We start from the raw sequence: 72,089 nt of genomic DNA on the forward strand, positions 1-72,089 counted from the left end.
CAAATTTTTTTTTAAAGCAAGTTTTCCAGGTGGGCGGAAGAAAAAAAACCCCCACTGTCTTCTCACATACTGTATTTAGCTGTGTTGTCTGGAAAAAAAAATGAGACGGCGCTTTAAAAAAATGTCCTCATGATGTCTTAAAATGGTCGTGTGGAAAGGACCAATGTATTTCACAGGACTAGCTATGGTATCACGAAACAGTGAATTCATCTCTCTTCCCTCCTTCTTTGACTTTTGTCACCAATGTTCCTGTGGGACCCCGAGTGGCGTGGGAGGTTAAGAGCTCGTGTATCTAATCTGGAGGAACCGGGTTTGATTCTCCGCTCTGCCGCCTGAGCTGTGGGGGCTTATCTGGGGAATTCAGATTAGCCTGTGCACTCCCACGCACGCCAGCTGGGTGACCTTGGGCTAGTCACAGCTTTTCCGAGCTCTCTCAGCCCCACCCACCTCACAGGGTGTTTGTTGTGAGGGGGGAAGGGCAAGGAGATTGTCAGCCCCTTTGAGTCTCCTACAGGAGAGAAAGGGGGGATATAAATCCAAACTCTTCTTCTTCTTTTGAGAAAGATGGAATATTGGTAACCAAGGCGGATTCCGGAGGGGCCAAAAACAGCGGTGTGAAAATGGTGTGAAATTGGTGTGAAAGGGTTTTAAACAGTGTAAAAGGGTTTACACCGTTTTCACACTGTTTTCACACCGCTGTTTTTGGCCCCTCCGGAATCCGCCCAAGAGTAGGAAATGGCAGATGGCAGGCTAAACGCAGCTGGCCTGCTTTGGAGGAGCCCTTGCTGCTGAGCGCCAATGCTGGGCCACGTTATACGTAAGGAGTCTGCTGGCATTGTGGGTGCCAGCTGCAATTTAGGTTTTGGGCTGGGAACAGGACTGGTGTTGGCCATTTTTGTACCTGAGGAAATGCTGCCTCTGAACACAAGCAGAGTGATTTGGTCTGCCAGTCAAATCATTTGTGGGTTTCATTGCACAACTAGGACCCCTTGCGTACATGCAGAATAAAGCATGTTCAATGCACTCTCAATGCACTTTGCAGCTGGATTTTAGTGTGCGAAATAGCAACATCCACTTGCCAACAATTGTGAAAATGGATTGAAAGGGCCTTGTTCTGCATCTGCCGAAAGGGCCTTAGGGGTACAGAAGGAATTCAAATAAAAATGACAACAGGATGATGTTGTTCACTTAAGACTGTTTAATTCATTAAACAAACAAAATAATTACCTTAAACAAAATCAATGTCTATATCCAGGATACCAGACACAGTGATAAAATACCTTTACAGGCAGACAACATCAAACATATTTGTGTGGATAAGCATAGTTTCCATGGACACCAATATGTAAAACCAACAGTTTCTGTTTATTCTGTCTTCTAATGTCTAACATATGTGATGTAATTTTTGAAATGCCTTTTCCAATAGAAGGTCAAAGAAGTCAACTCTACATTACCTATGTCATTAACATTTCCGGCAGCCTTTCCTCGTAGTAAAGATGTTGATGACTGCTGGGAATTCTGTAGGACAGTGGTGGCGAACCTATGGCACGGGTGCCAGAGGTGGCACTCAGAGCCTGCTCTGTGGGCACATGCACACAGAGTGCGTGGTGGTGGTGGGGGGAAGCACTGTTAAACCCCACTGATTTTCATGGGAAGAACTAAAGCGCTATCCTTTACCTGAGAGTAAGCTCAGTTGCTTGCAATGGGGCTTGCTTCTGAGTAAACCCTCCTAGGGTCGTGATTCACCCGTTTGAAGAGTTGCATGGTTGCTTCAAAGCAAAGCCACTGACTACCACCAAGCTTACTCCTGAGTAACGCGCACCTCAGAGCCAACTGTTTTTTCTAAACTAAAACCTCAGTATCCAGGTTAAATTGCCGTGTTGGCACTTTGCGATAAATAAGTGGGTTTTGGGTTGCAATTTGGGCACTCGGTCTCTAAAAGGTTCACCATCACTGCTGTAGGAATTGCCTTCCTCTTCAACCTAATAAGTGTCGTGATTATGGCATGGTTTATAAAAGACCACTGGAACGTTTTTGTTTGCTTTCTTCAGGACAAGATGCCCAGCGTTTGGGAAGTACCACAGTACCTCAAAATCCGTGCCAAGATATTTATAGACAAGGGCTGAAAAGGCTGTCCCCAAATCAGTTTTTAGCTCACAGTCACCAAAACCCGCTAGCGTGATGTGTACTTCCATCTCATATGTTGAACTTTTCACTTTCACAAAATCTGAACGTTCTTCCAGTAAATCAGTTAGCTCTTACAATATTGAAAATCAAGGCAGTTGTTGCTGTTTTACACAATTTGTAACTGCAAGGAGTTTCCCCATCTTGTTATGAAGAAGTTCCAAAGCCATTGGTGACTATAGTATGGGGCCCACATTCTGATGTTTATCGGTTCCGCCAGCTAGTTACAACATGAGGGTGAGCAGCTTGAAAAGATCAGGTCATGCAAAATATTTGTGAATGACTAGTAAATGATTTTGCTCCCAAGTGTGATGTATTTGAACATATAGGATATGAAACCAAGTCCTGGGTTTTAAGGGAAGGGAATTTCCTCAGCTTCTGGAAGCTGCTTTGCATTGTTCATGAGCAGAGGCGTACGGCCTGTAAGGACATAGGGGCACCCATGTCCCCAGACGCACGCATTTTGGTCATGTGGGGGGTGCCAAATGCTCCCCCACATGACCAAATGGTGTGTGCCCCAGCCGCACACTCCCTGAGCCTCCCCCACCCCCCGGCCTCCATGCACAGAGGCCGGGGTGGTGGTGGTGCAGATACCCAGAGAAGGAGTTGTCTCCTGGCACCATTCCCCCCCCCCCCCGGATACGCCTCTGCTTATGAGGCTCCAAGCTTGGACATCAGCAACTTCACTTATGAGCTCAGACAGCACATGGTTGGGAAACTGCAAAACTCAAGTTCTTGGAGAATTTTCTAGGAGACCCTTTACCTTCTGGGATCAACAGTTTCCAACTATGTAAACCATAATCTGATCCCATGTAAAGGCTAGCATTTCGTGTAATTTAATACTCATTTGGTAGAGTTTACCAACTGAACTTCAGTGGAAATGAAACCTTGCCTGGACACAGCATACTCAAGAACTCCTTCAAATCCACTGGAACAGTAACTGGGTATAAGCCCAGCATGCAATTATCTTTGGGGTAATTCCCTTATCGCTGTGTTTTAACATGGAGTCGATATCCAGGCATTATCTCATAATTAGTGGGCTAGATAGAGTATAAAATCATTATCACAATGAGGTAAGTAAGCCAATGAATGTAGTATGGTGGAAAGTGCCGTCAAATCACAGCTGACTTACGGTGAGCCAATAGGATTTTCAAGGCAAGTGAAGAACAGAGGTGATTTGCCATTGCTGGCCTCTGCACAGCAACCATGGACTTCCTTGGTCTCCCATCCAACTGCTAACAGGGCTAGTCATGGGCCATGCAGGTCAGATACCATAAACATGTCATCCCTTTGAAAGACCAACTGTTATGGGTAGATCCTCTACCCCTTACATTCTGTGTCCACAATCTTCCAATCCCCTTTCCAAAATACCTTCAGATACTTTTTCATCTTATACCTCTTTGTCTTAGATGTCCCTTCCATATTTTTCTACCAAGTCTCTTATATCCTGCCCTGCCTCAGTGGGTGGCAGTGAGAAGGAGGCAAGAAAATTGTGCTTCATCAGCTCCAACACGGAGTCTTTCAGAGAGAGTTTCAGGTTATGCTCAGAGCTGGATGCCATATTTATTTCTTTATTTATAAAAATTAATGCTCCACCTCATATCCGTGTCTCTAGGCAGCTGACATGGGTTAAAAACAATAAAAACTGCAATAAAATATAAATAAAACATAAATTAAAACAACAATAAAAATAACATTACAATAACTCCAACCCCACTCCACTACCCAGCAGCTGTAGAGGGGGGGGGGGGCTCACCAAATGCTTGGGTCAAGGGGGGGCTCACCAAATGCCTGTGTCAAGTAGAAGGTCTTCGCCATGCACATAATCCCATACAGAGGAGGCTGTTTCAAAGCCTGGGGGAATAGTAAAATACTAGGAAATAGTAAAATTTAGATTCTCATTTAAGTCCTTGTACTTGCTCCACAAAGTTGTTTGGGAGCTGTGATGGAATGGATGAAAGAGGACTGCCTCCCCCTATGACGTCGGGGCCTGGTCAGGTACAGATGGGCCCAGGAGTTCCTTCAGGTATGTGAGGAATGACTAAGTTGTACCTACCCAGTAATAAGTGAAATTCTGAAACCTGCACAGGTACACTTTGTTTCAAATGTTCCAGAGATGAATCTGAGAGCAGGTCAGAGGGCGACTCAAAGCTCTTATTTGAGTTCCATGGCTTGGAATTTCTACAAGTGGGGGGTAATTTTCACAGATTCCCCATCCTGCTGCAGACCTCTGACACCCCCTTTACATGTTTGCTGTGGGGCTGCCCCTAGGAGTAGCTGTTCAGGGGGCAGTTTGGGCTACAGCAGGCAGGACAGACAAAGGAGTTGCACCCCACAGACCAAAATCCTTTCCATCAGAAGAAATTGAAATCTGGGTACTGATGCCCATCTTGAGACTTCAGTGAGTGCTTAATAGTCTGGCCATCTAGCTCTGGCCATGCTGGCAGGGGCTGATGGGAACTGTAGTCCATGAACATCTGGAGAGCCACAGGTTGCAGACCTCTGATCTAGCTCTTGTGGTTACACTCTGAATGCTCATAAATTAAGGTCTTTGGGTAAGGTCGAGGGCTGGTAGTAAGGATTCTTCCAGCTTGTTCGGAGATGTGCCGATGAACAACGGTCTTCTTCCACTAACGGGATAAATTTAAGCGGGTGCCGCACAACAAATCTTTCAGTCAACGCATTAAAGAGCATATTGTGTTGCATCACAAGGTCATATCGCACTGAAACAAATGAATGTGACTAGCACTCCAGAAAAAAAAGATTAACAGTTCTCTTGTTAAAAAGAAAAGCTGACAGGAGGAACAGTTGTTTTTTTTTTTTTTAAAAAAATAAAGTCTCTCTCCATTTGACAACCAGCAAATTTCACTTACTGGGTGACGTTCCTCTCTTACGCACGTGAACACCGCTGAGGAAAAAGCTCTCTGATGGATCTGGGCTGCTTTCACCGGAGTCTGCTTGCAATCTCTTTCAGAAGGCATTTCAGATCACTGAGCTTTAAAGGCAAAAAAAAAAAAGTCCTGTCAGCCCACAAGTATCTCTCTCTTTTATCAGCCATTGACGTTGCCTCCACTAAGACGAGGGGGAAACACTCGTGTGTATGCAAAGTGCCGTCAAGTCGCAGCTGACTTACGGCAACGGGTTTGCCAGGCAAGGGACATTCAGAGGTGGTTTGCCGTCGCCTGCCCCCGTGTCATGCCCTTTGCCCACGTTCTTTGGCAGCCTCCCGTCCAAATACTAGCCAGGACCAACCCTGCTTAGCTCATGAGATCTGATGTGATCAGACCAGCCTTGGCCTTCCAAGTCAGGGCAGAAAATAAATAGAACAGTATAAAACAGTGGTGGTGAATCTTTGGCACTCCAGATGTTATGGACTACAATTCCCATCAGGCCCTGCCAATTAGCCATGCTGGCAGGGGCTGCTGGGAATTGTAGTCCATAACATCTGGAGTGCCAAAGGTTCGCCACCACTAGTATAAAATGTCAGCCTTAAAGTTAACCACTAGGAAAGAGCAAAGTTTAGATTTTCACTTAACAGACCTTTGTGGAGCAAGTACAAGGTCTTGCTTTTAAGGACCAAGAGGAGTGGTGGGATTCTAATAATTTAACAACCAGTTCGCCTGCCCCCCGCCATGCCCCCCCTTGCAGCCCACTTATCTGCTGCGGAGGAACTTCTTGTGGGGTGGAGAGGGGGCAACGGGGCCTTCCCGCTGCTGCTCTGAAAGTCCCCTCGCTCCCCTGGGAGAGTGGGCTCTGAAAGCCCCCTTCCTCCCCCTCCCCTGGGAGAGGAGACGACGGGGCTTTTGGTGCCCAGCTGCTCCGGGGCTCTGAAAGCCACATTTAACAACCGGTTCGCCAAACTCAACAAAAAATTAGGTATCGGCTCTACCGAACCGGTGTGAACCGGCTGAATCCCACCACTGACCGAGAGTTCCTGAACGTAGCTTCTTGTGTCTATTCTCCAGTGACCAGCTGCTTCTAGAGCCATTGCGTCTTTCCCCGCTGTCCTCTCCATAGCCCCCTCCCCATCTTTTTTAATGGTGGCATCACCATGGCTTCTCAAATCAGCCGTGCATATTGGATTATTAGATGCTTTGCTTTACTGCTTCATGCTATCGTTCGGTTTATTGTCATTTTTGCATTACTTTGTTTTTCTTTCTCTCTTTTCCCCACTGGGAGTGCAGCCTCCTCCTCATCTCTCCCTTCCTTCCAGCGCTACAGCCTGCTTCCGCTTCTGTGGTTGCCCCAGAGGCAGATGGAAGGATCTGTTGCTGCTCGGTTGGCCCTCAAATGCTGAGAAATGTTGCCCTCAGGTTGCCTGCCTGGCATTCATCCTGAAGACTACGTTCCCCAAGGTGGGCTTCCGAAAAGGCATCAAAGGCAGCAGAGGAGGCGGGAGGGAGAGATTTCCTTCCGTTCCTCTGTTGAGTTGCTGCCCCTCTGCCTGCCAGGCCCACAGGATTGCAAACAGAAGCCTTCAGCTTGGATAATTGGTACAGGCCGTTGGAGGGTACAGGCCGTTGGAGGGTAGAGCTGAGAAAAGGCACAGAGGGAGGGAGGGAGGGAGGGAGGGGAAGATGGAAGATGATTTCAGGACAAGGCAAGAAATAGCTAAGTGACATCTATTCACTGCTTTGTTCCTGAACAAATGAAATAAAACAGGTTTTCATTTGTTTGAGAAAAAAATGTATCACAGAAGGAGGAGGAGGAGCTTGGATTTATATTCCCCCCTTTCTCTCCTGTAAGGAGACTCAAAGGGGCTTACAATTCCCCCTCGCAATAAACACCCTGTGAGGTAAGTGGGGCTAAGAGAGCTCAGAAGAACTGTGACTAGCCCAAGGTCACCCAGCTCTGTTGGAGTGCACAAGCTAATCTAGTTTACTGGATAAGCCTCCACAGCTAAAGTGGCAGAGCAGGGAATAAAACCCAGTTCCCCAGATTAGAGTGCACCTGATATTAACCACTACACCATGCTTGCTCTCAATGTTGGGCATATTGCTTGGGGAAATATGCACAGCTTTCATTATTTAATAACAATAGTAGTAATCATAATACTGGCTTGTACATGACCAAGTGCCAATGTGATGCTGATCTTTCTGCATTCTTTTCCCTCCCTGCAATCCCTTTTCACCTTCTGTAATATTATTCCCAAGGTTCAGCTAACGAACAGTGACTTACTGCATGGAAGAGGGTCAAGACGCAGTGGTTCTCAACCTGGGGGTCGGGACCCCTTTGGGGGTCGAACGACCTTTTCACAGGGGTTGCCTAAGACTCTCTGCATCAGTGTTCTCCATCTGTAAAATGGATAAATGTTAGGGTTTGGGGGTCACCACAACATGAGGGTCTGTATGAAAGGGTCGCGGCATTAGGAAGGTTGAGAACCACTGGTCAAGAGGGTGACGCCGCCCTTCCATCAGCACTGCTCCACTGGGGCATGAAAAAGGAGGAAAGGTTTCCCCCACTGCACTGAGCCATGTGGTTATGTATCCGCACAGGTATTCCAGTTGCAGGAATAATCTTTCTGGGAGTTAAAAGGACTGCAGGCAGCAAGAGAAACTCCCATTATGTATGGCAGCTAAGTTTATCTCTCTCTTTCCTAGCCAGTTTGTTAGTTCCATAAATAAAGTCTTCCAATCAGTGCAGTGTTCTGCTTCTTAACAGGCCCTCTGCCAACAATTGGTGCAATCAGTAAACTCATTTTTCAAGACAACATAAAAAAAACTAAGTCAGCGATACCCAACACACGGGCACCACGGCATCTACCGACAGGTTTCCCTGAAGCAAATACGTGGGCATTGCAATAGGATGTAGTTTAGAAGACCCTTGGAGGATCTGCAGGAAGCACCGTTACATCACAGGTGGATGTTTGGTGTGTAACTTCCCAATATTCTATGATTGGCCCCCGTACTGTATGGCTGCACGGCAGCCATTTTGTGATGGTACCTAAAATACTCACAGGCTGCGTGCACTAAGAAATCTACATGGTAGTGCTATTGCAGATATACAGCATTTTGTGGTTTTATTGAAAGTGATGTCAACAAAAACTCCTCCCCAGAAAGAAGTACCTTCATATCCAGTTGTTTAAATCGATGAACCATTCTGTGGAAAGAAGGACAACCATTAGCAAGGAGACTATAACTCTGCAATGTTTTCATTTAATCTGAGGGCATAAATCTGGCGATATTATAGGAAGTTCTCTGGAATAAGAGAAGCAAAGGAGACATGTTAGAAAGTCTAGCTGATGGATTCATTAACAGCATTAGAAAGTCTAGCTCAGGGGTAGGGAACCTTTAACACTCAAAGAGCCATTTGGACCCGTTTTCCAAGGGAAAAGAAAACACTTGGAGCCGCAAATAATTTTTGACATTTAAAATAAAGATAACACTGTATATATTGGGGTTTTTTTTACCTTTTACTCCGCTCATTCTGAGAAGCACATGGATGCGTCCACCCTGCTGCCTGCAGGGCAGGCAAGGATGAGGCCAGCGGCTCGGCCTCGCCGGCTGCCAGGAAAGCACACCGCCCCGGCTCCAACGGGGCAGGCGAGAAGGGAAGCCCGCAGCCAGCCCAGCCGGCTGCGTGGCAGTTGGTGCTTTGCCCACCCTGCTGCCTGCCAGGGCTGGCAAGGATGTGGGACTCAGCAGCTCGGCTTCATTGCGTGGAGCCGAGTGCAAGGAAGCAGAAGAGAACAGCATGTCTGACTCTCTCGAGCCGCAGGTTCCCTACCCCTGGTCTAGCTGATGGATTCATTAATACAAACTATCTAATCTTTCTCCAAAAATGGGATCCAGGGTTTGGAATAAATTCAGAGTACTAGCCCTTATATAAAAATCATTCAGACAATAAGCTATGTGCACTACTTGGGAGTAAATCCCAGGGATGTTTCTCACGACCAAGGCTAAGTTCATCCCCTGTAGTATGTTCATTATTCTGCAAACTTGTCTATTTTTAACACATCGATTAAAATTTGTGTAATCAGTGATGTTGCTAGTTCATAATTCTTTGATATGACTGGAATACAAATTTCCGCAAGTCAAAATGCTCATCTCTGATACAAGGAGAACATTACAGCCCTGTATTCCATTCTGGCTCTGACGGGCCCATTCACACCTCTCAAGAGGGGTGTTTCAACAGCTAACAAAACTGCTGACTAGGAAGCAAGGATATTTTCCATTCACCAAACTTGGAATGGCAGTGAAAGGAAGCAGTATAAAATAAGGCAAAGCCATTTCAGAAGTTCAAGTTTCCTGTGACCACGAATGTGTTCTGCTCACATTTAAAACAAGAGGTAGGATTCTACTGTTTCTACCATCAAGGAAAGGTAGGTGAGAGGAGGGAGAAGAGAATTCCCACCCTGTGCTTTCCTGCTCAGACATTTTTCTCTCCAGCCCTATTATTCTTGTTTGTTTGGTTAAGAGCCCGCCTTTCCCACCATCAATGGGGGGGGGGGGGGGCTCAAGGTGACTTACAGTGTTAAGATGGGAAAACGCAGTGGCGAAGCCACAAGGGGACCGGGGGTGCGCCGTGCACCAGGCGCACGCCTAGGGGGCGCAGAAAATCACCCCCAGGCCTCTAACCCTAACCCCCCCACCCCCTTCCCACACTTCCCTTAGTCCCTTTCCTTTATCTTGAACTTTTTCAGGCTGCAAAAGGCCTGTTTGCAGTAAAAACGGCCTGAGGAACTACAGTTCCCAGGAGACCTTGGGGCTCACAAGGTCTTCTGGGAAGTATAGTTCTCATCAGGCCATTTTTACTGTGAACAGGCCTTTTGCAGCCTGAAAAAGTTCAAGAAAAAGGAAAGGAACTAAGGGAAGTGGGGGAAGGGAGGGAAGGGGTGTGTGCTGCGAGGGGGCCATGGGGGGCGGAAAATATAGAATGCGCACCGGGTGCAATTTGGCCCAGCTACGCCTCTGGGAAAACCTAATCTGAAGTAGAGAGTAACAGATGACAAGCAGGGGAAGAGCTCTGTTCTCCTTTCCTACTTGCCCTTTCAAAGTGCAGTAGGCCTTGATTCATGAGTAGGGTGGACATAGGATTCAAAAAGAAAGGCTTGGCTGGCTCCTTGCCCCTTGTCTGTCCCCTATCTTTATTCCTGGAATACAAAATGAGCTTTCTTGTTTTCATCAGTGCCTTTGTATTGGCCAGCCACCACACATCATCCATTGATTCTCTGCTCTCCTTGAACAGTAGCAGTGATGTAGATAACGTACAAAACCTGCGAAACTTGATTAGTCAGGAATAATGAATCAAGACAACCTACTCTTCTGTTGAGTCATTAGCCTTGGTATTGATTCTGACTAGGTAATTTTCTTTCATGACCGCCTCCCAGGCCAGAGTTTCATTGTCTTCGTTCCTTGAACCTTCAAGATATAAAATACACACCGGGTTGCCGCACGAACAGATGGACAGGAGATATACACAAAAAAAATTCTGACAGGCAGCCTAATCCAGACAGTGGGGAGTTCTGTGGTGGCCGGGGACAGTGTGGGAAAGGCTGATTCCAAAGGGACTTCCGCCAGTGCAGAAAGGAGGGGAAGTGAAAAACTCTCCTGCTGCCTGAATAGCTCCACAGGCTCCACAGGCTTACACCACACTTTCCAATGGCATAAGTCTGTGGCTGCAGAAGTGGGGCTGGAAGCCAACTAAAGTCAGCTCCACTTCTGGGAATGCCCCCAGCCCCCAGCCTACTCCCTGCTGTGCCAGTGTGCATGCTCTTCCTAACTCCCATTAATTGCTGAGCCATGGCATTCTGGGCCATTTGGAGTTTCTGAGTTGATTTTGAGGATCTCTTAAGGTGCTTCTGGATTCAGATCTACATCCCGTGTATGCTTGAATAGGACTGCAACCTTCCTGCTCCAGTTGCGACTATTGTTTAATATCTTAACTACAGCTCCTTCAGGTTGCTCAGCTTGATCATAGCATGACCCTATACTGTCTCCAGAATCATTTAAGGTATACCTCATTGCCAGATAACTACTGTGAATATTAATGATACTGTGGTGCCATACATCTTTCCCAGGGTCGCCAGCTGGCAGGTGGAGGCTGGAGATTTCCTGGAATTAAAGTCAGAGGCAGAGCACTCATAGGGGCACGTGGGGTCACATGTTACCAGGTGCACGCCAGCTGGTCTCATGGGGAGCGGAGAATCGCCCACACACCCCTCCCCTTGGGCCCGCCCCGCCAGGTTGCCTCTTCAGCCAGAGGGGCCTCTGCCAGGTGAAGGAGCAGTCTGGCTGGGCCACCACCAGATCCCCCTTGGCCTCGCCCTGCCAGGCTGCACCTTTGGCCTGTGGAGCCTCCGCTGGCTGAAGGAGGAGCCTGGCAGGGTGGGGTCGAGGGGCGCCTGGTGGTGGCCCAGCCAGGCTAAGGTAAGTGGAGCGGAGGGGCGGCCAGAGCAGGTGTTGCCCTGAGCGTCATCCCCCCCCCCCCGCCCACGCTTCTGATTAAAGCTCATTTCCAAGGGTCAGAGATCAGTTCTCCAGAATAAAATGGCTGCATGGAGTGTGGACTCAATGGCATCACATCCATACTCAGCTCCTTCCGCTCACCAAACCCCACTTTCTCAAGGCCCCATCCATTTAAGGTGTATCACAACCCTTTTTCTTACTCATGCTTTTCCACTTGAATCTGCTTTTTTTAAAAAGCAAATTTTCTCCAAGTGCTAGAAACGGAGGCCCAAACTAGATGTTCCAGTGTCCATGGCTTTGACCCATAGATGTTAATGCCATTTTAAAGCTGAACTCAGTCGTTTAAAAAGGCTGCGGGAGCCCAGTCGTGGTTAATGAGACCGAGCAATCTTGCCCTGGACGGCCCTGGCCAGCCCAATCTTGTCGAATCTCGGAAGCTGAGCAGGGTCAGCCCTAGTTAGTATTTGGGTGGGAGTCCACCACAGAAGTCCAAGGTTGCTATTTAGAGGGAAGCAATGGCAAGCCACCTCTGTCAGCCTCTTGCCTTGAAAATCCCACAAGGGGTCAACATAAATCGTGTGCAATTTTACACAAATACACACAGTCTTGTTCCCACCCACCACACCTTTTCAAGTGCTGAAACAGCTCCCTTGGGTCATTTTTAAATGTTGATGTTCAACTTTAAAATGGTGCTGGCGTACATGGGTTGGACTCACGGATACTGGAACATCTAGTTTGGCCCTTGCAGTCTCAAAACAACTTTCAAAACCACGGTTCTCGCTCAAAGGAACGTTCACCACCTTTCCCACAAAAAGCTACCGTACAATACTATGAAACTTACAGCAGGTGGTTGGCTGCTTGCATTCATTTTTACACCAGCATTTCAACAGTTTCCTTAATGCCATGTAGATGTATGCAAAGATGACAAAAGGAAATGGAATACTTAGCCGTCTGCAGTACTCCTGAATTAAGAAATAGCGCTGGAATTTCCATACTTGGTCATTGTTTTCTTGGACTGATCCAACAGTATAACTAATGGAAAGATTAACACACAAGGATATGTTTCAGTCACTGTTGTTTTTTACAAATCACCAATTTAAAATAGGATTGCTGACCTCCAAATTGGACCTAAAGACAGTGGCGCACCTAGGCAAACTGGTGCCCTGGGCAAAAATCTGAATTTGATGCCCCTCCCATGGATGAAGCAGCCTGGCCGCGGCACTCACCCTTCCTGGATGGCCCCAGCAGCTCAGCAGGAGTTTCCCGTCCTCCTGCTCTGCCCCTGGTGGCTTGTGGGCCACAGTACAGAGTGGGCAGGGCTTAGCCAGAGTGGGTGGGGCTTAGAAATCAGGCGCCCCCACTTGACGAAAAATTTCTGTGCCTTCTGCGCCCTGCCCACTTTGCCCAATGGGTGGTACACCACTGCCTAAAGATCTCCGAGAATCACCATTGATCTCCTGGAGGAAATTGCTGCTTTGGAGAGTGGGCTCTGCGACATTATATGCTACTATACCAGTGATGGCGAACCTTTGGCACTCCAGATGTTATAGACTACAATTCCCATCAGCCCCTGCCAGCATGGCCAATTGGCCATATTGGCAGGGGCTGATGGGAATTGTAGTCCATAACATCTGGAGTGCCAGAGGTTCACCACCATGGTACTATACTCTGTTCCACAAAAGATGATAGTAGATTGTGAATTCCTCTGCCACAGAACAAAGCATGCCGGATCTTCCTTGTTGTAGAATATTCCGCGTGGGTCTTAGTGCCTACCTAGCTCTGCTCCCCCACCCCATCCTTTTGAAATTAAAAATAAATTTTGATATAAATGCTCTTGTATCAAAGTACCATGTGCAGTAATGTGCAAAATAATGGTTTTGGCAAAGGCAGGGCATGAAAATGAATGATTGTTCTCATATTCATATTCATTCTCATTTACAAATTTTCTCTTGGTGGGGTGGTTCTGAGTCTCATGCCGATAAGAAACAGAAAACAAAGATTAATATCACACGGTGTGCTAGTTTGCAGATCATGTGTGTGATTACCTTAACCATGGAAAGTAAAATAAACATGTATCATTAGTCTGTTATCTTGTTTGAGCTAACACTCACGTTAGTTAAATTCTGAAAGCCAAACCCTTTAAAATTACAGTGCCGGTGAAGTTTTGATCTAATACATACCCAAACATGGCTATCAGCAAGTTAACCAGGAGGATGTTCGTGGACAGCATGTAGATACACCCTAGTGGAATGGTGATCCACTCTGGGAATCGGGGTTGGTTGTTGGAATCCAGCTCTACACACAGAGGTTTGGACTCATTCCCCGTGAAGGTGCACTGTTCAAAATTGTATGTAGTACCTATCACAGAAGAGAGCGAGAAAAACACTCCTGGACATTCAAAAGACTGCAAAGATTCCTTCACTCCTGTTTACAACTCTATCAACAGGAAAATTCTGTTTTACCACTACTGGCATCTGTGGTACTTCTGCTCAGGTGAATTCGCACAGCACAACTATAACATCTTTAGGACATTATAAAAAACATTTTGGGGAAGATCTTCGTACAACTCTCTTTCCCAAAGTGAGTTTAGCCTGTCATATTTCTCTCAACCTCAGTTTTCCAAAGATGGTTAAACTAGTGCTCTTTCCCCTGCAACCTGGGTTGAGGATGATTCTTGCCTGCTGAGCGAACCCCTGCAGTCGGGAAATCAGTGGCGTAGCGCCAAGGTGGAAGAGTGGGCTGTGATGCGCTGGGTGCACACCAGTGTGGGGGTGTTCTGGAGTGGGTGGGGGCATGGTAGGGGCGCAGGACGCAGGCATGCCCTAGGCACAGTTCCCCGTCGCTCTGCCCCTGCAGGAAATGCTTTATTTCTCCCACCCAAACCTCTTACTTTCTTTCCCCCAATTGTGCCTGCCATTCTGTGTGCTGCAGGAGATTCTCTGTGGAGATTCCCCACGGAGGTTTCCTTTGCTTGTAGCTCATCTGTTTGCTATTTCACTGAAAAGTAGTTGAATAAAGTTTTTTGGCCTAGTGATTCTGTGCATGTGTTGTTTTTCCTTTTTAAAATTTGTTTTGAGGGGGATGTCTGCGAAGCTGTACGAGTAGAGAAGCTGCAATATGGGCATACTTGTGTTGCTGTAGCTTTGCAGACATCCCCCTCAAAACAAAAGGAAAGGAAAAACAACACAGGGCAGGGATCAGTAGGCTAAACAAACTTTATTCATCTATTTTTACAGAAAAAGAGCAAACAGATGAGCCGCAAGCAGAGGAAACCTCTATGGGGAATCTCTGCAGATAATCTCCTGCAGCACACAAAATTGCGGGCGCCACTGTGAAATTGACAAGAGTTCTGTGCAGCAGGTGGGAAAAAAGATCCGTTTTGGCTGACAATGCTTGTGTTCTCCTGTGCTGTGGGAACTCAAAATCCCAAAACGGATGTTTTTATAATGTCCTAAAGTTGTCATGTTTATGCTGTGCTTTGCCCTTCACGGCTTCAGCCTTTGTTTTTTCAGACAGGTCTTGCAGTCATTCTCAGGTGATCAGAGAAGGACAAATAAACAACACACAGAGGAATCCTAGTTCAGAATCCCTATTTTGCACAAAAGGGTTTGCTTCCAGGAAATGTCCATAGGCTTGCAGCCCTAGTTGCTTTTGTATGATCAGGATAGAAACTCTACATCTTTTCCCATAGCTCAGCAGAGTAAGGTTTTGGAGGCTCCTCTGGAGACTGCTGAGAGACAGCGTGTTGTAGTGGTTAAAAGTGACGGACTCTAATCTGGAGAACCGAGTTTGATTCCTCACTCCTCTACATGAATCCTGCTGGGTGACCTTGGGCAGTCACAGGTCTCTCAGAACTCTCTCAGCCCACACAGAGGAGGCAGGCAATGGCAAACCACCTCTGAATGTCTCATGCTTTGGAAACCCTGTGGGGTCACCAGAAGTCAGCTGTGACTTGACAGCACTTTCCACTACCTGGGACGGCGTACTTATCTCCTTCCTACTCCAACCCCTGGCTCATTGGCATTACAGCTCAAGATGGATACCATCAATGTCATCAGGATAGTGGCCAAACATGGCAAGGTAAGGCACATAAATGACGGATCGGAAAATCCATTCCCAACGGTGCTCATTTCTCCGCAGGATCCCTTGTCTTGCTACACCAAAGGCCACCATCCACACAGCAAAGAGGAACAGGAAGAAGAAAACATCTATCATCTGTGAAAGAGAGCATCAAAATAAATATCACTTTGGTTTTGCTCAGTCACACTGAGAAAGTTCTAAGGCTAAGAAAAGTAAATAATCGTCTTCAATTTTCACCCATCTCCAATTCATAGCCGAGTAGGACTTCTGAGTCCACGACCCTACCTGGAGCGTCCCATTTAATAATTAATATTTTATAAAAGCATTAACAATTGTGGCATGATAGCTTCTATTTACACCACATTATTTTTTTTTGGTAACAGGAATTCTGTTTTAAAAGATCATAGGTCGTTTCCCCACTTACCTCGACCACCCTTTGCTGCGCGCTACTCTCAGCGCGCGTCATTTCTGGCGTGCTCCCGGGCTTCCCCCCCGCAGAGCACGGGGTCATCAAAAGGCAGCATTTTGAGGAGCGCCAGGAATGATGCGCGCTGAGGGGCGCCAGAGCAGCAGTGTCGGGGCGGCTGTGTTGTCGCCACCCCTGTAATGGGGAGTGCCGCGGGACCCCGCGCTACTTGGGGAGAGTAGCGCGCGGCAGACGGTAAGTGGGGAAACGACCATAGACATCCCAGGACCCTGTAGCACCCTTTTTTTTCTAGTTGCAAACCGTGAATAATTACACCAACCTTCCAAGCCCACTCCAACATACTGTTTTTCAGACACTCAAAAGTGAGTAGTAAATGTTTTTGCACATTTACATATGGCTTTCCCAGTCTTTCATCTGTCATCTTTGTGTTAATCATCATGCAATGTATAAAGGGGAATGGATACACAAGTACTACATAAACAATGCAAAATTGCAATTAGTATCCAAAAGGTTATTACCACAACCATGTGGTATATTTTGACAAATAGATCAGTTTATAAATGAAAGTTCACAATAAATCATGTGTTTTCATACACTTCATATATACATAAGAACATAAGAACTAGCCTGCTGGATCAGACCAGAGTCCATCTAGTCCAGCACTCTGCTACTCTAGAAAGTGGGCTCCACCAGGGTGCCTTTGGGAGCAATAATGCGTGCAGGATGTAGAAAGCAATGGTACGTTGCTGCTGCTGCTCCTGAGCACCTGGTCTGCTAAGGCATTTGCAATCTCAGACTCAAGGAGGATCAAGATTGGTAGCCATAGATTGACTTCTCCTCTCCATAAATCTGTCCAAGCCCTTTTTTAAAGCTATCCAGGTTAGTGGCCATCACCACCTCCTGTGGCAGCATATTCCAAACACCAATCACACGTTGCGTGAAGAAGTGTTTCCTTTTATTAGTCCTAATTCTTCCCCCCAGCATTTTCAATGAATGCCCCTGGTTCTGGTATTGTGAGAAAGAGAGAAAAATTTCACCATCCAACATTACATCATGTCAGGAATGAATTTTACTTAAACAATTTTCAGTTACAAGCACTTCAAAGTTTTGAAAATGTGAGGTGGAGCTGGTTAACCTTCCGGATTTTAGTTAACCTCGTATAGCCTTCCAAGGCCCCTCCTGAAATAAGCAACTCTGGGTTGTGCAAGAACCAAAACGGGTAAGTCGGCCACTGACTTATTTCTCAAATGCCACCTGCTGGCAAGGCTATTGGCTACCTGGCAGAGGCAGTTGATGAGGAAGTTTTTGTCCAGGCCACCCCCCTCAACCCAGGGCCTGGGGTGGCTCCCTGTGGATAAGAACCACCCCCCACCCCGAATATGTTAAGCCTCTATCAATACAGGCTTCTGGCAAGCTCCAGTGAGAATCACGTTCACAATGACACAGGCATGCATGTCTTACCATCCTCTGAAGCATTATTATCTTGGGTCCAAGATTCCTGCTCACTGTGAAAATATGAATGAGCCGCAGAGTGAAAATAATGTAATCCAAGCAAAAGATGACTCTGCCAGCATACCAGGATGTTTCATTGGAAGAGTGGAGCCTACAGGAAGAAACAGATGGTGTATTAGAGAAAATTAATACTCAAATTACATTCTTGGAAGGAAACTTCAATCAGTTTCCAGTACTAAATTTACAAATCTAAACTAACTCACTGTTTGCAAGTAAGGTAATATTTATCAGTCACCAGAACAGTTAATTGCACAATCATTCAGCGATGTTCATTTAGTGTGTTTACATAAATATCTTGAACACCCCAAACATTTTAAACTCCAGGTGAGGCTATATTGGTCACAGTGGGGGGCCCTGCAGCCTTTTGTCATCCCTGGAGAATTATTTTTATTTATTTATTTATTTATGCTTTAGACTTTTATACCGCCATATCCCCGAAGGGCTCCAGGCGGTGCACAACATTCAAGCAAAGTACAATCACAGCATAATCTTAAAACAGCTAAAACCTATAAAAACAGTGATAGAACCAATAGAACTAAATGTAGTTGGTATAATAGATAGAGCTGGCATCCAGACACCCCATTTTTAAATTCTCCCCCAAGAGGGAGGGACAACAAGTCCCATTAGGTGATGGGAGGCCCAGATGTTAAAAGCCATAGCAGAGGGGGAGGGGGGCACCATCAACAGCCGAACTCTCCAAAGGCCCGGCGGAACAACTCTGTCTTACAGGCCCTGCGGAATTCACCGAGATCCCTTGGGGCCAGGATAGCTGGAGAAATTATTATTTGTACTGGGGAGGAGATTTTGAAAGAAAATAAAAGAAATGAAGGTATGGGGTGGCATCCAGTTCATTGTTGTATAAAGATATATTTGGGGACAGGGGTGACTAACATAAATATTTTCAAGGTAGCCCTCCCCAATTACTGGCCTCAATGGGGTCATTTCCCCTGCCCCATAGTATCTTTGTTGGCCTGCTTGCCTCCAGGGCCAGGCACAGGGGCTCAAGTGTGCTGTATTTCCAGTATCATCTTTTTTTTAAATTCACAAACTTTTAAGCAAGACATTCATTCTAAATAGGAACAAAACTGACATGTACAGAGTTATCTAGCTACAGAAGACTTCAAATAGGTATTTTTTGATCATTAACTCTAAACTTTCCCCCGGCATATTCTCAGACATATGTCTCTGTTTCTTTGCACTGATTATAGCAATTCTGAAAGAGGTCCTCCTTATATTCCACCTAAGCATATAGGGCAATTTCTCTATATGGCTCAATTTCAGGACTTGACAGAGTGCCATTCTCACACCTGAACAAAAGTTATCTCTTTATCTAAAATGGATTCCACATGGGCCAAAAACAGCGGTGCAAAAGCAGTGTGAAAACGATGTAAATCCCTTTACACCATTTTAAACCCTTTTACACCGTTTTCATACCAATGTTTTTCGCCCATGTGGAATCCGCTTTAGTCCCAAAGATTGAATACTACTCTGAAAGGCTAGGGCTATGGGGTAGGAATTGCCTATTATGGAACAATTTACTTGGAAGTAAGACCTGTGTACATCAAGGGGTCTTACTCTCAGTAAAGTATCCTTAGGATTTCAGACTTTCTCAAATTTGCTCATGAATTGTCCCCAGATGCAACTCTTATAGGTCAGTCAGTCAGTCAGTCAGTCAGTCAGTCAGTCAGTCAGTCTTTCTTTCTTTCTTTCTTTCTTTCTTTCTTTCTTTCTTTCATCTCTTATTAAAAGAAAACAGCCCTCGTCACACTTAAAAGTCAGATTAAAAGACCACATTAAATTTTGCTTGCAGAGCTGTAGTGTCTATCTCTAGGCTATCTTGAACCAGAAATCCAATTTCTCTTTCTAATAAGGTGGGCATCTCCATCCAAATGGCAGGGTTTGTGGATGAGGTGCCACAGCCGTTCCAGCCCAACACTCCCGAAGGGGCTCTCCAACTGCGTGGGGAGGCTAAAAACGCAGCAAACCTCCATGCTACTAGGAAGCCCCCACTAGGCTTAATGGACTTATGCCACCAAGAAGGTGGTGTGAGTCTGAAGCCCCAGCTGCTGGCGCAGTGAGGGCAATGGCCAAGAAGAAGCCAACTAGCATCGGCTCCTTCCCAGTCATGCCTATGGACTGCCCCGCTATGCCAGGGGCGCAGAGACACTGGTGTGCGATCCTGTGCCATGTTCCACCACTAGAGAGGGTGGTGGTGGCCACACACGGGCAAATTTGCCCCTCTTCCAGTCCAAGTGTCCCAGGGAGGGCAAATCTGCCAACGTGGCCCCGCGCTGCTCCCAACAGTGAATTCGGGGACCCCTTGGGATGGGGCTGTTTGTTTCTTAAACTCACAAACCTGAGAAACTGCCTTGTCTAAAACACAACATTGTGTGCATCTGGTTAGTATTAGAATTGTATGAAGTCATTGTAAAAGGTTAATTGTATTGCAACAATATGCTTACTTTTAAAGTTCTCACCCCCTAAAATTGAATTATAGGGGTGGGGTGGGGGGCATAAAAGATGGGATCTTAGCTTATTGTTTTGAGGGGGAATTGTTTTGAGAAGACACTGAAGCATTAGCTCTTTTAATATCCTTAGGATCTGATTTGGTAGCAGAAGGACCCCACCTTTAATGCTTCCCATTATAATTCAATTTTAGGAAGTGAGAACTTTTAAAATAAAGAGCTAATGTTTGAGTGCCTTCTGAAAATATTTTTCCCTCATCAATATCAAACTTTCTGTCATATTCAAATAGTAGAACTTAGTCGCCCCTAAAACATACCAAGGAAGTGCTATTTTACAACATGCAATATTATTTTTACATCAATTATGTGAAATTGTTGGGAGCTCCAGCAGTCACTGTGGATGTGATGAAACTTACCTGAACACAATGCCTGATGTGAAGTAAAAGATAGCAAGTGAGTCTACAACATTCCACATGTCTGAAAAGTACTTATTGCGATACATGTACCACTAATGAAAGAAAAGAGAAAGTCACCATATAATAGTAGAAATTCATAAACACATCACCTATTGAACAAACAAATAGACCCAGTTTTATTTACAATTTATAATTACAACTACTGGTTGGGAAATCAAGAATTTGGAGCCAAAAAAGAAGAATCTATACTATGCTGCCCTGTCCTATACATGTTTTCTCAGAGGAAAATCCTACTGTGTTGAATGGGACTTATTCCCAAATAAATGTACATAGGATTGAAAACCGTAATCATATTTGTATTTATGCTCCCCTTATTAGTGTCAAAACCCTACTTTTCAGATGGGTTTTTGATACTTTAAAACACCTAAGCAATTTATACTAGTTTGTTCTCATATCTAAAATTTCCTAGCTTCAAGATTTATGCATAAAGTGAAATAAATGGATGAATATGTTTACCACGTCAAAACATCTTTCCATTTGCATTTATTCTTTATTTTAGGACACTGCAGGTATACTTGATCAACTGTGTTCCTTAAGTTTGGCAACACTGGAATATCTACCGTAGCCCATGACTATTGTTAAATTTCCATCCATTAAAATGTGTGGTAGTATCCCCCCCCTCCCCAGTAAATATAACTAACATTTATGTTCCTCCCAGGGCAGGTGGGCCATGACCACATGATGACCCCCTTTCCCTTCCCCTCTCCCCTTTCCTGCAGGGTGGGTGGTCCATGACCAGATGACAGCTCCCTTCCTCTCCCGCTCCTTAGCCAGGGTGGGCCATGATGAGATAACAGATTTTAAAATAAAGTAGTAGCATTTATTGGCAGATGGAGAAATGACTGTCATCTCAATACCCCATTTCCTAATTTATAGCATTTGACATTTCTGTTCAAAAAATTATACAAGGTATGCCTGTGGTCCATGCACAACAGCAACAATTGGTAATAATCAGGGACACCATAATAAGCTAATTTAACACCTGTAATGATCAAGAAATGTACTGGCAAACTACTGAAAAATTATGAGTAAATTTAGTACTGCTCTCATGGATAAACAGGAAGTTACAAACAGGAGTAAAGAAATATGTCTTGCAGAGGAGAGAAATAAGCAGTGAAGTTTCACAGGGATTGCTACGATTCTTTAGCCTGAAACTTTTTCAAAACGTTTTCAAGGCTGCACAATCCACTTATTAAGTTTTCCACCTCTCTCTGAAATCCCCGAACGTTCTCCTCGGTACCATTTTCTGAGCGTCACTGAGCTCACTCCTTTCTTTCTCACCTGATTATGTTCACCATTTCTGTTTATTAATTTTTTTATTGTTGGGGGGGGGGTTAAACCTTTGAAGCTTCAATTATATGAACTATGGGGAATGGCAGCACATGGCACTGAATCATCGATTCCACGAAAATGTTTAAAAACACAAAATAGCAGCCAGGAATGGTTTCGAGGGGATGAATGTGGACAAATGGGGGAGGGGGAGAAGGGGAGGAACAAAAACGTTTTGCAAACGTTGTACAAATGCATTTGGGGACTTGTGCGGAATAGGCCAATGTGAATTTAATTATGTACTGTAGAATGAAAAATCTGAGCTCCATGAGAAGTGGGCTCTCCACAGCAGCTGTGGAGAAATTTTTTAAACAACAGCAACAACTGGACTTGGAATAGTTCCTCAAGGGGAGAAAGGGGCTCCCTCTCACCCTCAAGGAGTTTTCTTCAGAATCTGGGTCCCTCAGCCTGGTGGACTCTGAACTTTTAACTTAACATTTCCACATTGCATTAATGGAGCAAGATCTGTAATTGGTAAAAGCCAGAGGCATACCTGGGGAAAATGGCACACAAGGCAACACCAGCTCCAGGTGCCCGCCCACCCCTCCCACCGCCCCTGTGCCCACCTACCTTGAAGGAGCGGCCTGGCAGGGCCAGGCCAAGGGGCACCCGATGAGCCCTCGGCAGGCTCCCAGCCTGGCTGCTCCTTCAGGAGCAGCTGGGCCGGGAGCCTGCCGTGGGCCCACTGGGCACCCCCCACGTGATCTAGTGGGGATGCCCAGGGTCAGTTGACCCCCCATGTTCCTCTGGCAGATACGCCACTGGTAAAATATTAAGCAGCAACATTAACCTCTAACCTGAGAATGGTCGTTTCCCCACTTACCTGGATGAGTGGTTGCTGCGCGCTACTCCCAGTGCGCGTCATTTCTGATGTGCGCCCGGGCTTCCCCACAACCCCGCACTCTGCGGGGTCATCAAAAGGCCCCGTTTCAAAAGGCGCCAGGAATGTTGCGTGCTGAGGGGGCATGACAGCGGCAGCATCAGGGTGGCTGCTTGTCACCGCCCCTGTAATGGGGAGTGCCGGAGGACCCCGTGCTACTTGGGGAGAGTAGCGCGCAGCAGCAGGTAAGTGGGGAAACGCTCAATGTAAGAGATACTGTCCTGAATCTAGTCTGACACCCTGATGCACAGAATGCACAAGGTGCACAGCAAAGCCCATCCAATGTGTGTGCCGGGAACAAAGTTGCTCAGAACCTTTTACCTATTTAAATTATTATACTTCATCCATTGTAAGAACTCCATTTCTGGATAGGATAGAGGAGGTGTAACTGATTTCCGGTTCCGGCTTGAAATGAAAAGCTTGCTTGGTGATGAGCTCCATCCAAGGCCAAGTTATAAACTTTCTTTATAACTTCTTATAAATCTTTTATAAATCTTTTTAAATATAACTCAAAGCTGTTAAAGCCTGCAGACAAAAGCTAAACAACTTCCCAGATACTTATTGCAGCAGATAAGAAGGAAAAATGGCTGAATATGGGGCGTAGAAAGTGCCAGAGAGACGCAGAGGAAAATACTCCCCCAACAGCCAAACAACTTGAAATTGCTGACATTTATAACATCCACGTTCCTACTGTAAACCGCTTCTCGGCTCTATTTGACGATGAAAGAGTGGATGATAAGGAGGCAAGCCGACCTTGTGGAAATATAAATAATACAGAAGATAGGATAGAGTAAGTATAGTTTTCTAATATAGTCCAACTAACTATGATGGAGGGAGGCATCCTGCCCTCATAGTTGTAAGATGAAAAAGAATGCATGGAGTGGAGAGAAGAAGCCGAAAGGAAGTTTCCCTGAGAGTAGCCATCTACACATCAAAGAGATCGTGTCAGAGCAGCAAAGAAAGGATGCCCAGTGTCTTGACCCCTCTGTCTCTCTCTGACTCTCTCGTCAAGTCCTCCTCTGAAGTCTGAGGCTCAGGGAAGTGTTAAGTCCTTCCCTTCCAACAACTATTTCACTGATTTTGCTGCTCCACATGGCGTAGCTGTGCCTCTGGAGCAGCAAAATTGACAAAATAACTTCCCCCCGGCAAGGTTTTCATACGGGCAAACTGCTTGGGGAGAGACAGAGAAAACCTTCCTCTTCCCACAGGGCTGTTCTGAGCCTGTCTGGGTTCTCATTTTAGCTAGAAGAAGTTCCTCACAGCTGCTGTGTGGTTGCAGGGAATACATGATCAAGGGGCTGGAACACTTTCTTGACAAGAAATAGTTAAGGACTTCAGTGGTTTTTAAATTAGAGATGGGTATAGGGGGGCAGGGAAGAGATGATAGAGGTTTATAAATTATGCATTGAATGACGAAAGCGAACAGAGAGAACTTTTTCTCCCTCTTATACGCAATTAAGTTTATGGTCAAAATGGATAAAATTAAGTTATTCTCTACTCAAAGAGCAGTCAGCTTGTGGAACTCTCTGCTACAGGATGTGGAGATTGCGACGAGTTTAGTTCTTTTTAAAAAAAGACGATGAGAAAAATTCATGGAGGATAGCTCTATTAATGACTATTAATTATGATGATTAAGTGGTACCTACATATTCAGAGGCAATTTATTATTAGTATTGAGGGGCAACAACACCCATCACTTTTGTCTCCATGCCCTGCTCCATGGCCTTCCAGAGGCATCTGGTTGGCCACTCTGTGAATCAGGGCGCCAGACTAACTTCAGGACAGTTTCTCTTACATTCTCAGGTTGGAGGTTAATGTTGTTGCTTAATGCTTTTACCAACTGCAGATCTTGCTCCGTTAATAAAGTTATAGCTCTTTATCCAGTTAATCTGTCCATCTCTTCCTGAGGTATGCGGTCAACTGGCTCTCAATTGGGAATTTGAAGTCAGTGGCAAACCTCGCAGAAACTGGAACATCGTGGAAGTGACGGCATATTTCACTGAACAAACTGAAGATGCAATGTATTGTCGAAGGCTTTCACAGTCAGAATCACTAGGGTGTGGTGGGTTTTCTGGGTTGTATGGTCGTGTTCCAGTAGCATTTTCTCCTGGCGTTTTGCCTGCCTCTGTGGCTGACAACTTCAGAGGATCTGATGGCAGTAAAACAATTTGCTTTACTGCCATCAGATCCTCTGTAGATGCCAGCCACAGAGGCAGGCAAAACGCCAGGAGAAAATGCTACTGGAACACAGCCATACAACCCGGAAAGCCCACAGCACCCTAATGAAGATGCAATATTTCCTTGAAAATCCACACAAACATTCCAAATACTTTAGGAAAAAAATGAACGGCAATCAAAATGGGAGGAGAGAAAACGTCGGATCCAGGGGCTCCTCCACCTCTTCCTGGTACTGGAACCACCTCTCTGGAAATAAACGTGTTTTTTTTTAAATTTCCAAGCCACTTCCTACTTGTCTCACTTCATCACAGAGCTGGATGAAGACCAGCACGTAGAGGAAGAACTCTAGCATAGTGGGCTCCTTCTGGAAATCCATGAGCAAGATGTAGGCAAACAGCAGGAGGAAGCCAATGTAGAAGATGACGTTCCAAGAGAAGACCACAAAGGGTGACGCGAAGAATGAGGCGTAGTATAAGGACAGCTTTTTGCTGGTCTCTGCTGGCTTCTTCCTAGATCATCAGCAAAACAAAGCAATTAGATCAATTTCATAGGTCCTAAAACAAATGCTCCAGAATGGCAGTTTTACACATATTTTTAATTATACTGTCCCAAAAGATCATCTGTTCAACATGATACCCAAGGATGTCATTTTTGTTAGTTTTTCTTTAAATCTGGATATATCGGAGCCCAAAAAGATTGGTATTCCCGATATTTCCAAACTGTTTCTTACAAGGGTGCCAGAATTAATTCTTGATTCAGAATCTGCTCTGCTTGTCTATTTACATCAGTGTTTAAAACAGCAATATTAAATTGTCAAAATAATCTTGGAAGATGAAAAAACAGAAGCAAACCTTTATAGAAAATATAGTCAGAAGGCTATCCAATATTAGAACTCAGTCCAGACTTGGATCCTGACTGAGGAAAAAGGCAGAATATACACATGTCCTGAATAAATAAAATAGCTTTTACTTGGTGCTTAAATGAAGCACTGAAGGTGCCAAGAATTGCATTGCACAGACAGGGTAGGGCAGAGGTGTCCAACTCTGGCACCCCAGATGTTCATGGACTATGATTTCCATCAGCCCCCGCCAGCGTGGCCAATTTGGCTGATGGAAATCATAGTCCATGAACATCTGGGGTGCCAGAGTCCATGAAATTGTAGTCTATGAACATCTGGGGTGCCAGAGTTGGACACCCCTGGGGTAGGCGAACTCTACCATTGGCATTTGATGCCTTTGTTAAAACCATCAAGCCTTAGAAAACAGGTTCTCACAGCAGATAAAGCTGCAATCTAAACTATCCAGAATTCAGGAAGGATATTGACAAGCTGAAACAGGTCCAGAGGAGGGCAACCAAAATGGTAAAAGGTCTGGAATCCATGCTCTATGAGGAGAGACTTAGGGAGCTGGGTTTGTTTAGTCTGGTGAAGGGAAGGTGAAGAGGTGACAAGATAGCCATGTTTAGATATTTGATGTCACCTTGGTGAGGGAGGAAACTTGTTTTCCGCTGCTCCAGAGACTAGGAGTTCCAAAGAACTATGACTAGGCCAAGGTCACCCAGCAGCAATGTAGAGTACGCAAACACATCTGGTTCACCAGATAAGCCTCTGATACTTAGTTGGAGGAGTGGGGAATCAAACGTGGTTCTCCAGATTAGAATCCACCTACTCTTAACCACTACACCGCACTGGCTCTCTGGTAGCTGGATGGGAGAACATCAAGGAAGGCTCTGGAGAGGACGGCAATGGCAAGCCACCTTGTTTCTCACTTCCCTTGAAAGTCCCTTGCAAGGACTGTCATAAGCTAGTTGCAACTCTATGGCATAAATGTACATAGCTTCAATTGCATGTACCAACTTCAATCACATGTACCAAGAGCAGCAGTGGCATAGTGGTTAAGAGCAGGTGCATTCTAATCTGGAGGAATCGGTTTTGATTCCCCGCTCTGCCGCTTGAGCTGTGGAGGCTTATCTGGGGAACCAGATTAACTTGTGCACTCCAACACATGCCAGCTGGGGGACTTTGGGCTAGTCACAGTTCTTTGGAGCTCTCTCAGCCCCATTCACCTCACAGGGTGTTTGTTGTGGGGAGCGGGGGGAGAAGGGAAAGGAAATTGTAAGCCTCTTTGAGTCTCCTTACAGGAGAGAATGGGGAGATATAAATCCAAACTCTTCTTCTAAAATAAGACCTCCTCTCACAAGTTTAAGGACCAGAGTGATGTAGTGGATAAGAGTGATGGACTCTAATCTGGAGAACTGGGTTCAATTCCCTACTCCTCGCCATGAAGCCTGGTGGGTGACCTTGGGCTAGTCACAGCTTTTCGGAGCTCTCTCAGCCACACCCACCTCACAGGGTGTTTGTTGTGAGGCGGGAAGGGCAAGGAGATTATAAACCCCTTTGAGTCTCCTACAGGAGAGAAAGGGGGTATATAAATCCAAACTCCTCTTCTTGTTCTTCTTCCTCTTCGGGTCGCTCCCCACTTACCTCTTTGTGTGCAACTCCGCAGCGTCCCCGCGCCGAAAAGCCTCCGCGGCTTATGACCACGGAGACTATTTGCTCCCCACTCATTTGCCATTAAGGAGCTAACGTGGGCGGCCAAGAACGGGAGTTTCGTGGAAATAGAGGCAATGAAGCGTTTTCATTGGCTGGCACAGGTGTGCGTCATGGAGGGAGGGCGGGCCTCCATTTTTCATTGGCGCAGAGTAGAAGTGCGTTTTTTAGTAGGCTTCGAGGAAGTCCATGATAAATAGAAAGGCGCTGGAAGCTTTGGAAGCATTTGTTTGAGACGTCTGCACATGCTGACGTCAGCATTAAGTCGCGGAATGGCGGAAATGCAGAAAAGAAACTTAGCACATGCGTGACGCGCACGCTCCTACTCGCGGCGATATGATTGGGCAGGCAGGAAAAAGAAAGTGAAAATCAGTTCTTGCCGCCACCACCGACTACTCGTCTGGTCTGCTCTGCAGCACCTTGCTGTGTGAATTCGCAAACTAAATTCGCTGTGAATTTGCAGCAGTAAACCGCGAACAAAGGGAACAATATCGTCACGTCACGTTGTGCACACGTCTCAATGCCTGCATTGTAATATAGGGTGTCGCGATGATTCCTACGTCTTCAGCTGTGGCTTCATTCCGGCGCACTGACAGTGACGCCTTCCTCCCAAACAAAATGGGAGGATTCTTTCCCCTGATTGGCCGGAAAGCTCTGCGCCCCAGCGAATCAACCGCGCGTCATCTTCCGGGTTCCCCACCACCCAGCATGGCCAAGCGAGAAGGTTTTGAAAAATGTTGCTGTTTTTTAGAAGAACAGATTTGGCCTTGCGCCAGGGAGGAGGAAGAGCGGCAATTTCTGCGCAGCCGCGCAGTGGACACAGGGGATGTGGGGAACGTCCTGGTTCCCCGCGTCTGATCAAGAGAAAACCCCGCGGCTAATGGTGAGTGGGGAGCGATCCTTCCTCTTTCAACTTGGAACAATCTAACTTCCAACTTCCTCTTACAGCTTGGCACAATCTACATGGAAGCAGACTTGGAGGGAAGCAGACTGGCATGCAAACACACACACTCTTACAAAAATGGTAAAAGCTGTACAAACATAATTTTTATTTTTTTTAAAAAAGCAGCTAATTGAAAATAATTTACCTGAAGGAAATGAAGCCGCAGCCTATTAAAGGGAAAAGGAAAAGGCACAGAATGATCTTCCAGTTTTTAGTGTCTCTGGAGATCTCTCCATACCACTGTTTCGAAAGAAAATTCTGAAAGAAAGCCAAAAAAGTATTCAATTGTTGGACTGTGGTCAGTGGGTGTGACCCAGACATTCCCCCTCTTACAAAAGATAGAATAATGGTTGGGATTCAGAGGAAGCTTTCTGAAGGTCCAGAATACCTTGCTGAGACTCAAGCTAGGCAAACAACTTTAGCTCTGCCAAGATGCAAAGCATATGGGGCATTTCATGTAAGTTGTTCTCTTATGCCCCCAGAGAAGCTTTTGTTATAAGCGTGCACAGGCTAATCTGAATACCTCAGATAAGCCTCCACAGCTCAAGTGGCAGAGCGGGGAATCAAACCCGGTTCCTCCAGATTAGACTTACCTTATAAGCATCAGTTATCCCTATAGTTATAATGGCTTAGTTCCTTGTATGGTCTTCTAAGGGAGGGAATTTTAGTTAGACCCTGTCCCTTTAAGAAATCTCACTAGAGGCAGTCTTCCTGTTATTACCCAGTAATCCCCCTGTTTTAGTCCAGTCAGTTCAAGGTACTTAGGGCGTTGAAAGGCTGCAATATTTGTCACATCTATGGTGCATACACTAAAATATTTACAGTCTAGAGAACATAAGTTGAGGTGTCAACAGAAAGCAGAATACAGACAAAAGACTGAAGAACCAGGAAGAAGCAAGACAAGCAGACTTTCTTGAAAGGAAACAAGAAAGAATAAGAGCCTTCAGCTTCAGATTTACTCATCAGCCAAACAAGTACTTTATCTTAGTTAGACCCTGGGAGGAGTTAGGGTCTCAATTTTCTAAGCAAGAAACAGAGGCGTATCTAGGCAAACTGGAGCCCGGGGACAAAACCTGAGCTTGGCGCCCTGCCCCGCCCCGGCATAGGTGGCCACCCTCCTTCACGACGACCAAACAATGATTTTTTGCACCAGCTCACAAAACACCCCCCACCCCCCACAAAACATATATGGCTCCCTCCCCACTACTTTCCTAATTGTGTCCTCACACCAACCCTGTGAGGTAGGCTGCTAGCCTGAGAGACAGCTCCAAACCAGTGCAAGGGGAATTAACTTTTAAGAATGTAAATCTCTCACAAGTCACCCCCCCATCTGAAGGTTTACCAAACAAACGTCAGCAGCATCTCTCACAAATCACCTCCTACCCCCAGCAAAACATACATGGCTCTCTCCCCACCACTTTCCTAATTGTGTCCTCAAACCAACCCTGTGAGGTAGGCTCCCTGCTCAGCTTGCCTTCTCCTGTGCCTGCCGGCGCCTGGCTGCCGGGGAGAAGGCTTCTGAGTAATGCCACACTTAATTTAAGGCGAATAAGGCATGCTGGGTTAGAGGGATGGGAGGCAGAACTCCCCAGTCCTGTTCCTGGGAGCCCAGTGGGATTTCTCCCCCCCCCCCGCTGGACACTCCAGGCCACCGTACAGAGTGGGCGGGGCTACGACAGGCACTGGGAGCAGTCAGCTGCTTCAGTGCCTGCTTGCTAGGGCTTGCTCAATCACTTGCTGTGTAGGAGGATGTTTTGGCGCCCCCCCACGTGACCTCAATCAATGCATCCGGGGACAAGGGGTACCCTATGTCCCTAGGCAAGTACGCCAGTGGCAATAGACCTTCTGTTTCGAACCTGGATGGAAGTTTCTTCGCCCAACGTGCTTTCTCTTGCCCCACGCACGCTTCTTGCTTTCCGTGGGTAATCAACTTCTCTTTGGGATGCCAGGGGTTGAGAGGCAGCAGCTCCAGGGAGACCTTAATCTGTTTTCCATCAGTTCCCATTACCAAATTTCTCCTCCTCTCCCGACCCAGAGCTTGTGTCCCTTCACCCTCTCCACTTTGTTGCTGCTCATCATGCTCACCAGGTGCCACTTTTCACACTTGAGGGGGTCTATCAGGCTATGAGTATATATGTTTAATTTGGGCTTCGCTCACTGGAATGTTCCTGTCAGCATCATGTATATCACATACCATGGCACAACTTCATTTGACCTCTTAAAACAACATTTTCCATTACCGTTGAGATTCCACAGTTAGAAGGAATATTGATCCAGGGCAGTGGTGGGATCCAAAAATTTTAGTAACAGGTTCCCATGGTGGTGGGATTATAACTGTGGTGTAGCGCCAATGGGGCGGGGCGGGGCACGACGGGGGCGTGGCCAGGCATTCTGGGGGCGAGGCATCCCTGGGCGGGGCTGTGGCAAGGACGCAGCTGCTGCGCCGGTCCTTGAGCGGGAAACAAATGCACGCAGGCGCAGGCTGCCACGCACGCCGGTGCACCTCCTGCTAGACTGCTTCAAGTTCTGCGCGCTACTGCTGAGAGGAGGGGCGTAACTAAGGCAAAAATCACGTGGCAAAATCACCAATTAGTAACCCCCTCTCGGCACACACAAATAATTAGTCACCTACTCTCGGGAACCTGTGAGAACCTGCCGGATCCCACCTCTGATCAAGTGTCTCTGAATACAATCCACCCATCCCAGCTTTCCCTCTGCTGTTTTACCTGGACTCCGGGCTGAGCAATGAACTGCTGGTCCTTTGCCTCCACAGCAAGTTCCAAACAATTGCTGCCACCCCATGCCTCACAAGAGTAGACAAGCAGTTGTTCGGCCAGATCCTCGTCACTGCTGTAGCATTCTGTGAACAGTTCTTAAAATGACAAGATCCATACAGAGTAAATCTCCAACTTTCTTCTGTTAACTCTAGCAGGAAAGAAGATTTGTTTTCATTCTTTTCAGAACAGTTACAACTGTTGGGCTGGCTCACTTACACCAGGCTACGTCTTGGGTCCTCACCTTGTGACAGACCTTTAGTCATTTTGGTCACCCTTCTCTGGACCCGTTCCAGCTTGTCAATATCCTTCTTGAACTGTGTTGCCCAGAACTAGACACAGTATACCAGGTAAGGTCTCACCAATGCAGAATAGGGTGGTATTATTACGTCCCTCAATCTAGACAGCACACTCCTATTGATATAGCTCAGAATTGCATTGGCTTTCGCATCGCACTGCTGATTCATGTTCAGTTCAGTTTGTGGTCTACTAAGAACTTCAGATTCCTTTCACATACACTGTTGTCAAGCCAGGTGTCCCCCATCCTATATATCTGTGCATGTCATTTTTTTCTGCCTAAATATAGTATCTTACTGGTTGTTGTGGGCTTTCCAGGCTGCGTGGCCATGGTCTGGTAGATCTTGTTCCTAACATTTCACCTGCATCTGTGGCTGGACACAGTGTGTCACACACTTCTCTCTGTGATACATTTCTGAAGATGCCAGCCACAGATGCAGGCGAAAGCCCACAACAACCAGTTAAGTCTGGCCGTGAAAGCCTTCAACAATATAGTATCTTACATTTATGTCTGTTGAAATTCAATTTGTTAGTTTTGGCCCAGCTCTTTAATCTGTCCAGGTCATTTTGATTTCTGACCCTGTCCTCTGAGGTATTAGCTATCCCTTCTCATTTAGCTATCCCTTCTCATTTAGGACCCTGTGGCACCCCACTAGTCACTTCTCTTCAGGATAAAGATAAGCCATTGGTGAGCACCCTCTGGGTTCAGTCAGTCAAACAATTACAAATTCATCTAGCAGTAGCCTTGTCTAGCCCATATTTTACTAGCTTGCTTGCAAAAATGTCATGGGGGACCTTGTCAAAGGTATACTACATCTATAGCATTCCCTTCATCTATCAAACTTGTCACTCAATAAAAAAAAAGATGAGGTTAGTCTGGCATGACTTGTTTTTGAGAAATCCATGCTGACTTTAGTGATCAGGCATTCCCTTCTAAGTGCTTACAGACTGTCTGTTTAATGATCTGGTCTAGAATCTTTCCTGGTTTTGATGTTAGGCTGACTGGGTGGTAATTGTTTAGATCAGTGATTCCCAAAGTGGGCACCACCGCCCCCTGGTGGGTGCTGCAGCGATCCAGGGGGGTGGTGATGGCCACAGTTAGAAACATTAATACATATATCTTTCTGTTTAATTGCTATTAAAAATTTAAAAAAAATTAATTTCCAGGGGGCGCTAAGTAATATTTTTTCTGGAAAGGGGGCAGTAGGCCAAATAAGTTTGGGAACCACTGGTTTAGATCATCTTTTTTCCCCTTCTTGAATATGGGGACAACATTAGCCCTCTTCTGGTCTGCTGGGACTTCTGCTCTCCAGGAATTCTCAAAGATTATTGCAAGTGGTTCTGAGATTACATCTGCCAGTTGTTTTGATGCCCTGAGATGTAGTTCACCAGGCCCAGGAAATTTGAGTTCTTTTAAAGTAACTAAGTATTCCTGTACTATCTCTGTATTTATTCTGCGCTGAATTTCCCCTTCTGCGTCTTCTTTTCCACACACACCCCACCCCCCGGTTAAGCACTGTTTTCCTTTTGGGGGAAGACCAAGGCAAAGAAGGCATTGAGTAGTACTGCCTTTTCTCCATCCCCTGGTAGCATGTTGCCATCTTCTACGCTTGCTATGGACATAACCAAAAAAAGTCCTTTTTAACCTTCTGGCAAGCCTGAGCTCATTCTGCACTTTAGCTTTTCTGATTTCCTGGCTATTGAATTCTTCTTTGGTGATTTCCCCCTTTTTCATGTACATGCCTTTTTAAATCTTAGTGCAGTTGAAAGGTCTTCAAACATCCATGCTGGTTTCCTTGGACAACTCCCATTTTTCCTCACTGGAACTGTTTGAAACTGTGCCTTCAAGATCTCACTTTTAAGAAACTCCCATCTGTCTTGCGCTACCTTCTGTTTTAGTATTCTTAACCACGGGATCACAGCCACTAGTTTCTTAAGCTTACTGAAATTAGCTTTCTTAAAGTCTAGAATGCGTGTCTGACTCTGCTTGACATCTCCTTCCCACTATATAACAAACTTCAGGAGAACATGGTCACGCCCACTTAAGGATCCTACCACTTCCACCCCATTACCCAAATCATTATTGTTGATTAGGAGCAGATCTAAAATAGCTGATCCCCTTGTGGCTTCTTCCATCTTCTGGACTGTAAAATTGACTGCAAGGCAAGTGAAGAATTTGTTGGACCTTATCGTTTTGGCAGAGTTTGACTCCCAACAAATATCAGGATAATTGAAATTTTCCATTAGTATTACTTCTCTCCTTTCTGAAAGTTTGGTCATGTGTTCCAGGAAGGCCTCATCTAACTCTTCAGTTTGGCTCAGGGGACTGTAATAGATCCCACAATGAGATCACTGTTGTTTCTCTCCCCCTAATTTTTACTCAGATGCTCTCAACCTGGCTTCCAGGATTTAAGTTACAAAATATTTTAACTTGGCGTCCAGGATTTAAGTTAAAAATATTTTAACTTGAATGCCCTGAGTCTACCTTTGGCCAGGGTATAAATATAATAAAATAATTCATTAAATAAAATTTTAAAACATGCTGTCAGGGGTCATATGGGTTTTCCCAATAGGTTAAGGAACATCTTTCCGTGACTATTTCAGATTGGAAAAATAGCACTGGGTGAAAGGCAGAAATCCCTTCTCAGCAGTGACGTAGCGCCAACGTAGCTTTCTCAGCAATGGCGTAGCGCCAGTGGGACAGGGGGCTCCCGACGCCCTGGGTGCGTGCCGGGCGGGGGCGTGGCCAGGGTTCAGGGTGCACGTGTGCCCCAGGTGCAGTTTTCCCTCGCTCCACGCTGCTTCTCAGTGTGTACCTTTGTCCTGATCCTAATCAAGCACTCCATACACAACAATTGAGGAACACCCACATTTCACGTACAATCACATGCAGTCCCCTTCAGAGACTGGGCGGGATACAAATCCAATGAAATAAATCCAACGAAATAAATGTTAGACACAGGATGGGGACCCAGACACATTCCATGTACTCCATAATGTGTGATGAGGCTCCGAGAGCTTTGCAAGAAGTTCCCAGCGTTGTGGACCCCGTGGGCACTTTATTAGTTGAAGATAGGGGAATGGCACAATTTAAAAATGGCGGTCAGGCAGGGGAGAGGAGGTTACAAAAGGTATGGGGGGCCCAAGCTTAACAATCTCCAGTTATGGGAGCAGCTGTTTCCGAATGGGAGCTCCCAGCAGAGGCAAAGGTGATGCATTCTGGTGTCTTCTGAAACACTTCCTGCTCTCTCCTTATTAGATCAGATCTATCCCCCCACCAATGAGCTTACCACTCTAGACACACACTGCCCAAGAAGAGGAGTGGCAGCTTGCCCCAGAGATATGTGGAAGTATACATACTCACATATGGTTAAGTTGACCCTGGGCTGGTGTGGGTCTGCAACAGTTCTTAAGATACTCCAGGCTAGTGGCAGCATTGCAAATGAATTCCTGGTCCAAAAGGTTTTACTGCCATGGTCCCTGCCTGGCGGAACACTCTTCCTCTGACCATCAAGACCCTGCAGGACCTGGGACAGTTCCGCAGGGCCCGTAAAATGGAGTTTTTCCTCCGGGCTTTTGGGGAGGCTGGCCACTGATTTGCTGTCTCCAGCCAACCCTTGTATAACATCATAATTGGTTGATTTTACTATGTACTTAGCCCCTTCCCAGGGGAGCAGAAGGTCCTTCCCGGAGTTGCCATCTGTCATTAGGTCTTTGTTGTTATAATGTGATGTTTTGAATGGGGGTTATGATTTTCATATATTTATCTTAATGTTTTTTATCGTTGTATACTGGCCAGAGCCCTTTGAGCATGGGCGGTATATTAAATAAATAAGTAAACAAACAAACAAATAAATAAATAAGGTGTGCCCCACAAGAGTGCAGGGGAGCCCAGATGCTCCCCTTTCCCTTTCCTTACCCTTTTCCCTCTCCGCTTGCACCACAACTTTATTACGGCCCTGGCCCCTGCCTGGTGGAACACGCTTCCACCAGCTGTGTGGGCCCTGCAGGATCTTAGCAAATTTCACAGGGCCTGTAAAATCAAATTGTTCCACCGGGCCTTTGGGGAGGCTGGCCGCGGATTTCTCCCCCCGGATGCCCCCCACGTTGTGTGCTACACCATCATCGGCATCGCCGATATTACATCTATTCAGCACTGCCTTTCCACTTCCGGCCTTGGGATTGGGTGCCACCATCATTATTTACTGGATATATAATGCTGCTGTGTTTTATAGAGTTAAGAGAGTTTAAGTTATGAATTTTAATTAATTTATTGTGTATTATTGTTCTATTTGTTGTTTGTTGTACACTGCCCAGAGCCCTTCGGGGGTGGATGGTTCATTAAATCTAATTAGTCGTCGTCGTCATCATCATCACCTTAGCTTTTTCTTGTTAACTTTGACAAAATAGCACTCCAGGCTATTCACTCCCAATGAGATTCATTTAATAAGAGTGCCCCTATCCTGCATGATATTGAAGCTGGTGATGAGATGGTGAGGTGATCCACCCTTCTCTCCTGTTGTGCTCTCTACACACTGAGTCTGAAAGCCCTGCAGTATGGCAGAGGCATACGGGGGGGAAATGGTGCCCAGGGCAACACCTGTCCCAGGCGCCCTCTTGGGCCCCTGCACTCCACACACTCAAACACACACCCCGCGTCCCACTTACCTTAGCCAGTGAGAGCCTGCCACAGGCTGCCCCTCAGTCTGGCGGGGCGGGACCAAGGGGAGGGGTGTGGGGCGATTCTCCGCCCCCCATGTGACCAGCTGGTGTGCGCTGGGGGACATGTGACCCCACATGTCCCCATGAGCACTCCACCTCTGCTGCGTGATCAGCCTGTTGCTGACCACATTTGGTGGGAAGTGAGAGTGTACAAGCTTTTATGGAAGATGAATATGGGCTGGTGAGATTTTTATTTATTTTGGTTGCCAAGTTCTATCTGATTCATGGCAACTTCTGGTGGGGTTTTCATGGCAAGAGACGCTCAGAGGTAGTTTGCCATTGCGCGCCTCCATGTCACCACCCTGTTGTTCCTTGGTGGTCGCCCATTCAAATATTTGCCAGGTTGACCCCATTTAGCTTCTGATATCTGACACGCTTAGGCTAGCCTGGTCTACCAGGTCAGGGTGGCACTGCACCACGTCACAAGTGTTAATGACTTTCACAATTTGCAATTCCAGCATTGGCCCTTCAGTCACCTGGCTCCTGTATATCTGTATTTTTTCACACTGGTACTGAATTCAAAGCCAGGTTTTTAAATTAAACCTTGACCAGTCACGACCTCCTCTTGTGTGCGTTTCTGTTATATTTGCTATGGGCTTTGAGCCTGGTGTAGTGGAACTTACCCACAGCTCTCGTCTCATATTCATTTGCCAGTTCCTCTGACTCCCCGGCAGCGTTGATATCATTCTTCACCTTAGCCAGGCTTTTCAGGAGCTTACTGGCCCCCAGTGCTGCCAAAGTGCAGCCTCGAGTCTGCAAAGATAAAGAATTGCCAGGTTACAAACAACATTGCCGGCAAGTCACTGTCACTTCCAGTAAGACCGAGCCATCTCCCCAAACAGCTGTGCAGCTGCATAATTTAAAAGTGCTCCGTTCCCTGAAGCCTTGTCTGAGAAATCATACGGGAGCAACAGTTTTACTTTATTTCACAACGCCTAGAATCTTCCAGGAACTCCAAACATCTGGCTGCAGTGGCTACAACCCTATCCTAAGGAATACAAACAGTGGCCTTGGACCAGAATATCTACAGGACCGTCTCCCTATATTGCCCCACTAGGCCCCTCCACTCCTCAGAGGCGGACCTCCTGGTGATCCCTGGCCCCAAAGCGATCCGGCTGGCCTCTACAATGACTAGGGCTTTTACAGGCCTGGCCCCTACCTGGTGGAACAGGCTTCCAGGTGAGATCCTGGCCCTGCGGGACATACAGAGTTTCCGCAGGGCCTGTAAAACGGACCTGTTCCGCCAGGCATTTGGCCAGCCGAGATAACATCGAAAATCTGCTATAATGAACATCTGGCCTCCTGTGGGCGCAAGGAAGGGGGTGAGGGAGAACTTTTTAATGCCGTCTGAAATTATATAAATTGTGAATTTATGGTCCCTTATTTTAGTGCGGTTGATTTCTTTTAATGGATTTTAAATGTTTGTATTTGACTGTTGGACACCGCCCTGAGCCCTCAAGGGAAGGGCGGTATACAATTAAATAAATAATCCTAAAGAGCATTAGTTACTCCAGTCTGAACCCATTGAAAGTAATGGGCTTAGAGACTGGAGTAACTCTCCTTAGGATTGCACTGTAAGAACCAAACTACCCATAACCCTTTTCACACGTTTCTGCATGCTTTCCCCACAGCTTGAAAGCATATGAAAAACAGTAACATGTAGTTTTGCTCTAATTTCCACCCTCCTTCACACTTCCGTAACTATCATACTAGGCATATATGTTTCACTAGGGAGAACTATTGGACATCTCATTTATTCAAACATTACAAAGTAAACAGGTTGGATTGTGTCCCCACCTTATGTCAGACTTCAACCATCTGACACAAATTACATGTTGTCCTCAGTTGTTGCATGTGAATCAGGTCTCAACTTGCACAGAGAAAAGGCTTCTGTCTTACCTCCCGTGCCATTTTCACAGCCTGAAATATTCCTGGAGGGGCATGGTATTTGGCCTGTTGAGGAAACCCACATGTGTCCCAGAGATCACTCTGGATAGTTTCAAGTTGGAGAAATTGTACAGGAGGGAAGGCCAAAGCATCCATGCACCATATTCCTGATCCAAACTGGGCGCGCTGCGCATGTGAGAACTGAAAGCGGGCCCGCAACTCACCTCTGCCTGTTACACCTGACACCCAACCTGTGCACTTCATAGGGTCTGGATTATTAAATGATGTCATGATGAAAACAAGACACACCTGTTCCCAGATTACTTTGGATAGTTCCTTTTTGTTCTGAAGAACTGCCCAGATAAAGAGAGCCTGCAGGGGATGCCTTGGAATTGGAGAACCTTCCTAGAAAGACATAGAACATGGAAGAAGTTACTGAACGGAATCACTTGCTAACTCAGCTCTCAAGCCTTTTCTCTTCCCCTTGGAATACAATACAACTAAAAGCTCCATTCCCTCTCGGTATAAAGAAGCCCACGCTTTACATACCGTTAAGTATATCTCTGTCAAGTCTTCTTTTATATTTTTGTCCTCTTTTTTGGTGCTTCTCATGAAATCTTCCACCATCTTCCACACAAACGTCAGGAGGCTATCGTTGTATGAATTCTTAGCAATCTGTAGATTTTTAAACACCAGACTGCTGAAATGGTTGCTGTAGAGGTCAGTCAAAACTTCATTTGTGAGAAACTTCCTCAGATTCAAGCCGTTTTCCAGAAAGAGGCGAACAAATTTTGGTCTGTCCTTCACCAGGGCAGTAAACATGACATCCTGAAGGTCAGCAGACTGGCACGGAATAAGAAACAACACAACTGTTTACTCATCTGGAAAACAAAAGACTTTTTGCAGTGGGCAGGCTGTTCCATTCCTCGGCTGCCCCACAAAATGTAACTCATTTTTATGAAAGAAGAAGAAGAGGAGGAAGAGGAAGAGGAAGAGGAGGAGGAGGAGGAGGAGGAGGAGTTTGGATTTATATCCCCCCTTTCTCTCCTGTAGGAGACTCAAAGGGGCTTACAATCTCCTTGCCCTTCCCCCCTCACAACAAACACCCTGTGAGGTAGGTGGGGCTGAGAGAGCTCTGAGAAACTGTGACTAGCCCAAGGTCACCCAGCTGGCGTGTGTGGGAGTGCCCAGGCTAATCTGAATTCCCCAGATAAGCCTCCACAGCTCAAGCAGCAGAGCGGGGAATCAAACCCGGTTCCTCCAGATAAGAGTGCACCTGCTCTTAGCCACTATGCCACTGCTGCTCCTTTAGAATCTGTCCCTGATGTGAAGAGGGCCTGGCTTAGCCTGAACTTGACAGATCTTGGAAGCTAAGCTGGGTTGGTCCTTATTAATACTGATAGAAGAACTGAAATCACCCAGTTCTTAGCAGAGTAAAAATGCAACAGGTTTTTTTAAAAAAAGGAATTATCCTTTATTAGGATTCTAGTTATAAAAATTAGGCTACAAAATATATACAATGAAAAGAGAGGAAGACAAAAATAATCATGTGCAAAAATGCACAAGCAAGCAAACCAGCTGACATAGAAACAACAGCAAAACAGCATCAACCACACAGCAGCAGGAGAAAAAGATCAGCAGGAGAAGAAGGAAAAGGGGCAAAAGGGGGAGGGGCAAGAAGCATCCAGAACTGCACCATTATATGCAAAAAGGAAGCTGACCGCCAATTAATCTGTTAGCTGCTCGCCTGCTCTGTATTAACAGAAACAACCAAATAAATGCAGCTATCTTACTCCTGCAAGGGCTTACTGAAAGAATTGCTAGGAATGTCAAATATTCCAATAAATACTTGGATGGGAGACCATTGTGGTGGTCCAGGATTGTTACAGTCAAGTCCAGGGAGGCAGTCAAAATGACAAAGCACCTCCATTCATCTCTTGCCTTGAAAAGTCTATGGGGTTGCCATAAGCGGGCTGCAGCTTGACAGCTCTTTTCACCGCCATTAGAATCTTAATCAAATATAAAACGCCCGCCGGGAGATCAGCTCATCGCTCATTCACGTACGCTGAGTTCATTTTAATTTGAATTGCAAAAAACATTTGTTCATGATTGCCACATTATGATCATTATTATTAATGATTATTCCGGGAGTTCGAAGGGGCTGCAGAAATGGAGGGGTGTGTGGGAAAACCTATGTGTACAGATGGTTGGAGACACGCCAGTAACAGCAACAGGCATAGCACGTTACAGGAACACTGATCAAATTGGGTGTGTGTGTGTGTGTGTGTGTGTGTGTGTGCGCGCGTGTGTGCGCGCGTGTGTGCGCGCGTGTGTGTGTGTGCAATGTGGAGGAACTGGAAGTCCCCAACCTAGTGTTACCATTTCTGTCTTGTCAATCCCATTCTTGATGATGATGATGATGATGATGATGATGATGAAGTATAGTAGTAGTAGTAGTGTTGGATTTATATCCCCCTTTCTCTCCTGTAGGAGACTCAAAGGGGCTTACAATTTCCTTCCCCTTCCCCTCTCAACACAAGCACCCTGTGAGGTAGTTGGGACTGAGAGAGCTCCGAAGAATTGTGAATAGCCCAAGGTCACCCAGCTGGCATGTGCTGGAGTGCACAAGCTAATCTAGTTCACCAAATAAGCTTCCACAGCTCAGGTGACAGAGCGGGGAATCAAACCCGGTTCTCCAGATTAGAGTGCACCTGCTCTTAACCACTACACCACGCTGGCTCTCACAAAAAAAGGCAACTGGAGCATTCTGATTGTAATGGCACAGATTTCCCCTCCAAGTTCCCCACTGAATGTAAGAATGGTACAGTTTGGACCCGACTGTCCAGCCTTGAAGAGCAATTGCCTGCCTGGCAGTTTTGGCAATTTGGAAGCAGCATGCTGGTATCCTACTTACCTCCCACCGCCGATCATTGGTAAATATATCTTCACTTGCCAGCTCCAGCTGGTTCCATTCCAAAAGCAATTTTAGTTGCCCATTCCAGTTATCTTTATCTTGCTCATTGGTACTGAAAGCTACAAGTGGAGAAGAAAGCCTATGTAGGATGAACCATAATATAGGTCTTTGGGGCGGTTCTGATTTTCATTTCTCTGCCTACTAAGCTGAACTCCCCAACCTGACTAAATCCAAGAGCAGAATTCAGGGCGGGCCTGTCATTCCTAGTTCTTATCATGTTGAGGCCCGGTTTAATGTTTTAAATGTATCAGGTTAGTAGAAAACAATGGAAGTATTTTGAAAATGGCATGATTGGCTCAAACATAGGCTTAATCAAACATACACACATACTTCCCACTAAATTATAGCAGACTCCAAGCCTATCTTTGTGACTAAAATTGAAAATGAAACATAATTGTATCATCGAAATGTGTTAAAAACAAGAATTTAAGTCACTTGTGGTATTGCAGATTGGGTAATTCAGAATCCTGCCTCACTAATTATGGCAGCTGTACACAAATCCATCATTTCTTCATCAAATCCCCCTCCCCTTTCATCAATGAGCATTTTGTATTTTTACATTTAAAAAATCCCCAGTAATGTCAACAAATCCTACAACATCTGCTTTTACACCAAGCCATCATGTTTAAACAGCTCGCTCCCATTCTTAGAAAGAACAGAAAATGTTGAAGAAATCGTAGCCTGTGCAAACCAGACTTTCAGATCTATTCAAGTTTGCCTTTCTCAGGACTGAAATTCTGCTCCTCTTAAACAAAACAATAAATGCCCAAACATCTGTGAAGTGTTCCAAGTCTCAGCACAAATCCAGAGTAACATTTATTCCACAATCTCACAAAAGAAGGAGTCAAAGAGGACTGGGCACAAGGGGATGAGTCACTGTTAAACATCCTCTGAGGCCCTGCAGTTTATTAATTAGCCTTATAACTCAAGGTTACTTTACATATTTACATATTTACTAACGCACAACTCTTAAATGTCAGGTTCGATCTCACAGTCTCCTCCTCACTTTGCCTTCCAACCAGCAGTCTCTCCCAAGCCCAGGACAGTCAGTTTGCTGGGGCTGGACTTGCAGGGGTCTGCAACCTGCGGCTCTACAGTTGTTCATGGACTACAATTCCCATAGGCCCCTGCCACCAAGGCCAATTGGCCATGGTGGCAGGGTCTGATGGGAATTGTAGTCCATGAACATCTGGAGAGCCGCAGGTTGCAGACCCCTGGAGGATCTACATATAGAAGAAGAAGAGTTTGGGTTTATACCCCCCTCTTTCTCTCCTGTAGGAGGCTCAAAGGGGCTTACAATCTCCTTTCCCTTCCTCCCTCACAACAAACACCTTGTGAGGTGGGTGGGGCTGAGAGAGCTCCGAAAAGCTGTGACTAGCCCAAGGTCACCCAGCTGGCATGTGTTGTGTAGTCACCCAGCTGGCATGTAGTTCCCCAGATAAGCCTCCACAGCTCAAGTGGCAGAGCCGGGAATCAAACCTGGTTCTCCAGATTAGAGTGCACCTGCAGTTAACCACTATGTCACTGCTGCTCCATATAAATTGGGGTCTTTCCCCACTTCCACCAGTGGGGAGATTTTTCCCTCCCCCTCTACTTGCACACTTGGCTGTTTTTCCATGTCGGTCTTGTATCCCTAGGGATCAAATTTTGCAGGGTCAGAAGGGACTGCTTGGGGGACGGAGAAAGCTGGGAAGATCCATGATCTGCCAGACTAATGAACAGTGAGATCCAGCCTATTGTTAGAAAACAGAAGTAATGATACCTTTATAAAGAGCATAAGAAATTGCATTGCTCACGATCTCATCTCCGGCTTCTTCTATTTTGATCACAGTAAGCAGATGTGGATTTTCAAGGACTTCTTTGATCTACACAAGCAAAGTCAAATTAGACTGATCTAAGAATCTTCATTGGGGGGGGGGGGTGGGGGGGGGGGGGGGTGGGGGGGGGGGGGGGTGGGGGGGGGGGGGGGTGGGGGGGGGGGGGGGTGGGGGGGGGGGGGGGTGGGGGGGGGGGGGGGTGGGGGGGGGGGGGGGTGGGGGGGGGGGGGGGTGGGGGGGGGGGGGGGTGGGGGGGGGGGGGGGTGGGGGGGGGGGGGGGTGGGGGGGGGGGGGGGTGGGGGGGGGGGGGGGTGGGGGGGGGGGGGGGTGGGGGGGGGGGGGGGTGGGGGGGGGGGGGGGTGGGGGGGGGGGGGGGTGGGGGGGGGGGGGGGTGGGGGGGGGGGGGGGTGGGGGGGGGGGGGGGTGGGGGGGGGGGGGGGTGGGGGGGGGGGGGGGTGGGGGGGGGGGGGGGTGGGGGGGGGGGGGGGTGGGGGGGGGGGGGGGTGGGGGGGGGGGGGGGTGGGGGGGGGGGGGGGTGGGGGGGGGGGGGGGTGGGGGGGGGGGGGGGTGGGGGGGGGGGGGGGTGGGGGGGGGGGGGGGTGGGGGGGGGGGGGGGTGGGGGGGGGGGGGGGTGGGGGGGGGGGGGGGTGGGGGGGGGGGGGGGTGGGGGGGGGGGGGGGTGGGGGGGGGGGGGGGTGGGGGGGGGGGGGGGTGGGGGGGGGGGGGGGTGGGGGGGGGGGGGGGTGGGGGGGGGGGGGGGTGGGGGGGGGGGGGGGTGGGGGGGGGGGGGGGTGGGGGGGGGGGGGGGTGGGGGGGGGGGGGGGTGGGGGGGGGGGGGGGTGGGGGGGGGGGGGGGTGGGGGGGGGGGGGGGTGGGGGGGGGGGGGGGTGGGGGGGGGGGGGGGTGGGGGGGGGGGGGGGTGGGGGGGGGGGGGGGTGGGGGGGGGGGGGGGTGGGGGGGGGGGGGGGTGGGGGGGGGGGGGGGTGGGGGGGGGGGGGGGTGGGGGGGGGGGGGGGTGGGGGGGGGGGGGGGTGGGGGGGGGGGGGGGTGGGGGGGGGGGGGGGTGGGGGGGGGGGGGGGTGGGGGGGGGGGGGGGTGGGGGGGGGGGGGGGTGGGGGGGGGGGGGGGTGGGGGGGGGGGGGGGTGGGGGGGGGGGGGGGTGGGGGGGGGGGGGGGTGGGGGGGGGGGGGGGTGGGGGGGGGGGGGGGTGGGGGGGGGGGGGGGTGGGGGGGGGGGGGGGTGGGGGGGGGGGGGGGTGGGGGGGGGGGGGGGTGGGGGGGGGGGGGGGTGGGGGGGGGGGGGGGTGGGGGGGGGGGGGGGTGGGGGGGGGGGGGGGTGGGGGGGGGGGGGGGTGGGGGGGGGGGGGGGTGGGGGGGGGGGGGGGTGGGGGGGGGGGGGGGTGGGGGGGGGGGGGGGTGGGGGGGGGGGGGGGTGGGGGGGGGGGGGGGTGGGGGGGGGGGGGGGTGGGGGGGGGGGGGGGTGGGGGGGGGGGGGGGTGGGGGGGGGGGGGGGTGGGGGGGGGGGGGGGTGGGGGGGGGGGGGGGTGGGGGGGGGGGGGGGTGGGGGGGGGGGGGGGTGGGGGGGGGGGGGGGTGGGGGGGGGGGGGGGTGGGGGGGGGGGGGGGTGGGGGGGGGGGGGGGTGGGGGGGGGGGGGGGTGGGGGGGGGGGGGGGTGGGGGGGGGGGGGGGTGGGGGGGGGGGGGGGTGGGGGGGGGGGGGGGTGGGGGGGGGGGGGGGTGGGGGGGGGGGGGGGTGGGGGGGGGGGGGGGTGGGGGGGGGGGGGGGTGGGGGGGGGGGGGGGTGGGGGGGGGGGGGGGTGGGGGGGGGGGGGGGTGGGGGGGGGGGGGGGTGGGGGGGGGGGGGGGTGGGGGGGGGGGGGGGTGGGGGGGGGGGGGGGTGGGGGGGGGGGGGGGTGGGGGGGGGGGGGGGTGGGGGGGGGGGGGGGTGGGGGGGGGGGGGGGTGGGGGGGGGGGGGGGTGGGGGGGGGGGGGGGTGGGGGGGGGGGGGGGTGGGGGGGGGGGGGGGTGGGGGGGGGGGGGGGTGGGGGGGGGGGGGGGTGGGGGGGGGGGGGGGTGGGGGGGGGGGGGGGTGGGGGGGGGGGGGGGTGGGGGGGGGGGGGGGTGGGGGGGGGGGGGGGTGGGGGGGGGGGGGGGTGGGGGGGGGGGGGGGTGGGGGGGGGGGGGGGTGGGGGGGGGGGGGGGTGGGGGGGGGGGGGGGTGGGGGGGGGGGGGGGTGGGGGGGGGGGGGGGTGGGGGGGGGGGGGGGTGGGGGGGGGGGGGGGTGGGGGGGGGGGGGGGTGGGGGGGGGGGGGGGTGGGGGGGGGGGGGGGTGGGGGGGGGGGGGGGTGGGGGGGGGGGGGGGTGGGGGGGGGGGGGGGTGGGGGGGGGGGGGGGTGGGGGGGGGGGGGGGTGGGGGGGGGGGGGGGTGGGGGGGGGGGGGGGTGGGGGGGGGGGGGGGTGGGGGGGGGGGGGGGTGGGGGGGGGGGGGGGTGGGGGGGGGGGGGGGTGGGGGGGGGGGGGGGTGGGGGGGGGGGGGGGTGGGGGGGGGGGGGGGTGGGGGGGGGGGGGGGTGGGGGGGGGGGGGGGTGGGGGGGGGGGGGGGTGGGGGGGGGGGGGGGTGGGGGGGGGGGGGGGTGGGGGGGGGGGGGGGTGGGGGGGGGGGGGGGTGGGGGGGGGGGGGGGTGGGGGGGGGGGGGGGTGGGGGGGGGGGGGGGTGGGGGGGGGGGGGGGTGGGGGGGGGGGGGGGTGGGGGGGGGGGGGGGTGGGGGGGGGGGGGGGTGGGGGGGGGGGGGGGTGGGGGGGGGGGGGGGTGGGGGGGGGGGGGGGTGGGGGGGGGGGGGGGTGGGGGGGGGGGGGGGTGGGGGGGGGGGGGGGTGGGGGGGGGGGGGGGTGGGGGGGGGGGGGGGTGGGGGGGGGGGGGGGGGGGGGGGGGGGGGGGTGGAGGAGGGGGGGGGGGGGGGGGAGGGGGGGGTGGGGGGGGGGGGGGGGGGGGGGGGGGGGGGGGGGGAGGGGGGGGGGGGGGATGGGGGGAGGGGTGGAGGGAGGCAGGGATGGGGGGGGGGGGGGGTGGGGGGGGGGGGGGGTGGGGGGGGGGGTGCGTGCGTGCATGTGTGTAATCTATTGCGGAATTGGTGCAGGAATGCACCAGCATGAGTACCAACCACAACTTTGCAGTGCCCGAACCCAGAAGTCTGGGCTGCAACAGTGGCCATTTCCACACAGCCACAGTGGGGGTTGGGTTGGCGTACATGACGCCGACCCAACCCCCCTGGGACTGTTCACATAAATGGTCCCAGAAACTACTGGGATGATGGTGCCGCGCTGCGCCGTCGCCCAATCGACATACCTTCCCTGCAACTGTCCGGCGCATCGCTGAGGCCAGGGGACACGCCCCCCTGCCCTGAGCAACTGCTCTGGAGTCGCAGAGCAGGGGGCGTGTCCCCCAGCCTCGGCGACGCGCCGGACGGTCACAAGGACGGTAAGTCGATTGGGAAAGGGGGGAGGGATGGCGCCTTCCAGCCGCTGCCATTCGCACGGCAGTGGTTGGAAGCCGCTGTTTCCCAAAAACCTCGCTTGGGGAGTGAGGTTGGGAAACAGCGGCTTTGCGCTGCTGGGGAGGCGCGAGGGCGGCGCGGCTGCGAAGCAGCTGCGCCCCCCATGCGAACAGCTCCCTGGGGACGGCGTTTTTGCCATCCCCAGGGCGCTGTATTCTGCCCGTGCGGAAAGGGCCAGTGTTTGTCAGGCACAATATCTTGGGTGGCAAGGGGGGAATGGTCCAGGAGTGTCCAGCAGCAGACACAAAAAAAGCATATCTGTTACTTCAATGGCATTTCCAGACAGCGTTTCCAGGCAGCAGGACTTTCCCTCTGTTTTTGCCTTTTTTGCACCGCCCGGAACCCCACTGGAAGCAGTGGGGCTGCGGTGTTATCCTTGGCCACTGCACACTCCTCCTTCCTGGATCAGGCCGCCAGACCTTCACTTTATGAATTTGTGAGTCTCCTTTAAGAATAGTGGCACAGAAATTGCCCAAATTACAAATAACTCTGCAGCGTTTCCACACTAGGGACTAATATGTGGAAAAAAAACCTAAAGAAGCTTCTTTTGATTCTTGTAAACCTTCCATTCTCTGATGAAGCAAAAGTTCAGAATAGGGAGCTGGTTAGAGAACTAAGCACAAGTCATGCTTGCATCTACAAAGATCCAACTTGGTAAATAACATAGATACAAGTTCTGCTTAGCTAATTTTCTCTTCTGTTGCTGTGATCCATTTGGCTTGTTTCCATGCACAGTAACCCAGCAGCAAGTCCCACAGAACTGAATGGGTCTCATTCTTAGCCAAGTATGCATAGGAACCTACTGGTGGTCCCTGGCCCCTCGGTGATACGGCTGGCCTCCACACGGGCCAGAGCCTTTACGGCTCTGGCCCCGGCCTGGTGGAACGCTCTCCCTCCAACTGTCCGGGCCCTGCGGGACCTCGGTGAGTTCCGCAGGGCCTGTAAGACGGAGCTGTTCCGCCGGGCCTTTGGAGGCACCGGCCGTTGATGGTGCCCCCCTCCCCCGGCCCTGATATCGGGGTCAGCTGTCATCTCAGACTCGCCACTCCTCCCTTTTGGAAGGGGGAGGGAATTTTTAGACTGGAACATGGGATTTCTCCCCCCCCAGGGGAGGGGAAGGAACTATAATAGTAGATTGCTGAACGCCACCTATTTTACTGTAACTTATTATACTTATTAGAAATGTTCTCATGGTTTTCGCTGTTTTTAAATGTTTTAACTGCTTATATTGCTGCCTTTTATGTTGTACACCGCCCAGAGCCCTTCGGGGATGGGGCGGTATAAAAGCTCAATAAATAAATAAATAAATAAACCTAGCCTTTCTCAGCATAATAGTAGGTGTAATTATTGCTTCCACAAAAGTAAGACAAATAAATTTCATAACTATTCCAAACAAGACATTTTTCTATGCTGACTAAGCTACGCTTGATGCACTTCATGGTCTAAAAGTAGTTTGAGGAAAGTGAACTTTGGGTAGATGAGAAAGTATTGCAAAGATGCAGAAGTGGGATCCAACCAGTTTTCACCACTTCTCTAGAAGTGGTTACTAATTTTTTCAGAGTGCCGAGAAGGGGCTACTAAAGCAACCTCCCTGCCCAATAGGGACTGGAGGTGCGTGTGTGCGGCAGCACCACTGTTTGAATCCCACCACCATCGGAACCTGTTATTTAAATTTTTGGATCCCACCACTGCATATATGTCACATAATTTTAATGTTTATACTTTCCAAGGCATAGAACTCCCCAGAAAGAGCACCTCCTTTCAAGGTTTAAAATTGCTAACAATGTGACATCCACATGCTTAAGTTGGTAAGGGGTCAACTGTACCCCCACCCAAAGTGCCCAATTGTGGGTTAGCATGCATTATATAGCACCTGAAAGCCTTTTGCGATTAAGCACTTTTCACAATCTCATCCCAGCCAAGAAATTTTGCATAATCACAAGTGACCATGCTGAAATATTAATCCTGTTGGATGCGTACCTTTTAAATCACAGGTGTCAAACTCATGGCCCTCCAGATGTTATGGACTACAGTTCCCATCATCCCCTGCCAGCATGATGCTGGCATGGGGGTGATGGGAACTGTAGTCCATAACATCTGGAGGGCCGCAAGTTTGACACCTATGTTTTAAATGAATTAAACCTCTGAAATAAATGGGAACAGTAAGTGGCTAAAAATCAATAGGCCTCCCTAACCCTGTAGATTTCCTTCTCATGGTGGAAAATACCATCAGTTGCACTGATTTATGGCAACCCCATATTGTTTTCTAGGCAGGAGACAAACAGAGGTGGTTTGCCATTGCCTTCTTCTGCATGGAAATTCTGGACTTGCTTGCTTAGCTTCTAAGGTCAGATGGGATCAGGCTAACGGGCCATTCAGGTCAGATGATACGTTCTTGTTAGGGTTGCCAGCACTAGGCTGGGAAATTCTTGGAGATTTGGGGGAGGGCAGGACTTAGGTAATGGAGGGACCTCTGCGGGTTATAATGCCACAGAGCCCACCCCCCAAAGCATCTATTTTCTTCTGGGTAACTGATCTCTATTGTCTGGAGAACTCTGAAAGATCTCCAGAACACCTGGGGGCTCTATCTGCAAATGACAAACACTGTACCCGAGTAAATAATGAATCATATATTCACTGACAACATCTATTCAAAATAAGCAAAACATTTCACAACTATAGCTGATTCTGCACAGGCAACACTAATGGGTTAAATGAACTTGTGTTGCCTGTGCTGTTGTTTGCATGGTGGGAACATGGGCCAGCTGGGATCGCTGGAATCCTGGCGACAGGAGGCAGCATGGTCCGTGTGGGAAATGTTGTGTTTCCCTGAGAATCGCCTCACCTGAGGATTCCCCCCACCTCCAGGGGCTGCAACCTCGCCCTGAGACCCTTTGCCAAGGATAGGGCGGAGGATAAGAAAATATGTTACAAATGAGCGAGCGATGATCCAGAGCGAACGAAACGTAACGAGCGAAGACCAAACAAACAAACAAACAAACAAACAAACAAACAGGAACCAGCGTGGAAGGAGAAACTACAACAAATCAGCCACAGTATGAGAGATTCTGGTTCTATCTCAGGGCATTTTGATGGTACAAAAACTGGCCGAATAACATTTATTTCAATATGAGCTTTTGTGAAATATTGAAATAAATGCAGTTAGTCTTTATTGAAATAAATGCAGTTAGTCTTTAAGGTGCCACTGGACTTTTGTTTTATTTTGTTATGGCAGACTAACACAGCCACCCCTCCTTAACTGTCCATGTATGTCACTATACCAATGCACATCATATTATCTCCTTTTATAATAATCTTGGGCCTCCATACCACAAGAGCATTTTAACTCACCTTTCCTCTCTTGTCCAGGTTCTCAAATTCAATGTCTCCAAAGGCATCTGTCGGGACTTCTTTAGTGTGTTTCTTGTAATTCCACTTCTCTTGGTTATTAGTTTGAGTGCCTTCTATGTGCTGAGATTTTGAGTAGCCGCATTTACACAGGTTGTCACTAGCAAAATGGGCAAACGCGGATAGAAAAATTACAGTTAGCCATCACTTGGTTCTGCTTGCTCGGTTTGCCAGGATGTCACACCCAAGAGAGCAGTTCCCCAAGCTATTTTAGGACAGGTGTCAACCCATTCCAAAGCACTTAAGTCTTTTATTTCGATCTTTCCAAACTATGGATACTAGGCAATTTAAAAAAAAGACCGGCAGAAGGAATTATTTACTACTCTTTAAATATTTAACCCAGTGGAGAGATAGAAGAAAGAGTTAGCAACACACATGGGATTTCCTCTAAACGGCCCCAGGAACAGATGTGACGTGCATTCAAAGCCTCAGGTTGCTAAGTAAAAAAGAAAAATGTCTGTCAAATTTCTACCTGGCAGCTGCCGCAGCCTCTTTTGAAATTACACTACTGCAATGCACTGTGCATGGATCTGTGCCTTGAAACAGATGCAATTTTGTGGCCAGCCTTGAACTTGGCAGCAGTGCCTGGATTCTGTTAAGGGGAACTGAAATGATGTCTGGATAGCGATGAGCAGAAATTCTACTTTTTTGTTCACATTTTTGTGGAGGTGTAGCATGTGGGTTTATAGACTCTTTTCTGATATGTGCTTGGGAGGGAGTGGAACCTGCGGCTGCCATAGAGATGCTTCCTTAAACTCAGAAGCTGGGCTTTGCTACCTTCAAGTCAAATCCATCCCTGTGGTTTTCATGAAAACACTGGCCGGGTTGGTCAGTGCGCATCTTTCCAAATAGCCAGAGCTGATTCCCACTTGAACATCTAATTCTATGGTTGTTGTGGCTTTTCCTGGTTGTGTGGCTGTGGTCTGGTAGACCCTGTTCCTAACGTTTCGCCTGCATCTGTGGCTGGCATCTTCAGAGGTGTATCACAGAGAGAAGTGTGTTACGTTTGAAACAAGATCTACCAGACCACAGCCACACAGCCCAGAAAACCAACACCAACCAGTTGAATCCGGCCGTGAAAGCCTTTGACAATACAGTTAATTCGAAGGCTTTCAGTTGTTCTGATTGAAGAGTTATATGGATCCTAGGGAGATCCCTACAGTATGAGAGAAGCAGGGGTATAAATCCAAACTCTTCTTCTTTTACTGTTACATTGCTGCAGTGGCGGCATCCACACAGCACTGCCAATGTATCACCATTTTGGGTGGTGCTATGGATAGTGTGGGGCTAAATTCCTGCAGGAAACCTATGCTCTCTCAGCCCATGGTTCTGTTCACCCTACCGTGACGATTACTCAAACATGCTATTTTGTATCACCTGAAAACAATCCACGGCACATTAAAAAGACCCGCAATTGAAAATTACAAAAATTGGCAATTAATATTTGCTTACTTTGTTTTGGTATCTTTGGTGAAAAAGACACATTCTCTCTTCTTAAAGTTCTCTTGAATGAAATGTACTAAATCCTATAGAAGCAAGGGTTGAAAGATTTGAATGAAGTACTCTGCTCCAAAAAGGTACTCTTCTCAGAAAACAAGCCATATGTTTCATTTAGCAATCATCTCTTTTTGAAAATGCACACGTTACTTCCAATAGGCAAAATCCCAAGGTAGACTGCCTTTAATGTTCCAAACAGCACATTATTACAATAAGAAACCTTGAGAATTTAGTGTCACTGTCTTCAGTCCAGAGGCGGAGCGCTCATGGGAACACGTGGAGTCATATGTCCCCGGGCACACACCAGCTGGTCACGTGGGGGGGTGCCCTTGGCCCGGCCCCGCCAGGCTGCTCCTTCTGCCTGTGGAGCCTCCGCCAGCCAAAGGAGCAGCCTGGCTAAGCCACAGCCAGGCACCCCCCAACACCAGGCTGCTCCCATGGGCTAGGGTAAGTGGGGTGTGGAGGGCAGTGGGGGGAGGGCGGCCAGAACAGGTATTGCCCTGGGCGCCGCCACCACCACCCCACTCCTCTACTTCAATCTTCAGGCATTCACCCACAGTATGAGAGCTAGTGTGATATGTTGGTTAAAAAAATTGAATAGTGTATGGGAAACTCAGGTTTGACTCCCCATTCAGTGATATAGCTCACTGGGTAACCCTAAGGCAGTCACTCTGTATCAACCTAACCTAACTCACAGGATTGTTGTGAGGATGTAATGCAAGGGATGGGGGATGTTGTAAGCCAATTGGGGGGGGGGGGAAGTGAACTATAGATTCTAAATAAATAAATAACGTTCACTGAATGCTTGTGAAGCAACCCGTACTGCACCGCAGATCCTGTCCTGTTTTACTCCGAGTCAGCTGAAGATCAGCAACCATTTACAAATGGAGTCATGTGGCACCCTTAACATTTTTATTCTAGCACAGGTTGTCAGGAATTACAGCCCATGTAGACCAAAGGCGTAGCTGGGCCAAACTGCACCTAGTGCGCAGTTTATATTTTCCGCCCCCCCCATGGCCCATAGGACATTTTGAACGACATTGGTTCATAGGGATGCCATGAATCATAAGTGACTTGATGGTACTTAACGCACACATTCCATTGAACTACATCTTCACATTGTTACTGTTCAGCAGTCACATTTGCCCCTCAGCTTAGAAAAATCCTTTCATATCCCTACCTCTAATTCGTAGGTATTTTTGATAAAGACTCCACAGATCAAGTTCCCATGAGCTTCTGCTCAGTAGTCACCCATAGTGGACAACCTACAGGCAATTGCAGAATGTGACCACAATGGTCCACCATTATAGTAAAAGAACATCATCGACTTTATGGTCCCTTCTGTATACATTACAGTTTATTTACCATTGTCATAAGAGCCTGGAGGGATTTTACTAATATTTATTGCTTTTATTTCAAAATAAAATTTTAAAACATTTGTGTGCAGCCTGTCCCCAGAGGGCTCAAGGTGGCCATCAACAAATACATTAGTTGCAAAGAATCGGATTTCACAGCTCACTTACACTTTCGTTGTAGGACAGATCTGTGCTGCGGGAGATGCTGGAGTAAAGACTTTTTGAACTCTCCATGGTACCATTTCTTCGGCTTCTCATGGTGCGCGTGAAATCAAAAGTAGCCCCCCTATCTAATGAAAAAAAATTAGTTTGAAAGCAAGTTTGGCATTTGTACTGTCATATTTTTAAAACTGGCATTCTGTGATTTTATTTGTTGGGTTTTTGTAAGGTCAGGATAGCAGTCCTCATAGAAGTGTCTTTAGAAGTGAAACCTCCTGTGCTACTATCAAAATGGAAAGTCACAAGATTCTGCTGATGAAGGGTGACAGCATCCCTTTCTTCCACCAGCATGGTGTAGTGGTTAAGAGTGTTGGACTCTAATCTGGAGAACCAGATTTGATTCCCCACTCCTCCACATGAGCGGCAAACTCTCATCTGGTGAGTTGGATTTGTTTCCCTGCTCCTCCACATGAAACCTGCTGGGTGGCCTTGGCCTAGTCACAGTTCTACAGAACTCTCTCAGCCCCACCTACCTCACAAGTTTTCTGTTGTGGGGAGAGAAAGCGAAATGAGTTTGTAAGCTGCTTTGAGTCTTCTTGTAGAAGAGAAAGGGCAGGGTGTAACATATACAAGCACTTAGGCCTATACAGTCAGTGGAATGTTCAGAGCCCAAAGGGTTAATTTAGAATTCTATGGTATTGGCTGTGAGAGCTGCACAGTATTATAAAGCTTGAGAACAGGGAGTTTAAAAAAAGTTCGGTTGTGAGAGTCAAAGTGAATGGTAGTTCTGTTCTATGGAAGCAGAGGGCCAGTTCAGAGTGCACTGTGCTTCTCTGAATTAATTGCCAGGATGGGCAAAGTTCAGTAAAGGAATCTGTACCAGTGTTCCTGGAGTTCAACATAACACAATAACACTGATATGAAGCAGTGAAACTTCTGACAAAAAGGGAGTTATATAGAGAGGATTGGAGCTCCGTCAAGGAGAGCAGCCATCCTTCTATGGTAAGCACCATGTGACAGAGACACTCTAAGGGAGAGTTTGTATTAGTGTTAGTGTCAAAAGAACTGTGTGTAGTACTTACCTGAGAATAAAAAGTAAGATTTGTAGAAAAAGGGCTAGATAGTTAAGCAGAACTCTGTACCAACTATGTTGAAGTATTGTCGAAGGCTTTCACGGCCGGAATCACTTGGGTGCTGTGTGGTTTCCGGGCTGTATGGCCGTGTTCTAGCAGCATTCTCTCCTGACGTTTCGCCTGCATCTGTGGCTGGCATCTTCAGAGGATCCTCTGAAGATGCCAGCCAGATAGATGGTGGCTTAAATAGCATCAGGAGAGAATGCTAAATTTCAAACCATACATAACCACTACACAGCTCCTGTTGAAGTAATAGGTTTATTTTATCTGTGACAGTATCATCAGGAAGGCACAAAGACAGTGTCCTGTGTGTAATTTGTATCAATTGAAAAAGTTGCTAAACAAAATCTTGAACATAGTAGCCTCTCTAAATTAAGCTTCCTTTGCACCTAGATATTTTTTCTCCTTAATTGTTTGCTAGGCTGACTCTTTTAAACTTGTTCCTGTAAATACAGCCTTTCAATTGCTGGTTCCAACTTTACAAGCCCCTGGTGCCATTTCTTTCTTTAGCTCATGATGGAAAGACAACAGGTTATTTTTGTTTTGTTTTTTTCAAAGGTAATGCCCTGACTAAAAAACTTCCCTGGAATAGCAGGGAATATTTAGATGGCTTAGAAAAAATATATATGTGGGGAAAACTGAAAGAGAAATATAAACTCTTAAGCATCCTCTCCACATTACTAATTTTTTTTTGTTCTGACAATAAAAAGTTGCTCAGTCAGAGCTGTTCTGCCAGTTAGAGATTTTGGAGGGAAAAATTTCTCTCAGGGCACAGGCAATTGGCAGACTCTTCTGTGTATGCGAGAGGCATACCCTCTTTCTCTCTCGATGAGGAGACTAGTGGGTACCTCATTGTACAGGATATAAATCCAAACTCATTTTCTTCTTCCACAATTACACAATCCCCCTCTTACCACTACATTTCTTATGGTCCAGCTATCATCACCCTGACAGGAATGCCCCACTCTAGCCCAGTGTTTCCTGATCTCATGAAGCTATACAAGGCTGTCCTTGGTTAGTATTTAGCAGTGAGACTACCAAGGAAGTCCAGAGTTGTTATGCTGAGGCAAGCAATGGCAAACCACCTCTGTCCATCTCTTGCCTTAAAAATCCTACAGGGTCACCATGAGTTGACTGGAACCTGATGGCAGTTTCCTTCATTGTCTGCTAGTTTTTGATAATGAACTCTTATTATTTCATTTCATTACATTTTCTTTGGTCTCTAATTTTCCAAGGTTTCATTCATGAACAGAGAATGTATGCATAGAGAATGTAATACAAAATAGTGAATGCCCCTTTGTTTCTTAGCCTGGTACACCATGGTTCATTCATTGACATCTCATGCTCTGTAGTCAAATTATTTGCCATGCACATATCACCACTCATACATGTATCACATACCAAATGTTGGGATTTTTACAATACCAAATGCCTGCATATACTCTTCCGCACATGCAAAATAATGCGTTTTCAAACCACTTTCACAACTGTTTGCAAGTGGATTTTGCCATTCCGCACAGCTTCAAAGAGCACTGAAAGCAGTTTGAAAGTGCATTATTCTGCATGTGCGGAATGAGCCTTCCACTGAGTTTTGTATGACTCATTACCAAATTAGTTTTGATGATGATAAAATGCTGTCAAGTCACAGACACTTTATAGTGGCCCCTGGCAGAGTTTACAAGGCAAGGAACTTACTGGCCATTTATGTCCTTGTGCTTTCCTTCACATTGAATTTACATTCCCTTTGGCTTTGATTCTCACTTATGCACATGTTTCCCCCTCTTTGGAACTCACTGCATTCTCAGATTAGAGAATCCCTACTGTTTCCAAAAGATGTAAAAGTGTGACTTTTTCTCTCCCTTCGCAGAGAAAGCAAAGGAGATCACTTTACTTTAAGCTTTCTTGCTCCTACCCCCCTTCCCCCATCTACGCAACAGTAGTTTCTCCCCCTGTTTAGGCCACCATTTCAGAACAATCGACAGGATTTTTTTAAAAAAACGCTGAAAGTCTATCGCTGGAGTGATGCACCTTGTGTGAAATTGACATGGTCTGGTAAAGTAAAGCTAGACCAAAGACAGCAGGGGGGGGGGGAAAGCAGCAGGCATCCTCCCCAAATGGAGGTTGTACAGAAACAACAAGAAAGTGTCAGGCAGACAAAATGGCGACTTAGCTTGGCAAAGCAAACAGCTGCGGGGTAAGTAGTGTATGCATAAATGGCCACAGAGTTGGTTTGCCATTGCCTTCCTCTGTATAGCGACCCAGGAATTCACTGGTGATCTCCCATCCAATTACAAACCAGGGTTGGCCATGCTTTGCTTTGAAGATCTGGTGAGATCTGGCTAGCCTGGGCCATCCAGGTCAAGGCATATCCAAGCCTACATTTTGAAATTTCCTAAAGAGGGCTTGGCATGAGGATTTCTGCCACTTCTCCTTACTGGGGCAGAGCTCCATGTGCTTTCCCTGAGGGCCTCCTGACTAGCAGTACCAGAGTGAGGGGAGGGGAAGCTGAGAAAAAGGAAAAACTAGCCGCAAATAATGACTAAAGTGCATAGAAAGTTTAATATCCATTGTGTGTGAAAGAACCCTAAGTGGGTTACCCCAGAAAGAAGGGATCCGCAGGAATTGCTACCCTCTCTTAGTGAAATGTAAGTACCTTTAAGCTTCTGGAACTGCATGGATAGACACAGCAATTTAAAAAAACTTTACTACCTTGTTTCCCCGAAAATAAGACATCCCCTGAGAATAAGACGTAGTAGAGGTTTTGCTGGAGTGCTAAATATAAAGCATCCCCCGAAAGTAAGACGTAGCAAAGTTTTTGTTTGGAAGTATGCCCGTCGAACAGAACACCAGAGCATGCAGCTGTGGAGCGGAAAAATAAGACATCCCCTGAAAATAAGACATAGCGCATCTTTGGGAGCAAAAATTAATATAAGAGACTGTCTTATTTTCAGGGAAACACGGTAGTAAAAATATGTTCCCTATTAAAACCAGCACAAGCATCAAATTCAATAACCAAACTCATGTCATAATATTTTTTTTAAAAAATCCACATGCAACAAATTAACAAAATGAGGTGGACCTGTGTCTGGATACAATTTTTGTGTACATCTCTGTAATTAATTACGTTTGCCTGATTGCACAGGAGAACGTATATGTATTTGCACGTGAGAGACTGCATGTATCCAAAACTATGTAAGTGTATGTAATGGCACACAGAATTGGAGATGATAGAATATAGGTTAGAAGTTTCCCCGCTTCCTCATGTATGTATAAAATATCATACCCCCTTGTGTTTTCCTTTCCCCTTTAAAACAAGCACAGAAATTCCCATGAAATCCTCAGAAGACCATTTCCATTTCCTTAAAGTATATCATCAGAGGAAGTAGCATTTTTATTCCGTGAATATGCATTGACAGATTGACTACACTCCCTTCAACCATGCAGACTCTTATTTCGAAATGGCTCCTTTACTCTTATTGTCTAATGCATCAAAAACAAATTTCTTTTTTCTCTTTGTCTAGCAGAAGAGACCACAGATTTCTCTCTTTCTGTCTCTGCAACTAATTGCACACACCCAAAAAGTACACCTCTGGATGCTGAAGCTCATATCAGCCTCCAGCGTTTCTGTTGCATCACTTCCCAGCTTCTACAAAATGATACCACAGGGTGCCATTGCTGCAGAATCACTGCTGACGCTTCAGTAGTAATGCCATTAGAAGAAATTAACTTTCGGTAACCTTGTTCTGACTTGCCCCACCTGCCCCTTGTCTCTAGCAGTCTCCTGAGAGATGATGCTCATGGACCCCCTGCAGTTATTGCAACAGGAAACTGCAGCGTTAACGGCTCATCAGATCCAGTAAAATAAGTTTCTCCACAATCGATTTTGGTATGAATTATTACCTCAGGAGTTCCAACGGGAGCCTGCTCAGCAATGTTGCAACTTTGTCACTGATGAGTTTATAGTAGGGAGGGGAGGTCGCATTGCATATAGAAAGATATTATCAGATCTCTGAAGCTAAGCAGGGTCAGTATTTGGATGGGAGACCTCTGCAGAGTTAGGCCTTGACAAACCACCTCTGCTTCTCAGTTGCCTTGAAAGCCCCCTTTTGGAGTTGCCAGAAGTTGCTTGCAAGTCCATGGCACTTATTTACAGCGCCGAGGCAGACGGAAGTATTTCTAATTCATTAAAGTGGATCATGTCAGGACTGCTGTCAATTAAGACATGTTGTTGTCAAGCATCTTTTTCAAAAAATTTCCACTCAGCAAAGGCTTTTTAAAAAGTTTTAAAAGGCTTTTTATTCGTTCCAGAGATACATTAAGGCTGTGAGAAGTGGTGTATAGGCTTGTCTTGTTTTAGACTACTCAGGAAGTGCACTCTAGGCTCTCTGAAGCAGCCACGAGGATCCATGCAGGCATGCATAATTTGAGGAACGAAGCCGCACCGAAACTGCTCTCACTGGGGCTGATTAGACCCACCATCTTCCCTGCAGGACTGAGCTCAGAAGAAGCCAAATCTGCTAGTTTCCTAGTGATGCCAGCAGTAAAAAGTGCATGTTGAGCTCCAAAGAAACACACAGTCATCTCTCTCTCTCTCCTCTCTCTCTCTCTCTCTCTCACTCACACACAAACACACCCAGTCTCTAATCTGGTGACACTGTATTAATTGAATTAAAACATTTGTTAGCTGCCTTTCTTCTTTGTGGAACCCATATAAATAAAACACTGTGACAACACAATAAAAACAACAGTTGTAAAACCTGTAGAAGTCACGTTTTTAGGTGAAGGTCAGATACTGAGCTCTGTCCAGAGAGATAATGGGAGTCTTGGGCTAATTTGAGGGTCTCTCTTAAGCCCCATTAAAAACCCCATCCTGTCATGGAGGCGGCTAAGCACATCCCGTAGCGGCAAAATTCAGGCTGAAGCCTGCTAGGACATACATTCTAAAAGGATTGGTGGTGCAAAGTGCCGTCAAGTCATAGCTGAATGGTGGTGACCCTGTGGGGTTTCAGGGCAAGAGACATTCATAGGAGATTTGCCTTTGCCTGCTTCAACTCTGGTCTTGGAGGTATCTCATCCAGGTACTGAGCAGAGCCAACCCTGCTTAGCTTCTGAAATCCGATGAGATCCGGCTAGTCTAGGGTTCTTCAACCTGCGGCTCTCCAGATGTTCATGGACTACAATTCCCATCAGCCCCTGCCAGCATGAACATCTGGAAAGCCGCAGGTTGCAGACCCCCGGGTCTGAGCCATCCAAGTCAGGGCTTTAAAACAAATATATAATTCCAGTTGCCTGCAGAAATTAGGGCTCTATGAGATATCCAGCAATTTCACAGAGCATGCAAGACCTAGGTATTCCAACGCGGCTACAACTCAAGCTGCTATGAATCCTCGAATGTTATGTTGGCCCCGAAACGTACACTTTCTTTTTGCCCAAATAAGAGTGATAAGATCAGGCAAAACTGAAATCCTGCATGGGCAAATGATTTGATTATTAAATCACCATCAGGGAATTCTATGGATTGTATTAACTATTAATTATCTAAGTTATTGTTTCATGATTGTGGATAATCATGTATGTTAGCTGCCCAGAGCCCAGTGTGGGCCAGAGAGAGCGGGGTATTGAATAAAGTTAAATTAAAAAATAAAAGGAAGAGAATTATTTGGAACAGGTACATTCACAGTGTCCACAGTAATGCCACATAGTTGTCCCACCCCCAGGCTGTTCAATGACAAGAGACTGTAGTTAGTTGATTTCTTTATTATGAAAGGCATCAGGAATAAGCATTTAGACTTCTGTTGCCAGACCTAAGCATAGCCAATATTGCAGTCACCATTATACCTCACTTCACCCCCTACGTCATGTCACCCCGCCCCGGCTGATGAGTTCCCAAGGGGAAGGGCACTCCTCTGGTCTCACGGTCTGTTGAAAGAAGAAACCGCGCCCCACTCAAAACAACTTACATTTCACACTACTGATGTCTAATGAGCTGATAACAAGTCTGAAAAAAAAATCAAAACAGGGTAACTAAAGCAGAGCAGGGAGGGGGGATGAGCGCAGAAAGGTTCCCATATCCTGCCGAGGAGTTAAAACCTGGCAGGATCAAACAGAGGCTGATCATGACAACAGTAAACCAAAGCATGCGAAGAAAGCAAATGCCCAGTTTTGAGCAACCGAGGAAATAGAAAGAACCCTCTGACTTTCCACAGTTCCACCAGCTGAAATAATTGTAATAGAAAAAATGCTAGATTTGTGTATTTAAATTGGTAATGGTCTTTCGCAGCGGCATAGCTGTGTTAGTTTGTGGCAACAAAAATACAAGAATGCTCTTGCGGCACTTTAAAGCTATCACCGTTAAGCTTTTGTGGTCCTGAATCAGACACGTAGTGGCAATGGGGGCGTGTGGGGTGGCTTGTCCTATGAGCCGCCATTGCCATCACGTGTCGGAAGCGTTTTGGGGCGGGAGGGGATGCATGGGCAGCTCATGCCCTGGACACAGTTCCCGCTCCCTTCGTCACTGTCCTGAGTCGACTTTGTCAAATGCATGAAGTGAATTCTCTGGAAGCTTTTTACAACATTGGGGGGGGGTGTAGGGGTGCGTTAGCGAACCCAGTAGAGCTTCAGAAAGTGCACAGGAATGCCTGCGCCATCTGTCCCCTCCTGGGCTCACACGTACGCACATCACGAGATCCTACAGACACCCGGGTCACAAGATGCCTGAATGCGGATTCGACCCAGACAGGAATGTTTCTCCCTGCACGTACGCAGCCCTCCGCTGAGTCATGAATTGCGCAACTTTCTCCCGCTCTCCCGCCTTCCCAAACCCTTAATAAAGGTGCCAGGGACCCCAGCTCGGCAGACTAGCCAGATCAGCTAGATTAGCCGCTGGCTTCTCTCCACCGGTTTCCTGATATCGCTGCGGCTCGTCTCTTGATTGCATCGTCGTAACGACTTCAGGGGGGGGGGGAGAGAAAAAATTGGTGAATGATGGGTTAAAATGCTGGGTTTGTGGCATTTTTATGTACAAAGATATAGTTCAGCTTAGTGCTCACTAGCATTGACTGTACATAGGATAGCACAACTGAGATAGCTTAGACTCCTTCCTCTTGTTAAGCAAATTAGCACTTAAAGCATAGGTGTCAAACTCGCGGCCCTCCAGATGTTATGGACTACAGTTCCCATCATCCCCTGCTAGCATGATGCTGGCAGGAGATGATGGGAACTGTAGTCCATAACATCTGGAGGGCCGCGAGTTTGACACCTGTGACTTAAAGAGACCTGTTAAACTCTTGGTTAATGCTATCAGTCTATCTATGATGGAAGTCTGCAGTTTCCCACCAAAATGTCCCTTCCAAGTTCCTTTATTGGAGAACGGTGCCTTCCAGGTCAGCCACCAAGCGCCCTGGTCGTTTCCAGGCTTGTGAAATGTTGCTACTGCTGTGTTAAATTTGCATCAGTTCCTTCTTTTTGCATAATGGCTGACCCTTTGCCATATGAGGACATCCGAAGCAACCAGGTAACATAGGAGAGCCTGAATCATAATAAATGATGGGGTAACGAACCCTTGATGCTATTGTGAAGATTCACATGTCACCAGAGTGGATATGATTTCCTGCAAAGCCTGGCTCTTTCACCTCTGTTGACTGATGAATGAGTAAACAATATAGATATTGGCCGTACCAATATAAGACAGTAAAACAATATCTCTCAAATACAAAATACAGATAAAATCCGAATAAAACCATAACAAAATTAGTTGCGCTACCAATAGGTAACCATTATGTTAAAACTACTAAAGTTAAAAACTCAAATCAACAAAATGATATTTAATTGATAGGGATAAATATCCTTGACCGAAGAACGGTACACTCCTCCTATCTGGGACGGTCGTCCTCTTCCACCGAGCACATAGGTTCGGAGGGACGCACATGGAGCGGTGAGGGAGGTAGGGGACACCTGCCTAGCCAGCCAGATCACCCGAATCAACCCTGGCGATCAATTGGGTGACAGATGTCGCAGCCAGATCGCGCTCACATCCAATAGGGATAAATTATTCTACCTGGATGCTTCATTGGTGCACTATTGACAGGGGAGTAACTGTATGAGATTGGGACAACTTTCTCTAAGCAAGATCCAGTAGCACCTTAAAGATTAACTAGATTTCCAGCGTGCGAGATGTTGAGAATTGAAGCTCTGATGAAGTGTCTGATGAAGGGACTCGAATCTTGCTGTTCAGCTGTAAACCAACATGGCTACCCTCTGAAATTGTCTGTAGGTAAAGGGAAGCGAGAGAAACTACAGCTTTAAATAAAGCCTCCATGGGGACAGACACATTTTCCGTTGCTGTCTAGCAGATTTATTGAGTAGACTGGCTGATTTATATAATAGTCTTAACACCCAATAAAGAAACTCTGGACAGTGGTTCAGTTAAGTTGGATAGGAACACTATTTATTATTCATCCAAATCCCTGAAAGATTAAACTGATTTCATCATCGACTTGAATTATTTAGAAGAGTAAATGTAATATGGAGAGTTGAAAAAAGTTTTATGAATGAGCGGATCAGCAGCACAGAGTCTCTTTGCGAGAACTCGGCATTTTATCATGCCGGCATCCTCTGAAAATAAATACATCTCAGGATTAGTTGTGAACGTTGAAAGCTGCACTGTAAATATTTTCTCAAACCCAACGGTTTGATTTCCAAGATACAGTAATGAACATACATGACATTTACACTCTGCATTTCACCACTGTACTATGTATTTGTATTTCTGACTTAAAATATACTCACTTTGGCACTGTGCGGATAATGTTTTATTGCATAATGCTAAATGCAGTTTGTGGCATATGCGACACAGATTTGAACTCTGAAAAAAAAATGCATGTTAACACCGGAAGATGCCAGAGGCAATAGTGACTGAGATATATTTTTTAAATCAGGGATAGCATTCAGAAGTTATACGACATCCTAGAAAAGTGCCCATGGGCAAAATGTGTTGCCCCTGACATAAATATACCACACGACAGGTAGTAAAATCTTATTAAGCAGGAATCTGAGAAAATATATTCTGCAGCATAACCACAAATCTTTAGAAGAGATGGGGAAAAAAATCATGTTTTGTCATACCTGCCTTATGACTGCTCTCTGCCAGAGCTCCTCCGCAGTTGTTTTCCAAAAAATGTGCCACTAACAGCTTTTGTCAGACTTCCACCAAACAGAGCCCCGCCTTTCATTTGTGTCATTCTGTCTTTGGAAAGGTGGTGGGGGTGAAAAGCATAAGCAGTTTACAACAAGCCACGTGGGGAATAAGTACTAGTGCAAGGAGAATATTTACAAAGGCTGTTGATGAGGATGGGGAAAATATCCCTGTGCGGTGTCCTGCAGAAACTGGAAGTTTGCTACAGTTTAACATCTGGCGTTTTCAATCAATCGCAAATACTCACACAAACGTAACAGAAAATAATTAGGAGAATCAGTGCATTAATTGGGACCGCGAGCAGCGATACAGGTGGGGGGGGCAGCAGCAGCAGCTGGCGCTGGGAGTCTGCCGCGGGCAAGACCTTGTTTTTACACACACACCCCACTTCTATCAGAGGCGGGGGGCACAAAAACAAAGCCTTGTCCCCAGGCGCGGGTTAATGCCTCTGTCTAATGGTCACTTTGTCTCAGTCACATCTGGGTATTCCATTCTTCATAAACTGTGGATTATGGGATGGGGCAGAGGGGTGGCTTCTTTCCTTCATGTTTCTTCTTCTGCAGGTTTCTGGTGTAGACAAGGGCCAGTTTTGATTACCGGTACCTTGTATTGGCTTCCGGGGCCTGCAGGTATACCCTTCACCTAACTTGCCAGTTATAGTTCTAACTGAGGTTGGCACCGTTAGTCTCAAAGGTGGTTTACAGACTCCAAATATTTCTTGCTGGGGAAATTCAACATCCATACTGAGGACTGGTCCAGATGAGGACTTCATGTCTACCATGGGATAAGACTGTCTTAAGAGTGACCTTGGTCCTGGCACATGATTTTCTTTTCTGCACTAGGGTTGCCAGTTCTGAGTTGGGAAACATCTGGAGATTTTGGAGGTGGAGCCTGAGGAGGGCAAGATTTAAGGAGGGAAGGGACTTCAGGGGTATAATGCCGTAGAATCAACTTCTCAAAATGACCATTTTCTCCAGGGCAACTGATCAGGGGAGCAGCAGTGGCGTAGTGGCTAAGAGCAGGTGCACTCTGATCTGAAGGAACCGGGTTTGATTCCCAGCTCTGCCGCTTGAGTTGTGGAGGCTTATCTGGGGAATTCAGATTAGCCTATGCACTCCCACACACGCCAGCTGGGTGACCTTGGACTAGTCACAGCTTTCCGGAGCTCTCTCAGCCCCACCTACTTCACAGGGTGTTTGTTGTGAGGGGGGAAGAACAAAGAGATTGTAAGCCCCTTTGAGTCTCCTACAGGAGAGAAAGGGGGGATATAAATCCAAACTCTTCTTCTGTCACCTGGAGATCAGTTGTAATCCCTGGAGATCTCCAGCCACCACTTGAAGGTTAGCAACTCTAATTGTGGATGACCCAGTGTGTATGAGTGTGTATGGGAGGGGGCTAATAGTACAACCTGTGACATGGCCCAGTCATTAGCGGTTCTTTTCCCTTAGCAGTTCACCTCCCTCCACAAGGTGGGGGACAGCTGAGAATCCTGGAGAGGGATGGTTTCCATTCAGCCATGGGAAACTTTGAAAACCTGAATATCACTGACACTATTCAGCCCACTTTTATCAGAGCAAAATGCTCTTCAGTAGGGCGTTATGGATTATGATTGCTCTTTAGAGGACCCTCCCCCTTTAGCTGAGTTGAGGGGAATTATCCAGTTCCACACATGCAGAGCTATTTTCAGTGAAGTTTACCACAAGAAGATTTGCAAAAATCAATAAGGGTAGGCTTCCCAACAGCAACAAGACCTTCAGGATACAAGAATTTATTTCCAGGTAGAGCGGAAACACAGGAAAAAGTGTGTGGTGGGTGGGCCGACAACAAAACAAGCATCCAGAAAGCTTGAATAGTACATAGAATGTACAACAGCTCCCCATAGAGTTCAAATGGACTAAACAGGTTCTGTGTCAATGGGCGTTTCCCCACTCACCAGGATCCCCCCTATGCCACGCATTGCTCTCAGCGCACGGCATCCCTGGCGCGCGCCCAGGCATCCCCATGACCCCGCGCTCTGTGCGGGGTCATCAAAAGGCGCCGTTTACAAGAGCACCAGGGATGCCGCGCACTGAGGGGGCGCAACAGGGGCAGCGTCGGGGCAGCTGCGCTGTCGACGCCCCTGTCGTGGGGAGTGCCGGGGGACCCTGCGCTACTTGAGGAGAGTAGCACGGGGCTTAAGGTAAGTGGGGAAAGGCCCATTAACAAAACTGTTCCTGTCCCTTCTACAATGCCTAGGGGTGAAAGCTCTAGTTTAGGAAATTCTTTGAAATTTAAGGGTGGACCCAGAGGAGGGCAAAGTTGGGGAGAGAGCTCGGCAGAGATGTAATACCATGCAGCAGGAGTGACCAAACTTTCTTAATGTAAGTGCCACAGAATAAACGTCAATGTTTAAGAGCCACAAAACATGAACAAATTCGACACACACTTTTTTTTATCATTACATGCCCATTTTCTTACAAACCTTTTATATAAGTATTAAGAAATGCACATGCATAGTAATAAACATTCAAATGAATTTCATTAAGATTAAACAAGACTTCCAAAAATAAAAACAAAAGGGGTAAAAACAGATATTTCTAATGCTAGTTACTGGTATCGCTGCTAGTGGAAATACTGTGAGTCTCCATGTTTGCTGTGAGTCATTTCAAATCCAGCTGATTTTTGTCAAGGCTGTATGAATTACAGGGGCTACGGGGCCTCGGGCATCTCTGCCTGTGATCCCTGCATCCAAGCTCTGGCCGACCCTTCCAGTATCCCTGCCCTGCAGCAAAAGGCAGTCGTGCGGTCAGGGACACAGACGTGTGCAGTGGGAGAGAGGCTGGGAGAAGGGGAGACTCACTCCACCAGGCCCCAAGATACACATTATGTGGCAAAGAGCCACATGCAGCTCACGAGCCACAGGTTGGCCACCGCCGTCATAGAGCTCACCTTCTGAAGTTGCCATTTTCTTCAGAGAAACTGATCTGAAATAATTGTAATTTTGCAACAACAGCAGGTGCCACCTGGAATGTTTGGCAAACTAGGCCTTCCCCAGATAGTACAATTCTAATTCCAGTTTTCTGTCTAATGTTCTCACATTAGTCACTGCGGACATTAAGGAAGAAAGAAACAAACAAGAGAAGGGATATGCCTAGAGAGAAAATGTGGTGAGGCTGAGTGGAAGGAGTTAACTGACTCAGCTCCAACCATCTTTTAGCCATCCGCCTCTCTCTCTTCCCAGGCAAATTGAGAACTAACCATGTATATCTGAAACAAAAAGGAAGATTTTTTTAATATTAAAGAATGAAAGCTGGGTATTCAAGGATAGCTTATCATTACACAGTGAAGATGCTTGCGTGGTGATAGCAGCCGCTGCCCCAAAACAAGTCTTTTTTGCAGGTCTGCAAGCTCAGCTGGACAGAAGTCCCACCTGCTTTCCAAAAACACTGGGTGGGGGCCAAGAAAGGTGCTGGCAGTGGCTGTACCCCAGGGCACCCTGTGTGTGTGTGGGGGGGGGGGCGGGAATTCCTGCTACCATGGGCTCCAATGGTGCGGATTTCCCAATGAGTATGGCTCCCTAGCAGTCATGGAGCTTCCTGGCCTGAACAAAAATTCTGTAACATATAAATTTAATATTTAATATTCACACCTATTCACTGAATATTCACTGTGAATGAAGCTACTGGCCACCTGTAGTGCAGCGAAGCAACATCTCAAGGCTTACCTGGGAGCTGCCTTTGTGTTCACACAGCAGGGAGCAAGTGCAGAAAAACACCCTCAGTTCCCATCCTTTTTTCGCTCGCCACCTGTTCCCCCCACCCGCTCGCCACCCGTTCACTTGCATATAAGTCGAGGAGGGCTTTTTTCAGCACAAAAAATGTGCTGAAAAAGTAGACTTATACATGAGCATATAAGGTACCTTATGTTTATTTTATTTCCTCTGTGCCAGAGTCCAGATCCAAATTAGTTCCCCAGTCACTTGAAAAAAAACCCTACACACACACATTCCTGACATCTGACTGTCAGCATCCAAGTCAGGTTGGATCCCACGTATTATAATCCCACATATTGTAAACTAGCAGGATACCCGTGCTATGCATACTTCATCACAGCCTCTCTGTGAATTTCGGGGTGACATTCAGCATACTTCTTTACAGTCTGTTTGTGAACTTTGGGGTGACATGCAGCATATTTCCTCACAGCCTGTCTGTGGACTGACGGGTTGGTTTTCGCATATTTTGCAGCAGCTTCCTGTAGTTGTCTTTTTCTAATGCAATGTGTAAATCGCTTTCTGCATTTAATTCCTCTTCTCCCTTTAGTGGTTTCAGCAGAAGGAACAGGTTCGTATGCATTGAGGAGGGCGGTGTTAGAATGCAGTTGGGGCACCATTGGATCAATCGTGCTTGTTGTTTGGTGGGCATTGGCAGAACTTGTCGATGCGACAAATGGAGTTAGAGCTTCAAAGTGCCCTTCATTGAAATGTCCTGTTAAATGAAGCTATATATAAATGTGAAATACTACTCACTGACTTACTGACTGACTCATCAGAAGAACTCAAAAACCATCGAAAATACCATGTTGAAGGACATGAAACTCGTGCTTTGTAACTGTCATCCTTAGAATGTTTGTGCAGATGGCCAGAGTTAAACAGTAAATATCTAATAAGTTGAGTGGAAGTGAATATTTTGGAAAATCCTTTCTTAGCGAGCACCTGAAGCACATAACGAACTGGTGTGCCAAATTTTAACTTTGTAGTTTCGGTGGTTTTTGAGTTCTTTTGATAGTCAGTCAGTGAGTGAGTGGTATTTTGCGTTTATATATATAGTTCATACCATGCAATTAAAGTTCTTCCTTTAAAGCCCACCAGTCTTTCTTCTATCCTCCCTGGCAAAAACCTCTTAGAAGGAGACTCTTAATTTACCAGGAGTCTGTTTCTCAAGTGTCCTGAGATCACAGGAAGCGACGCTTTCATTGCTTGGATGGCATTTATTTCCCTGTTACCTTCCTCAAGCACTGTAGTCGGCAATTGCTGTGTTTCTAACACACACTAGGCCCTTCTCCACATCCAGGCAGCCTGAAGGCTAGCTGGAAAGATTTGGTGAGAAAACTTTTCCCTGCCATAAACATTGCTTCAGGTTAACCTCTGAGCATTAACAAAGTGAGGTTTTAAATATTTACTCTTCAGAATTGTAATTTTTACATTGAGAAGTGTATGTGAAGTGTCATTTTGTCATACGAGTCTATTCTTAAAGGGCCAGATAGAATGGGAGTCTGGCATTGTGAGAGAGACTTCAGACTTCTGAACCTGTTTTACAGTGACTGACTGTTGGTATCTTAAAAAGCTTGAATATTATGTATTGGGTTCTTTTGTCATTACGCTGAAGCCTGAGGCTGCTGTCTTTGGAGAAGTAATGATTTTCTCTAATTGGTTTCTGGAAATAAAGCTGGTATATTTAGCTCTTTCCATCCTTCAGGTGGATTTTAAACATTTTAGAGTCATTTTCACAGGCTTGAGGTAATTATAACTCCACACATACCAGCAGAGATATGTATGCCCTCCTGCACCCTCTCACTCTAAGTACTTCAAATTCTCATCAATTGGCTCTCATTCCACCTAGCATTATTGTCCTCCTATTGTTGGCTAGGTGTATTAGAACGCTGACTTTTTAGCCACCTCCGGTCATATAAATGGACAGAGACTTGATATTGTTAGGCTAAGTACTACGTGCTGCATTCAGAATTTGTCAGGGTATAAAGAAGCATTTCTGCTGCTTGCTTTGGCCCTGTTCTGTAGGGCTGTGGCCTATAATGGATGTATTTAGCTCAAGTGCTGTTTCAAATGTTGCCACAAATTTGTGGCACAAGGCTACCTCACAAAATCACAGGGTGTCTGTTGTAGGGAGAGGAAAGGAAGGAGTTTGTAAGCCGCTTTGAGACTTCTTACAGTTGGGATATAAATCCAAACTCTTCTTTTATATAATACATAGTACCACACATGATGGCACTATATTTTTTAAAAAACACAAATGAATATATGTATAATTGTTTCTCTTTTGTATGGTTTGTGTGTGTGAGTGTATGTGTGACATGCCTGAAGAGTCAAGTTAGGCATTTTCAGCATTTTTGACACACCAAACCCATATCTGCATTAGACTCACCTTCCTTGTAGGACTGAAACATTTGCTTAACAGATCATTCTAAGTCCATCAACAAATCCAGCATTGCTGGTGGCTGCTACAGTAATTGCTAGTCTGCAGCCTACTTACAAGGTTGTTTTCTCCAATAGTATAGCCCAGGAGTCCCCAACCTTTTTGAGCCTGTGGGCACACTGGAATTCTGAGATGGCACAGGTAGGTGCAGCAACAAAATGGCTGCCTCAAAATGGCTGCCCAGGGTGGTAAAGCCAGTAACAAAATGATAGCCACAGTTTAACATCAGTAACACCCTTACACAGCCTTGTGCTTGGAACTGGGGAAAAATACACTAGAACTAAAAGCATGGCTCAGAGCCTTTAGATTTTGGCTCCACTTTCACTATCTTCCATCCAAACACTCTCTTGTCTCCCTGATACTCCAGGACAGGCAGGCTAACTGGACGTGTTCCAGATTGGCCCTTTCTGCACAGGTCAATTAAACCGAGATAACACTGGTAAAAACCCCGGGGGAAAAGCCTTACCTGGAATATTGTGTGCAGTTCTGGGCACCGCAATTCAAGAAGGTTATTGACAAGTTGCAGTGGGTCCAGAGGAGGGCAACCAAAATAGTAAAAGGTCTGGAATCCATGCCTTACGAGGAGACACTTTGGGAGCTGGGTATGTTTAGTTTCTTGAAGGGAAGGTTAAGAAGTGACATGATAGCCATGTTTAGATACTTGAAGGGATGTCATGTTGGTGAGGGAGCAAGCTTGTTTTCTGCAGCTCCAGAGACTAGGACCAGGAGTAATGGGTTCAAGGTGAAGGAAAAGAGTTCCCACCTAAACATCAGGAAAAACCTCCTGACAGTAAGGCCTGTGGTGGAGTCTCTTCTTTAGAAGTTTTTAAAGAGAGGCTCGATGGCCATCTGACAGGAGTACTTTGAGCAGGTCCATGACTTAAATCCTGGGTACCAGGTTGAGAGCATTTGGGTAAACATTAAAAGGGAGAAAAACAACAGTGAACTCATTGTGGGGGTCTGTAACAGCCCTTGGGGTCTCTTCCAACTCTATGATTCTATGATCTTCAGGCCCTGAAGTGGACCATGATCGGTATCTTACTGTTCCCTTACCTTGGCTCACCAGGCTCAGAAAACCCTTCCCTGGGGTGGTGTCCATATTTTCTCCACACTGGATCCAGTTTTCTGTTGGATCTGCTGAGCTGGGAAAGCTGGGGAATAGATGGAATTTCTGCACCAAGTTCAGAGGGTGGTATCTTGAACTCCAGTTGGGGCAGTGGTTGCTGGAATAACCTTTGAAAGGCACAAGGGCAAAGGCCCCGTCCTCAGAGCAAAAGCTCTGACCGGTTACAAAAATAACCTTCCAAAAACTTCTTCAGTGTTCAGAGATTTATTTATTAGTGCTCTTTCAGCTGCTCAGCCATGAACAATCCTCTTTTAGCAACAGGGAGGAGGTTCAAAGGGCTGGGTGTCAACGTAACATAATTTATACCTCCACAAAACATCACACCCTGCCTTCTGACCATTGGTTAGATTAAGAAGACGTACAGACTTGGTCACTGCATTACCTTTGATTTCTCCACCCTGAATCTACCTTGCTCTCTATATTTGGGCATATTCTTTCTGGGCCTTTCCCCACTTACCTTAAGCCCCGCACTACTCTCCTCAAGTAGCCCGGGGTCCCCAGGCACTCCCCACGACAGGGGCGGTGACAGCACAGCCGCCCAGACGCTGCCGCTGTCGCGCCCCATCAGCCTGCGGCATCCCTGGCACTCTTCTAAACGGCGCCTTTTTATGACCCCACGCAGAGCGCTGGGTCGTGGGGATGCCCGGGCGTGCGCCAGGGATGCCGCGTGCTGAGAGCAGCGTGCGGCATAGGGGGGATCAAGGAGAGTGGGGAAACGCCCTATGTCATCTTGCCCCGTTTAGAGATTTTGGTTGCTATATCAACCAAGCCTGTTTCTTTATCTGTGTTTTTGTGTACACTTTTGCCTTCCTTTATCTCTCTTTGCCTATCCTAAATTCCAGACTTTACTTGAGTTTCGTTTCACTTTTCTAACTAAAGTTCTTCTGATGTGCTTGGCACCCCCCCCTCCCTCTTAACTACATTAGCAAATTTACAGCTTTTTGCAAAAGCTAGTGTCTTGCTTAAACCTTACATTTCTCTAATACTTATAACAGTACGCATAATAAAATATCTTGCCTTAATATACACATATTCCTATCACCTTGGCTGAGGTTTAGGCCTCAGCACTGCCTCTTGTCCCAGTGCGGGGAGAAAGTGTGGCCTTGCCCAAGACACTGTTGGTGCAGGTGGGGAGGTGTGTGGCCATGGTTTTGTGACTGATACAGGCAGTGGCTTCAGGATCGGCTTGGCAAATGGTGCGGCGTTGGATTTGAACACTTGTAGTGTGATGGTGGGGATTCCCTTAATTGTTTCGGCCCCTGTGAGCAAAGTTGGCCCTTTGTGTCATCTCACCCCGCTCTGAATGTCCTCTTGACCTTCCTGTGTTTTGTTCTTCTTTTGGGGTAGAGGTGGGAGTTTAGCACATCCCTTCTCTCCCTCTGGACCAGACTGATACGATGACAAACCACTTGGAGATGTTCTGGCTGTCCCAGGGGTGTGTCCTGTCCATGAACAGCCCTCCTCAATTTAGCCCGAGATTTGGGCCCAGCCAAGGTATCACCCGCTGCAGGTCTGTGGAGATCTAGAAAGAAAAAACAAAATGGATGGCACATTCAGGTGATCAACCTCCTAAAGACC

At 47.6% G+C, this 72,089-nt stretch overlaps 1 protein-coding gene across 1 annotated transcript; it reads right to left on the reverse strand.

The window, feature by feature from the left end:
- Positions 1–5,128: 5,128 nt before the first annotated feature.
- Positions 5,129–52,970, reverse strand: TRPM8 (transient receptor potential cation channel subfamily M member 8). The gene is given in 20 exon segments (XM_048506225.1): positions 5,129–5,179; positions 8,250–8,283; positions 10,445–10,544; positions 12,433–12,623; positions 13,772–13,949; positions 15,635–15,806; positions 17,560–17,701; positions 20,492–20,583; positions 25,231–25,447; positions 28,575–28,687; positions 31,156–31,301; positions 36,846–36,975; positions 38,419–38,514; positions 38,659–38,952; positions 41,024–41,142; positions 42,846–42,948; positions 49,775–49,798; positions 49,801–49,960; positions 51,313–51,386; positions 52,881–52,970. Coding segments are annotated over 20 exon segments (2,526 nt in total).
- Between the last annotated feature and the right edge of the window lie 19,119 nt (positions 52,971–72,089).

This window comes from Sphaerodactylus townsendi, linkage group LG01 (genome assembly GCF_021028975.2).
Source record: "Sphaerodactylus townsendi isolate TG3544 linkage group LG01, MPM_Stown_v2.3, whole genome shotgun sequence".
Lineage (NCBI taxonomy): Eukaryota > Metazoa > Chordata > Lepidosauria > Squamata > Sphaerodactylidae > Sphaerodactylus > Sphaerodactylus townsendi.